The sequence below is a fragment of the Fomitiporia mediterranea genome, assembly GCF_000271605.1.
Source record: "Fomitiporia mediterranea MF3/22 unplaced genomic scaffold FOMMEscaffold_9, whole genome shotgun sequence".
NCBI lineage: Eukaryota > Fungi > Basidiomycota > Agaricomycetes > Hymenochaetales > Hymenochaetaceae > Fomitiporia > Fomitiporia mediterranea.
The window spans coordinates 2,380,060-2,448,335 of NW_006760394.1; the positions used below are offsets into that span (position 1 = coordinate 2,380,060).

Consider the following 68,276-nt stretch of genomic DNA (forward strand, 5'->3'; position numbering starts at 1 on the left):
AGATTCGCCTGTAGCTCAATCAGCTTGCTCGACGCTCCGGATCTCAACCCAGTACACTACCTACCCTTCCTACACGTTGTCATGGTGTGTCCCTCTCCTCGCTTCAATTACCTGCACTTGCTAACAATTCTGTCCCTTAGGTGAAGACTGGTCTGATATATTCAAAGTATGATTCTCCACAACTGGACGCTCCTTTCCTTTCTTTCTCTCTTTTCGTGTCTGCATGATCGTTTCACAAGTACAATATTATTAGAATGAAATGTAGTAGAAATAAATCAATGCAAGCATATTAAAATGTAAATACTTAATTATAAGAGGAAAAAGAGAGAAATAAATGAATACCTGGATTGTAAAATATTATAACTATTTTGAAGCCTTGTAAAGCTCTTATAAAGTATAATAATATCTAACAATATACAAAGTACTTTTAAAGCTTTACATTAGATTGTATATATTATAAAACTATATTACTCTTGTTAAAATACAAAGTTCTTTTAATATCTTTTCATTTTAGGAGGTTGGATATAAGTTCATTTACATATTGTCAATACTTATAAACCTTATTCATATTAACAATTTGTACATACCTTTTTGTATCTTATATAGCTTTTTATAATTTTCTCATTTTAAGAGGTTGGATATATAGTCTTTTATATTTTTTAGAAAATTTATATAATTTATATGTTTATAAGCTAATATAAGCCTTAAGACTTTTTCCTGATGATTGTGCCTGCTCTCAAATTCGAATATATGTTACAGATTAGAGCCAGGACAGATAAATAATCAAGATAAGATTTTATTATAATATAAAATTAAGAAATTTTGATAATATATATTATCATAGTCAAGCAAGCTAGAATAGATTAGAAGGGCAAGGCTAGTAACTTTATCTATAGTAAGAAGAATCTTAAGAGAGATTGAAAGTATTCTGTCTGTACAAATTAGATTAAATAGTATTAAAAGTTAAATATAATTGCTTTACTAATATAATACTAATATACAAATTTGAAGAATATCTGTAGAAACAATCATAAGGCGACCCAGGATTTATATTGTGTGCCTAATACATAGTAACTGAATCTACAGGGAACAAACGGATCCGTTGAGTGAGCTGCATTCTTGTTTTCGAAACTGCAGGTGGGTCGATTTGCTCATCAAATTACTCGCAACCCCGTCAGGAGAAAGTCAAAATTATTATATACTCTTATATGTATCTAAAATATGTAAAAAAACAATATTATCCATAATGACATTATTGCACCCCTCATTGGATAAGATATATAAAAGATACTATAAGGTTGTAATAAGATAGATTTATATTATGAGAATTAATAAACATTACATGTCTTTACAATAGGGATATAAGAATTATAGTTCTTAGGAAAGTCTATAATGGTATATATTGCACCCCTCTTTTGATATGGCATAATATTTCTTATGCTATCTTATAATCCTTATATAAGTTAATTTACAGCTTATATCTTATCTGAATGGCTTATTATACAATATATATTTTATTTAAATATTTTATTCTTTACTAACAACGATACATAATATTAATACATTATGATAGGAGCAAAAGTATCACTACCTTATCAAATCACAACAACTGATAGACGTACCGTGGGTATTCATCTCCTCGTGCTCTTTCTTCCCCTGCTTCGCGAGTTCGTCCCAGTACTTACGTTCCTCTACAAACAGCGAACGCCATTGTTGTGAGATCGTTTTGGAGAGGTCAGCTTGACGCTGATGTCGTGCTACCAGGTCGCCTTCTGCAGGTAGTGCGGCCTCCGCCTCGTTCTTTTTCAAACAGCATTCACGACGGAAGACGATGAATGCGTTCTTGCGTCGTTTGATGTGGTCTTCGTCACCAAGACTTGGTCGTCGCTCGGTCCCTGCAAGTTGAATTGCGTGTGCCTGTCGGTTGTAAGGTTGTACGTGTTGTGCGGGTTGAGGTTGCGCTTGTGAGAGAAGTTGTGAGACTGTCTGGCTAAGGGTGTGAGTGTGAGTGTTGGCATTGGCGTGAGTGGCTAACTAGAGCGAGGAGATGGATGTATCGCGATGGCGTGTAGGGAGTGTGAGCGGTACACCGGGGTCGTGATCTGGAACGTTGAACGAGCTGATTTGGGCTGCAGGCGAAGCCGTGTCTGTACGTGCGCGTTGCATGCTCTAACTACGTTTCGCAATCGGAGGTGCAGTGAACCGAGTGGTCGTTGTGGATGACTGTAAGGGTGTATCTCTGGGACGTTCCAGCTCGAGGGGAGAATGCGAAATGAAAAACGCGGACAGACTTAGTTAGGCCGAGGTGAGTGGTGGGCCACTGCCCGCGCTCGATATGGCACTATCCACAGCACTGAGGAATGTAAATGCACACTAAATAGACCTGTCTAGGGTTACGTCAAACACGGAATGGGTGGGGGAGGAGAGCACATACAGTGTAAGAGAGAAGGTGGCACTATAGGAGAGGTTGTACATGGACATTGTTGTGAGCTTTTGCTTGTCAATTGTTGCCTGCGCTGCAGAGCGGGAAGAAGTACGCAAATGCATAGAATTATTGAAGAAGTTGATCAACAATGCGGATGCGCGAATGCGAATGCAAAAGGAAGGCAAACGAGAAGAAAAGGAGGACAACGAAGGAGAGGCAACACAGGGTGTGGAGGAGCGGAAGGAAGACAAAAATGTTGAGAGGAGAGGGGTGAGCAACTACTGTGCAGGTTATTATGAAACAGACTGGCTGCTTACACTTTATGTTGAAGGACGGTGTAGTCAGCTGGGGTGTCGTTGCAGGATCTGAGGCTCAGCGCAGGCATTGCAACAGCAGATTGGAGAGACGCGTACAGTGATGTTTATTGTCTAGGTTGTTGCAGGCAGAGTGCGAGCTGGTAGGACACTTGCAAGCAGAGGACTGGACTAGAGAGACCAGAAGCGACAACATAGTGATGGGGCAGAAGGTTACTCGATAGTGGTCGGAGGCATAGAGAATGACGAGGACGAGTGCCACACCAAGATTTAAGTACTAAGTCCCATGTGATATTCGATGATTACATAATCTAAGCGACTTGCTTAATATTTATTATACTATTGTAATGTGCACATTACATTCTAGTACTATATATTTATTAAGTTTATAACCTCTCAAACAGAGTTTCTAGATATTATAAACATTAATAGAACTTTTATACAAATTATAAGTATAGAAAAACCTCTTTATTATATTGTATATTAGATACAAACCTTTTTCTTCAAGTATAATACTATTACAGTGCTTTTATTCTCTATATATAACTAATAAAATGTATATACCCTTTATATAAGACTATTATAATACATTTACCATATTATATTAATGAATAATACTTATAGAGCTTTTATAAGAGTATATAAGACTTGCTTTTACTTTATAATAGAGTTAAATACTTATAATTACAATAAAACTGATAAGTAATGTGTATTTTATTATATAAGATCTATAAAGCTATATAAGAAAACAGACTTTTTCCTGACGCCACTTATTGAATACACAATCCCCAGTCAACTGAGACATTTGCACTGTTCATCATTAGAAGTATCATGGGCTAGCAGTCCGTCCATCAGATTGCTTGTGCAACAGAGCACAAATGTCCATGGCGCATGGCCACAAATAATCGAGAGCACGAAACAAAGTATCCTGACCTATTGTACAAAGCAAATTACTCATTAGAGATCCTATCGCGCTTCTCATTCACTAACTCCTTTAATGCCTCATGTCCTCAGAGATAACTCGGTGCTGTAAGTCTCTTTGTCCTCGAGCCACATCCCAGAATCTGATATTTCAATAATCGCTTCGGAATGACCTTCAGCCTGTGCGTGGGGATCCGAGTTCACGCTGGCTGTCTGCATCATTTCCTGCTACCAACAGGCACCTCAGCCGCTGTGGCTTCTTCCGGTCGCCGCTCATCATCTTCTACCTTCACATCAGTCAGAGAAGGCATCCGTTCACAAGCCTCCGCACCGTAGCGACTTCGGGTTCCAGTTGCGGGGGCGCCTCCCAGCCCACAGCTCACGGTGCTCACCTGCACGTATCCATCCTGCCACATTACTCTCATGCTTAACATGTGGAGGATTCCCATAGCTGCCAAGAGTGTGGAGTCAAATTCTTCGTTCACATCCTCTTGTAGGCTCGCTTCTCTAACCGCAGGTTCTGAAGAGTTTTCATGTACGGCAGTGGTTATCCTTGCAAGATGTTGTTGTTTCTTCTTTATTTGTTTAGTCTTCTTCTGAATCTCCTCTGCCTCGTTCCTATCGGCGTCGACAAAATCTGATGCCTTTTGTTCCCGTCTGTGATCTGCTCTGTTAAGCTGAGACTCCAGCTCCCTTTTGAGTATCCTCCGCTTACCATTTAGCGAGTGTTCACGTCACGCTGGGGTATACTCTCCGACACAAACATGATTATATGGCTACAATCGTGCCTTTTCAGGCGAGTCGTCGAGCAGAAGCGTTTTACGCATGCTATGTTCTCCTGGGAGCTCGGTCCATGGCCTTTCGAGGTACTTTGTCGTTTGGACTTTACGAGCTATATCAAATAAACCGAAAATTTTTATTCTCAAACATTGCGTGAAATAAAGGGAAAGGACATGAATGCCTACAATATTCGCTATGCGACAGCTCTAATGTATCACGAGCACAAACAGCGATAAACTTTCCTTCCCACTCATCCTGGATCTCACCATCCTGCTTCTCTTCTTCATTTAGTCTGCGTTCCGCGTCTTGACGCCCTATCGAAGAAACACTGTCGAATAATCCGTTCGTCATTATGCCCCTGTGCACTTGACCACGTCATTACATCCAACTATTTTCTCGTTTCCGGGTGTAGAAGGAAATGATGAAATGATGGCATGCAGGGATGCGGATACACTGAGCCAATGGATCGCAATCGTAAAAGTAAAAGTTCCATTCAAATCGAGGATAATCGTTTTTCGAAGAGGAGTAGAAGTCGGCGTAGACGGTTCAGCTGCAATACTGGATACTCCTCAGACGGTAAAGATGGGATATGTGAAGGTGGCGGAGGCGAGAAACGAGAAGCTAGAGACATGAAAGATCCATTAAGATGGGTAGAAATAGGTGGAACCTCTTTTCGAGGTGGACGCGGAGCATGATTAGGACGCGGATCTTGGAAAGAATCATGCTGACTTTCAGTCGTCCTTCGCCAAGAAATCTCGTATTTTTATGTGGGTCTTCATCCGTATTATTCGACGTGTTGCGGTAGAACGTGTCTCTCGATGCACTAGTACTAGTGTTCCTTGTAGCTCGTCCTCGGAGGCAAATATCATCCATACTCCTCAGTATAATTATGATGGTGCCACTCATTCCTTCCATGATATCTTTGCCAAGATCCAGAGCGACTGTTATTCAATTGATATTCACATCCTGCTGTACATCGAAGCTACGGTGATGATTGACGTTTCTTCTTCTGTTACTGTACATGTTCTTCCTTTGATTCGGTGCTGAGGCCGCTCCAAGCTTCAAGAATGCATGTACACGAATCGATGGTGATAGATGCCTCTGAGATGAAAGCTGCGAACGAGAAGACAAAGTGCGCAGCATGTGCCCTTGAGCTGCTTTTCTCAAATGCACAAGTCAGATTTCGGAATCACGTGATGTGAATGAATTAATTTCAGAGCATTTTCTGTGCCGAGTCGCGCTCCCTCCTGAGGACGAACCATCCAAACATCCTTCAGGTATCCTGGTTAGGTCAAAGCTTCCTAATCTCATCAACACATAGCACCTGTCAAGAATAAGATAGTGATAACAAGGTTTTGGTCTTACAACAAGCGCCGAATTTACAAGCTGCACTGGAATACGCTGGAGGCAGGATGATAGAGGAGGTGCATCGTCTCTTCTCAGCTTGTCCTCATCATGACCTTTGTACATATTACTCCTGGGCTGCTAGTGGAACCCTGCTATTGTGCTGTAGCATCTATGGCTGACAGAGCCATTATTGACTCGAGAACGGTCATCTCATTCATCATAGAAAGTTCCGCTTGCCAAAGCAATATTGTAAGACTGTTTGTGGGCTCACAATCATTAGCACAGCTACCGGATTGTTCTGACCTTGGGTACGTCTGGCTTTTGTAGAAATCTCTTTTTCCTCCTAGTAATGAATGCCCCAAATAGATCAACAGCCTCATGGGTGCTAATTACTATTCAATCGACGAGTTTACAGCTGTCTGTGTTCCCTTATCTACTGTTATTCAGTTCGTCGTTCGACTCGATTTCCTTACAAGCAAACAGGCATAATATCGAAAAGATGGCAATGATCTCACCCTAGTCGTCATCGTGCCTGATATTTTTGATCATCACTGTACTCACATCAACATCACTTGCTTAGTATCACTGCAGCAATGCTGAGTGTTCCCCTATTGCCAAATCACCCGTTCTTAGGAATTCACGCTGATGATTCAGATGAGCATACACATTAGATAGCAATCTAGTCTGCGTTCATAGCGACCGTCCACCCGCTTGTATTAACATCAAAGTTGCAGTTGTGGCGAAACTGTCGGCAGCTAATACTGTTGATGTTGGTCACCGACTGTGCATTGACGCCCTGAAATGCATGCAGTGCCTGTTCCTTGCAGGACTGCAGGAAGGAACAGACTAGCAAGGACATTGTCTGCTGTGCTACACAGCGATAATCCGAAGGCAGACACCAACTGTGCCATATCAGCAGCTCTGGACGAGATCCGCAATAAACTAGCCAAATGTGAAGCAGATGTACATGCTACTACAGTAGAGCCCAACATGCCAGAGATTCATCCCTTGCACTCAACCTTATGGTTAATCATTCCTGCAGACTAAGCGAAGCAGTTAAGTGGCTCCTCGACAAGTGCTACTTTCAAGATGCTATCATAGGAAACACATTGTTGAACATGATAACTCCTGTACGACCTCTGCAGCAACAGATTATTGATCGGAAATGTTAGATTCTGGCTAACAACGATGCAGCCATATTTCTCCATAGTGAAGTTGCATTTCCGGATCAGACCAAGCTTATGAAGACTTTGCATCCTGCATCAAAGATGTTAAAAGCATCACGCGATTCTCATCAACCTTCACGTCAAAAATCCTTATAAAAATACTACTAGTCCATGGTTGTATCTTGTCCTGCATTCTCTCCCTTCAATGGCAAATCAGTCTCTGGGCTCTGTACATATCCAGTCCATATCTACCCGTTCAGATGATGGGCAAATCAACCCGAGGGTGGTACGGCTGTTCGTTTCTGAGGTCATCATTGCGAAGTACTTCGACATGACAATGTCAACCATCTTAGTCTACAACATTTGTTTGTACTGCGATTTCTTATTTCAAAACATCACTAACAGAATGTATTGTTCAAGTATTAACAATGCACAAACAAGTATGCTAATCATTTTAGTATCTCAAAAGTACCTACTGACTCCATCTTTAAAGATAAGATACTTCTGGGTGAGCTCAACACCCATTCATATAGAGGCTCATAGCTAAATGATAGTCGTAAAGTCAAAGCCACGCAGTGCTATCAGTCTGCTTTACTTCACAGTGAGAGCCGACAGGTGTATAATGATCAAGCTCGCTCTAATCTCTGAGGTTCAGAACTACTACGTCGGATTCCTTTCCATGATATGGCACATCGTTAGTAAGTAGATATTTACTTGGTCTTCAAATTCACAAGAAGCAACCATTGCCAACCAACATGTTGTTCCATAACAGACGATTGTGTCAAACAAAATCGTTTGAGGTGAGATACAAATGACAATAGCAAGATTGTATACTAACCTAACGGACATCACATCACTTGTAGCTGTATGTTGCAAATCCTGACTATTAATACTTATTATTGATGTAAACTATAGGCCAGGCTGCAGGCTGGATTATTAATTTGTGTAGTGAGCCGCCTAAAGCTATTTATCATGGCTTTAATGTAACAGCATGCAACAGCCTTGATTATAATTGTCATTGTAGATTGTAAGTAAATACTACCTACCTCTAAGGTGTTTGTTTACATAGACAACTTTTTTGTAGATATCCTTCAGATTCGTGTCTTAGCACTTTATGAACAAAGTAAGCATTGTAGCCTTTAAAGAGAGTGCTCATTCGAATTCTAGCAGATCGGAGACTTTCGGTCTGTCTCAAACTCCTCCTTGTTGTGGAAGCAAGTGCGAATATTGGTCTTACTATATATAGGACTTTTTCTGAAGATGGTATGTTGTTGATAGCTAGTTAGAAAGCTGGCAAGTAAACTGAAACAACACATTTCAGCTACTGTCCTTCATCTTGCGCAGAATCTTGACGTCTGTGTGATTCACGCAACGCCTAAATCGAACACAATTATCAACATCTTCTGGTGTGTATTATATTTATATTTTGTACTCTTCTTAACGACCTGCAGGATTATTCCTTTGACATATGGATCAATTTTACTTTGTCTAGCCCTCTTCAAGGCGGCAGAGTACTGGCGGATGTCGTCCGGCTTCAAAGGGTTCTATCTTGTCAGAGTCCTCATTCAAGACCAAGTCTTATACTTTGCCTTGTAAGTGAAGCACTTGTGCATAATTGTTATTATCCGCCTCAAGTTCCATAGTGTAATATTTTGTTCTGTGCTGAAGATAGTGAAGGATCAAATAGGTCCCACGAACGATTTAATCGGAATGCTTCTCAACCTTATTAGCAGTCCAGTGCTCCTCTGTGTCCTCGGAAGCCATCTCCTAATCAATCTGAGGGAAGCAGCAGAGAGAGGAGTAAATAGAGGAACCAGCTTCTGTCTGACGACCATTAGCAACATTGAGTTCGGCAAGGGTATATCTACTTGTGTCTTTTTGACTCCTGGCTGATTTGGTGCAGGTCCCCCGGCAGCAGCACACACACATGAAGAAGGCACATTCAGTGTTTGACAATGCATCTTTGTACTCTGCTTCGAATCGTAATTGGAATCCGGCTCGTTCTTTTTGAGCTATAACAGTATTGGTCCGACTCAAATACATGGAGCATATGTACACTTGTAGTTGCTTGTACTTATTTTTTTTCTGTATCCGGACAGTTTGCTCACACTAGTGCTGGACACAATATGAAACATTATGGTTCTTTCACTCACTTATTCATTATTGCTTTTATCAGGCTTTTATTCTCTTATTCATTAGTTTGTTGTTTTGATAGCCTCTCTGATTCCAACTGTTGTCTGGACATTGCTTGGAACTCCCTTACTACTGATTTATTTTTGCTTTTGCTAGACCTTTATTTGGTAGCTTGTTGCTTATTGGACCCTTTGGAACCAATGTAGATCTATCCATTCTTACAGAAAAAGAAAATCAATAATTAGTTATTTATTTATAAAACTAGAGTCCAGAAAATTAAACAGAATCTTTTGGTTTATGAAGCTTGCAAAGAGAAGTCTCTACTCATCTGGTCAAAGTGATCAGTTTGACTAGCTTCCATACCTACTCTGGCATTGATAGGTTGATGGCAGTAACTGCTTGCTTGCACTAGCAACTAAACCAAGTCAAAAGTGATTGTTCAGTGTAAATCTAGACTTGAGGTTCAAAAAGCATACACCTATGTAGACAGGCAAGTTAACAAGCAAGTAGGGCAGAAATGCTAACTTTGACTACAATACAACCAACCAAGGCCAAACCCATATAAACATGAAGTCTGAAAACTGTCAACCCATTTGATTTTTCGCTCCATGACTGAAAACACTACTGTATATTGAGATTTGATGGAAGTGAGCAAGGAAGCAAGGATAAGGAGGAAGCAACAGAGATGCTGAAGAACATGTAAGTGTATAGAAAATTGCTTGACGAAGACAAATTGACAAATTGATGGAGACAAATGACAACAGTGATAACAGTAGCAACAGAGTAACACATAGAGTGAGAGTGTTGAAAGTGGACAATGAAAGGTGATTGAAAGGAAAAGAGAAAGAAGAACAGTGAATCGTGGTCGGAAGGAAGGTTCAAAGGTGAAAACAGATGGTAGTACAGCAGGGTAAGAGGGGATAAGACAAAATTGCAAGAGTGGTAACAGAGGCCAAAGAAAGATCGTTGAAAGACAAAAAGAAACAACATTGGTAAACACTTTAGGATCAGATGTTATTCAAATCATATTCGGCACGACAAGAACTCCCACCCATCAACGACTTGTCCTTAGGCTCAGTAGGCGCCATTCGCCTTCACTTCTTGACTCTCGTTTACATGACTCAACGCCACGTCTGTCTCCTGCAAGTCTCTCTCGCTCAGGCTGTTGTACGCACCGCCACCAGGTGTGCTTGCACCAGATCGGATCGAGTTTGCGCGCGAACGAACTTTCGTTACTAAAGGGCCACAAAGCGATTGAGTTAGAAGGATGAGGTGACAATTGATAACGATTAGAAGAGAATTGGCGTTCAAAGCAAGGATAGCCTTCCTCTTCTTCCTCCTTCCCTAGCGACATCGTTCCACGATAATTGCTCGTACTCAAGCCCTGCATCTACAAAGCAATCACAAATGTGCGTTAGTATCGACATCCCAAGCCAATCAACCATCAACCATCCATCCCGAAAAGCTACGACAACAAAGACACTTACCTCTTCCGTCAAAGTACTCCCGTATCTCCAGGCGTCGCCATCCCGGCACGTAACCTCAGACTTCCAGGTGTCGAAAACGGCGGCATCTCCACCCCAGCAGCAAAATCCTCCTCCTCCTCCTCCTCCTCACTAAATACCAAAAGAATCGATACGCATGTCTCAGCGCTAAGTGCCTCGCTTTCGAATACTCAATCCCAAAATTCTTCCAACCGAACAACAGCGAAAGCCTCTCAACGCGATTTCGCTAATTAATCCGCTGTCTCCTCGTATTGTTGCAGAATACGGTATTCCGTTAGTTGGTTGACGGACTCTTCGATAGTTCGATAGACTTCATCCGACGATCGACGATGTAGCGCCCTTCATCTGCAGGTTCCTCGATAGGACCTTGCATGAACGAGCCAAATCAGGAGAGGTTTGTCATGATATACAGTACTCCCATCTACAAAAGCGAAAAGAAAGAGGAGGGATCAGAATTTGCATCTAGGTGAGAAGCGGCGGACACAATAAAAGATAAGATCGATATAAGTACGCACAACCGTACATTCCACCGGACCGTGTCTCCACGGCTCGTAGTTGCTCGGGAAGAGGCTAAAATGGCAGCCCCTGATGAACTCCTCGTAATCCAGGCCATGAATTTGGTTGTTCGAGGTGAGGAAATCCGGGTGGAAATAATGTTGACGCGGTCATCACAGTGTGCATTGAATAGCCAGACGTGACGAATCTAATTGAGGATCTGGTCGTGCGCGTCGTCCGCCATGTTATGAGTTGTAACAGGAGACAGCGAACTGCCGTTTTGACTGCACCTTGTCTTGTTATGACAGAAGATTGCTCATTGACGGGAACTCCGAACTAGATTGACTAAGAGAGAATTAGAATCTCAATTCAAGCTCTCGAAGATCTGGAACGACTCATCCCGAGTAGCGCGCCACATGCTCGAATATACATTCACCTATACGAACCTGGATGTCGGAGACGGTATCCCGAAGTTGTTTAATGGCAGCCTGGCCTTTGAAAGCCTCCACTGTATATGATTGGGTCGTGGCAGGCATGATAATGAATGCAACAGCCATTATGGACCATGGTTACCTAAGTATGCCCGCTTTTTTGTAGTTGATAGTTCAGATACGCTAGCGATTCAACGAGTATATCGACACCGTCCAGCCGTAAACATGTACAGCGTGTTACTCCATTGAAGTCATAGTGTCCATAGAAGTGACCACGGATGAAGTTGTTGTTGTTGATCTTTGCCTTCGACGCACACGGAGGTTCTGGGATTCGTGTCTCACTTGAAACTTCAGTGTTGAGCCCATTCGGCACGACTCCGTTCGGCTTACGCTTGAGAATGTATTCGGCTTCGTACGCAGTGATACGCGATACGGTCGTGAACACATCCGCACAATGTGCTGCAGGCTGCAGAATGTTCTATGCAGTAGCGATGGTAAATACATGTACGTACGTAGTACCTACCGTGCTTCAGATTTCAATATCACGTGATGTGGAATGAATTTCAGCGACGAGAAGCGTCCTCCTCCAGGGGCGAACAAACAATCCCGGACACGTTCTTTAGGCATCCTGCTTAGGCTCAAGCCTCCTAAACTTAAAGCCATCATAGTGATTACGAGCTGTTTGCTCATGCAACAAGTACTGAATTTGAAAATTGCACAACTTGCACTAGAAATTAATACTATGGAATCAATTATCAGAGGCATCTTGCCTCTCCTTCGCCTGTTCTTATCACAACTTTAACATGTTACTTTTAGAACAAATGGCAGTTTTCTGCTCTTATAAATACTTACATTGTTATATTAGTATCTCGTCCTTGATCATTTCTGCCTGTGCATATTCTGAATCACTGATTACTGTAAGTAAGTGTACAAGCTTTGCTATAACATTTGCTTTGATGAAAGCTACTTCCAGGCACTAATTGTAATATGGCCGACCAGATGAACGGATGCAGAAGTGATATCCTTGTGAAAAGAGTCACAATAAGCAAGCCTGACACACTAAGCCTGATTCATAGGACTTCTTATATTGTGGCAAATCAAATTGGCAGCATTGTATTTGACACACCATTGTGAGTCCATATGCACCTCACTTTCATGTTATTACCTTATGTGTGTAAGGATAGTGGATGAAGGCATAATTGAAGCCTGGTAAAGAAGATATAATGGTCAAAGATTTAATGAGCCAATCCAGACGATGATTCGGGCGAGCAATCAACCTGCGTTGGCAACCGGATCTGCACTGACAATTGAATACGATTATCCCCATGCAATCTTTGCTGCGAGAGGTCATCGATCGGGAACGTTGATTTCTACCTGGCAGAGGTGGAGTCTCATTTCTCCACATAGATATTGCATACTAAGGCCAAGACTTCTAGCAAAGACTTCGCGTTGTGCATCAAAGATGCTCGGAGCATCACGCGATTCACATCACGTTTCATGTCAAAATCCTTATAAAAGCACTGCTATCCATGGCAGCATCCTGCCCTGCATTCTCACCCTCTAATGGCAAATCAGTCTCTGGGGCCGAGTCTGGGCTACGTACATATTCATTCGTTACTTATCCGTTCAGATGACACGCCGATCGACCCGAGCGTGGTACAGCTGTTCTTTTCCGTAACCATCACTTCAAAGTACTTCGACTTGGCAATGTTGACCATCCTAATTTACAACACTTGTTTGTACCGCGATTTCTTGTGCCAAATCCTCACTAACGGAGTGTATTATTCAAGTTTTAACAATGTACAAACAAGTATGATAATTATTCTAGTAACTTACAATTACCAATTGATTATATCTCCGCAGATAAAATACTTCTGGGTAAGTGCAACATTCATTCACATACAGGTTTATGGCCTACTAACAGGTTCAAAGTCCAAGCCACGCAGCACTATTAGTTTACTTTACTTGACAGTGAGAGCTACCAAGATGAATGATATCTTAGCTTGCTCTAATATCTGAGGTTCAGAATTGCTACACCGGAATCCTTTTCGCGATTTGGAGTGTGATTGGTGAGTAGATATTACATTATGTAGGGACTTACATGAAGCAACTGACAATGTTGTTATACAACAGGCGATCGCTTCAGGCAAAGTCGTTTGAGGTCAGGAATAACTAACAGTATCGAGACCGTATACTAACCTCTATTGTGAACATGTATAATTTATAGCTGTACATCGCAACTCCTGACTATTAATTCTTATTACTGACTTAACCTTAGGCCAGGCTGTATTTTGGATTATTAATTTGACCAGTGAGCCACCTAATGTTATTATTATGACTAACAATGTAACGTCATGCAACAGTCCCGATCATAATTGCCCTTGTCGATTGTAAGTAAACGCTACCTGTCTCTCAAGGAGTTTGTTTGAACAAACAACAATTTTTTAGACGTTCTTCAGATCCGTGTCTTAGCCCTTTATGGGAAAAGTAAGCATTTTTGTCTTTAAGGAGATTGCTCATTCAAATCCTAGCAGATATGAGACTTTCAGTCTGTCTTAAAGTCCTCCTTGTTGTGGAAGCAAGTGTGAATATTGCTCTTACTATTTATTTATCTTTCTCTCAAGATGGTACGGTTGTTAATACTCATTTTGGAAAGCCGACAAGCGAACTGAAACAGTACACTTCAGCTACTGTCCTTCATCTTGCACAAAACTTTGATGTTTGTACAACCAATGAATCACCGCAGTTGAATACAATTATTAACGTCTTCTGGTGTGTATAAAAGCTAAATTCTGCATGCTTTTCCTCTAACAGTTTATAGGATCATTCCTTTGGCATATGAGACAATTTTACTTTGTCTAGCCCTCTTCAAGGCAACAGAATACTGGCGGACGTCACCTGGCTTCAAAGGGGTTTACCTCGTTAGAGTTCTCATTCAAGACCAAGTCCTATACTTTGCCTTGTGAGTTCAGCACTTATACATAATTATCAATGTCCGACTCAAGTTTCCATAGTGTAATATTCTGTTCTGTGGTGTCAATAGTGAAGGATCAAATACACCCTACAAACCAAATAACCGAAGTGGTTCTCAATCAATCTGCTAATCCGGCGCTCCTCTGTGTCCTCGGAAGTCATCTTTTAATCAATCTGAAGGAGGCAGGGGAGAGAGGAGTAAATGGAGGGACCAGTTTTCTGTTGACAACTATAAGCAACATCGAATTTGGCAAAGGTATATTAACTTGTGGTTTGCCATTCTGAATAAGGCTGATTTATTATAGGTCCTCCAGCAGTATTGGACACGAACGAAGAAAACACATCCAGTGTTTGATGACACGTTCCCACTGCCATCTTCACTCGTTCTGCCTTAAACTATAATTGTTTGATCTGTGGAACACACATTTATGTCTTATCACTTATTCCTTGTACATATGTACTAAATAAATTTGTCTATTTGTTCGGTGGCCTTCTGAGTCCTTTCTTGCTGACTATAATTTCTTGGAATCTTGATGGTTTATTTACACACGTAATGTACACTACTTGAGTATTATTCCACCCCATCTTTTTTCTTCTTGTCTTTGCTACTTTTTTTCTTATTACTTTTTGCTTGATTAGACTCCAGTCAGCAGACTTAGTAGTTGCTTGTTTGTTCTTGGCAAATAAATTTCTAAAACACTGATTATTTATTTATTTGTAATAATGACTATTTCTCTTTCAGAGTCTACATAATTGGGCCGGTCCTTGTAGGTGTGTGGGCAATGTTCTGTTTGTTTAAGCCGAGAGCTCTACTCTGCAATTGTGAATGCAGATTATAGTCAAATTTGAAAGAAAGGAAGGATACGTGAGCAGGGATCTAATATTCCTTCAACCCAAACTTCTAAAGTACCTAAATATACTTTTTTTATCTAATATCTACCTTCTAGAAGCCTCTAAAATAATTCTATCTTGGACAACGCCGGGACGAAGCACTCGTATCGGATATGCTCACTCTGTTATCAACGGGTCATGATGCGAATGGTCGAGAAGAAATCCGAAGCAAGCATAAACGCAAGATGAAGGTAGATTGAAAAGAAGTTTGGAAAGAATGAGTAAAGATCCAAGCAGAAGATAATTGCGAGATGAATAAACAATTCAAATCACAGCACAATATAAGTGAATTTTTATAAGGATGATCCGAAACCGGGACAATTCGGGACAAGATGGGACAACAGTGATTAGGGACAGCCAATCAATAACAGACACGAGAGCAATAAGTCGAGAAGCGGAGATGGGAAAGGGGGTCAAAAGTCAGCAAAGCAGTGAACTGGAATACGGCTATAGTTTAATCAAGCCGCTTACGCTTGACGGATCCATTTGCGTCTGCATTGGCACTTGCGAAGTACTCGAGCGAGCCCTTCGGGTCGGCTTTCATTGTTGCACCACCCTCCTGCCAGTTTGCAGGACACACTTCACCGTGCTTATCCTGAACAATATCAGCACAAGTTAGTTCCATTCTGTCTGAAGAAATGGATGGATTGGAAACGCACAGTGAATTGGAATGCCTTAACAAGGCGAAGGGTCTCCTCAACTGAACGGCCGACAGGAAGATCGTTCACAGTGATCTGGCGGAGCGTACCCTTCGGGTCGATAATGAACAGTCCGCGGAGAGCAACGCCCTCATCTTCAAGTAGAACACCATAGTCGCGTGAGATCTTCATCGACTTGTCGGCGAGGAGTGGGAGCTTAAGGTCTGGGCCAAGACCACCCTCTGAGCGTGGACGTTGTGTCCATGCAAGGTGTGAGAAGTGCGAGTCGGTAGAGACACCTAAAGATCGAGTGGGGATAACTAAGTTAATGACTATTGAGGACTGCTTGGAAAAAAAACACACCGATTACAGTCGTGTTAATAGCCTTGAAGGCAGGGAGGTTATCGTTGAACGCAAGAATCTCGGTTGGGCAAACGAACGTGAAGTCCCTTTGATATAAGTCGTGTATCAGTTTTCATTCCGTACTTTCCCCAAGTCCACTTCTCCGACGCGATAAGGGAAGGACAAAGCTCACATTGGGTAGAACAGCAGCACGACCCTTTTAAAAAGGTTAGAAAACATGCAATTATCAGATAAGCAACGCGTATCGACACGTACCATTGCCCGACAAAATCCTTTGATGCGATATCAGTAATAACGCCATCTACGACAGCCGGGCCAGCAAACTCAGGTGCAGGCTTCTGGACTTGCGCAACCATTTTTTCGTGTGTGTTAAAAATGTGTAAGAAAGAGGACAAGAGTAGTCTCAAAGACAAAGGTGACGGTGGTTGGACGATGAAATTGAAAAGACGCCCTCCGCTGGTAACGCGTCGCGTTATATATCGTAACGCCTACTCAAACTGACGAAACAGGAACTTTTCGGGTTCGGGTGGCACTATTTTTTCTTTGCCTTCCAAAAGTTTCTTTCCTTCCGTCTTTTCGGCCGATTCAGGGTCACTATCGCAAATTTCCCTGACTCAGAATTTTGACTTTGTAAGCAGCTCCTCGTGACAGCATGTGATCGTCTGTCAAGAGGATTACTTGACCTCCTTTCGAAGAAACCATCACGATGAAGACGCCAATGCACCTTTTGCATGACTTCGGAGGACGGAATCAATCGTAAGAAGGCATCTTGCCGATCCCGAAGCGCGTCAATTCAATTTTACTACTAGAGTGGGAACGTTCATTTTGGTCCAATGACTAACAGAGACTCCGACCAGTCATGTGAGCCTCTCTGGGATACACCAATCAAAGGTCAGAAGTCTTTATACGTTGTGTCAACCCAACTGAAACGTTCTCCTGTGAGCTTTGAAACCATAACATTCCGTAACAGTTGCTATTGAATCAAGGTAACATTTTAATCAATTTTCCACAAGTATAATACAAACAAATAACTTTATTTTGTAACCCTTTAGCCTTATGCGCTGCCCTTTGTCTTTAACCCAAGAACATCCAGATAAAAGTCCAGTTCTTGCTCAAGCGCAGCAATGATCGTCTCAGCTTTCCGCCATCCGTGTCCTTCACCTTCAAAGAGCGTATATTCGACGCGACCACCATGATCACGAATGACCTTCATCATTCCTTCTGCTTGAGAGGATGGGACGACTTTATCCTCCGATCCTTGTAGTATCTACCAAGTACGATCGATAAAAGGTGACGTGCAAGGGAAACTAAACTTGAAATTCACGAGAAGCGGAACCTTAATCTTCTGTGCATGGAACACCGCACTCCTCGCTCTCCAAATATGTGGAATCTTATCTGCAGGTCCACCAAGCAACTTTTCTCCATATCTCGACTCGAACTTATGCGAATCTTCCACAATTGTGAATACATTCGAGATCCCATAGCTTGAGGTGCCGACCGCGAAAACATCCGGGGGAGTGGAACAGAGAGATAGGAGAACTTCGTACCCGCCTGCGGAGCTGCCAGTTATAACTACACGGGCAGAATCAATCTCGCCGAATTCAGGTGAAGCGAGAGCGCGTGCAGCATCAACGCAATCGGCCACGTCGATAACGCCCGAATTGCCGTATAGGCGCTGGCTGATGAACCACAAATCACAATAAACAAGATGCTTTTCACATGTTGATATGGATCAAACTATATCTTACATGTATTCCCGTCCGTATCCGGAAGATCCACCATAATTAACATCGACCCACGCAAATCCGCGGCTGGTAAAGTATTGTTTCTTCAGATTGAATGCCTGGTTAGCCATACTAGTTGGCCCTCCATGTGCAGATATGATACAAGGAGGACGTTCACCGCTCTGTCCAGTGAAGCTCGGATTCGTCGGTGGGTAGAAGATGACATACAGCGGAGAACCTTTGCGTCCTTTGAACGTCAGCGGACGGGGTGCAGAGAAGAACGTCTTGTCAATCTTCCCCACCTTGGGGTCACTCGCATCTCCACCTGCAAGTGTGCTGAACTTTGTTTCTCTGGATTCATCCCACTCGATGTGTACAATCTCCACAGGCGTATCCGTCCTATTCGCAAGAAGCACTGCGGAGTGAGGACCTGTGCGTCTGATATTACTCATGACTGCGTAAGGCGTAGGAATCTCTCGGACGGTCCCACTCTTAAGGTCGAGGATGTACAAAATAAAGCGTCCATCTCGAAGAGCAATGCAGGCTGCTTCGTTCTCTGATAAAACCGCAGAGGAAGCAGCGCCGAGTTGCCAATCCGGTTCCGCAAAATCCTGATCAAGAGGAGTGGGAAGAATAGGGCGGGGCTCGGATGAAGACTCCATAACGTCGACAATCCACGGATTCTGGAACCCGGACTCATCGCTGAAGAATAGTAGCTTGCTTGACCCAACCCATCGGGGCTGGACCGCACTCTCTTTCTTCCACTCTCCCTTGATTTTCTTCACGTTCTGCAAAGCAAGGGTATCTCCCTCAGCAATTACGTCTGCAACGTGAATTTGCGATCCATCCCATGGCATATCCGGATGATCCCATTGGACCCAAGCAAGATGAGTCCCATCAGGATTGAACGCGGGAGCAGCGTAGAAGTCTGCGCCTGAGACTAGTGGATGGACCGTGCTTGACAACGTATCAATTGTCACGAGTGATGTCTTAACGTCTGAAAGTTTGCAATTCGTATGGTCTTCGAGAATGGAGACGAGCAGATGTGGGGCAGTCGGGTGAACGGCAAAGTTAGCAAATCGATGATTCTTGTTTTCTATGTGCATTTTGTTAGCAAAGTTTGCCTAGATCAGATGGGAAGAATGAGTCATGAAAAGCAGGTGTAAATATAATGCCACCGTAGACGAATGACGACGTCAACAGCAGACTATATGCGCATATAGCGTGCGGGAGGCGCTTGTTGATATTGCAAGTCTCAGAATGAGATTGAGGACAAATGATACATTAGAAAGAAACTATGCCCTCACCTGGAGTCACTGGAACAGGTTCATTGCCCTTGTCGTTTCGATTTACCTTGTACACCCTCCCGTCTCCAAAATTTGAAAAATACACAACACCACCATACACAATGGCACTCGCACCACCATACTCCTGCACACCAGTTCGTGAATTCCAACCTTTTCCAAAGATATCTTTCTTCGTTGTCGTTTCTACAATAACGTTACGCCCAGCTTCAGAAGGACGCCTCTCGATGTGATAGATTCCGTTTGCATCGGGATGCACACGAGATGGAATTGGGTCGACGAGCACGTCGTCGTATGAAATTCCAGCTTTTGCAACATACGCTGCACTGATGGGTGAATCCCATGTGCCGAATGGTAAAATATTAGGAGCCATCTTGGGTTGTTTAACGTCTAAGGTCAACAAAGAGCTCGGGAGTCTCAATATATATGCAGTCAATTAAATATGTGTGTAGTCAATCAAATAACGCGCAGTCAATCAAACTCATGCGCAGCTAATATTGATACGCGACATGATATGTGCACATGCTCGACTTCAGCATACTGATTTACATGCGGAAGTGGCAGTGGCACGTTCCGCCTGCGAGTTCCATCTTGGCGTCGTTCGGGGTTTGTGATAACAGGCAACCAAATAAGTACACACTACCTATCACAGTCGACACGTGTGCTCGTCCTCTGTACTACTTGACCTTGTGCCACTATCATCTTCTATTGTCCCATGCCTTTTTGCTTTGTAGTCTCTGTTTTGCTGTACCCAGCTAGAGAAATGGGCCTTCTACTCAAGTATATAGTGGCGGTCAAAAGTATTGCACACTTTCAATTCTCTTCTTTCATTTTGCAGTTAGTAGTAAACAATTAATAGTTATAGTTATACAATGACAAATTTCTTCTATTACTCTTGTACGAAGATAACATTTTGATCCATTTCTCTTACGTATAATACAAACAAATTACTCCTTTCCTCTAGTCCTTAGCCTTATGAACTTTCCTTTGTCTTTAATCCAAGAACATCCAGATAAAAGTCCAGCTCTCTCTCAAGTGCGGCAATGATTGTTTCCGCTTTTCGCCAGCCATGTCCTTCTCCTTCAAAGAGCGTGTATTCGACACGACCACCACGCTCACGAATAACCTTCAGCATCTCTTCCGCCTGAGAAGGTGGGACGACTTTATCCTCCGATCCTTGTAGTATCTACCGAGCATAATCGATAAATGACGTAGTGGAAAGGAAACAAGTATTGAAGCTTACAAGAAGCGGAACCTTGATTTTCTGCGCGTGAAACACTGGACTCCTCGCTCTCAAAACATGCGGGATCTTATCTGCAGGTCCACCGAGCAACTTATCTCCATATTTCGACTCGAACTTATGCGTATCCTCTGCGAGTGTGAAGAGGTTCGAGATACCGTAGCTTGATGTGCCTGCTGCGAAGACACCTGTGGAAGCGGAGCAGAGGGATTGCAGGACAGTGTAGCCGCCTGCAGAGCCACCTGTGATGAATACCCGTGCAGGATCAATTTCGCCGAATTCTGGAGAAGCGAGTGCACGGGCGGCATCGACGCAGTCGGTTACGTCGATGAGGCCCCAATTACCGTCAAGTCGTTGACTGGTGAATCGCAAACCGGAATAAGCTCAACGATTTTCAAGTAGCATATGGATGGAACAAGATATTACATGTATTCTCGTCCGTATCCAGACGACCCGCCGTAATTAACATCGACCCATGCAAATCCGCGACTCGTAAAGTACTGCTTCTTGAGACTGAATGCCTGGTTGGTCATACCAGTCGGTCCTCCGTGTGCAGAAACGATACATGGTGGCCGTTCACCATTCGGTCCAGTGAAGTTCGGGTTCGTTGGTGGGTAGAAGATAACGTACAACGGAAACCCTTCACGTCCTTTAAACGTTAGTGGACGAGGTGCAGAGAAAAACGTCTTATCAACTTTCTCTGCATCAGCATCACTGGAATCCCCGCCCACGAGTGTACTGAACTTCGTTTCTCCAGACTCATCCTGCTCGACATGAACAATCTCCATGGGCGTGTCAGTCTTACTTGCAAGGAATACCGCAGAATGAGGACCCGTGCGTCTGATATTCTTCATGACAGTATAAGGAGTAGGAATTTCCTGGACAGTCCCGTTCCTGAGGTCAAGGACGTATAAAATAGAACGTCCGTCTCGAAGAGCGATGCAGGCTGCCGCGTTCTCTGATAAAATTGCAGAGGATGTAGCGCCGAGAGACCAATCCGGCTCCGCGAAATCTTGCTTAAGAGGAGTAGGAAGGACAGGACGGGGTTCGGACGAAGACTCTGCAACATTGACGATCCATGGATTTTGGAATCCCGACTTGTCAGAGAAGAATAGCAGTTTGCTTTTTCCGACCCATCTTGGCTGGACTGCACTCTCTTCCTTCCACTCTCCCTTGATTTTCTTCACGTTCTGTAAAGCAAGGGCGTCTCCTTCGGCGATAACATCCGCGACGTGTACTTGGGAGCCATCCCAGGGCATGTCTGGGTGATCCCACTGGACCCAGGCAAGTCGAGTTCCTTCAGGATTGAACGCTGGTGCGGCATAGAAATCAGCACCCGAGATTAACGGATGAACCGTGTTAGACAGTGTGTCAATTGTTACGAGTGAAGTCTTGACGTCTGCGGGTGCGGGATTCGTATGGTCTTCAAGAATAGAAACAAGCAAATGTGGAACAGTTGGGTGAGCGGCGAAGTTGGCAAATCGATGGTTCTTGCTTTCTGTATACATCGTATTAGCATAGGATTACCGGATCAAATATAAACATGTCAACTGTCAAAAGGGGGTATAAATAAAACGTTACTGCGACTTGATAATAATATCAACAGCAGACTATATGCGCATAGAATGCAAGGCACTCAATGTCATCGTAGATCACAGAATGCGATTGACGAAGCCAAAAAAATTAGAAAAGAAGTTATGATCTCACCTGGAGTCACCGGAACAGGTTCATTGCCCTCGTCATTTCGGTCGACCTTGTATACCCTTCCATCTCCAAAGTTCGAAAAATACACAACCCCACCGTACACAATCGCGCTTGCACCACCATACTCCTGCACACCAGACCGTGAATTCCAGCTTTTTCCAAGAACATCTTTCTTCGTTGCCGTTTCTACGATAACGTTACGCCCAGCCTCTGAGGGCCGCTTCTCGATGTGATAGATTCCGTTGGCATTGGGATGTACACGAGAAGCAATCGGGTCAACGAGTACATCGTCGTATGAGATCCCCGCTTTCGCAACGTACGCTGCGCTGATTGGTGACTCCCATGTCCCGAATGGTGAAACATTGGGGGCCATTATATTCGACGCCTATGGTTATCAAAGAGCTTGAGAATTCGACTCGAGGTGAAAAGGCGAATCAGTTCAGTTATATGCACCGTTAATCAATTGAAACGACACGTGAGCAAGTTTCTGAGCGATGCACGTGATCCTTTCTCGACACGTTTCGCTTCTCGCCCTGCGTGTCATTCGGAATTTCAGCGACAACGAGCGACAAAATGCATAGTATCTACCAACGATTCAGCAACATCTCAGCTCTGCTGTCGACATGTATGCTCGCCCTCTTCGGTGCTATCTCCATCTCGTCCCTACTCTTCACTGCTGACCCGAAGGGCACGCTCTCTATTTCGAGCATCAATGTCCATCCTGGGAGGAACAACCATTTCCATCAACGGAATCATGAGTTCAGTTTCGTTAGATTTAACGTGTCTGCAGGTGTGCTATCTTTGCCTACGTTCTGCTGGCTTGTTTTGCTTAATAGTACTTTGATCGATGCACAGACTTGACACCTCTCTTCAACTGGAATACAAAGCAGCTCTTCCTCTATATTGGCGCTGAATTCACGAGTGCAGATGGAACGCAGAACGAAGTGGTTATCTGGGATCGAATCGTGCGTCGTAAAGAAGACGCCGTAATCAACGTCTCGAGCAAGTCGAAATATGTGTTACGTGACATGGCGAGGACGTTCGAGTACGTGTTATTTCAGTACTTCTTTTCCAGGTCGGTTTAACTAAGCATCATATTTGTTTAACAGGAAAGTATCACCAGCAAACTATACTCTGAAGTATAACGTGATGCCGTATATCGGGTTGCTAACGTATGGAGAGGCAGCACGGACGAATGAACCTATCGCTTTCCCCGCTGCGCAAAAACGAGTTACATGATTGTACAATATACCCGTAATTAGAGGTTTATGATCTTCCTCTGGGATTTCTTTTTTCTTTTCTTTTCTTTTCTTTTTCTGTTGACTCTGGAACAAAATTTTACTGGCTGAATTGTATTTCAAAAACTTCTGTGCAAATGCGTAGCTGAGGATCACGGGTGAAGGATACTAGTTCAACATGTGCAATCTGTTGATGTGGCCGTCGCTCAGAGTGGGTAGATGATGGGCGATCGGACCAATGCGAACCGTCTTCAAGGCAACCGAGCTCTCATCCGTATTTGAGAAGCCGATTTGCGCGTTTACGGATTTCTGTTGTGTCCGTTTCTCTCACAGCATTTCGCCTCTGGTCTTGCTAGCCAATAAAAATGCCGAGTTGGTTGGCATCTAGGTACATCCATCGTATCAAGGCCCTGCAGCTTATTATTATCCCCACAAACATTCCTGAGCCTGAGTTCCTATAGATAGAGAATGTGCCTGTGGGGGTAGTTGAGATTGAAAGCCGTGACATCCGTTCAAGGTCGCCTTGCATCTAGAACTTGATCAATGCATCGAGTTTGTATATTTTTCTTCTCTTGCATGGTGTGTTCGTTGAATGTTGAGTTGCCAAGTCTAGATCAATGTGTGTTGCAGTTCAATCGTTATGAAACGCGGACAGCCTGCTCTCGCCTCCGTACTAAGCAGGCACGTCCTTATTAGTAGAATAAGCCGTATTCTACCTTTTGTTTGCTTGTTCGTCTGCACGGTTATCTCTTCACCAGGATATTCCCACACATCGGCTTTAAGTTTAACAATATCAACTAATGAACGGCCGAGCCGTTATACTCTCTGCTTTTAAGAAGCCGACTCTCGCGCTTTCGGTACTTTGGCTCTCCTGCGTCTGTCATCCTTCCCGACGCTTATATTCTCTACGCGGACGCGGTGCACACCAAAATAGCATTAAATTAAAGTAGAATAAGGCTTTGCCATCGGACCGCGTTACTATCCGTTGACATGCCACAATCACAAACCCAGCAAAATGCGCGAGTAGCAATATCGAGCAAGTTCCGCTCAAAGCTGTTTCTCTACCTATCAAACAAGCCTAGTTTGCAATAATACTGTATGGTATACAGTAAAGAACAAGTCCTGAGCCTGTTCAATGAATTTGTAAACCTAGTTGGTTGGACAGACCTGATTCCCTGGTGTGTAATATTTCGACCAATGTTAGCACATATTCAGTGCACTTTGCTATGTGTTATTTGCTCTTTTTATTTCATATTTCGATACTTCTTGTGATGTCCGTTCAAGACCGTATAGGAACTGGACATATCGGAAATCGTTGCCTAATGTGCAGTATCCATGTAGACCGTGTTTCAAAATGCGACGAGATGAGTCTTTCTGTACTCTGTAGGGATTGTGTACTGACTGATATTTGTTGTTATTAGAACTGTACATCCACTTAACAGTATCTTAAACAAGCTCAAGCCAATAATATACTGTTTGGATGAGAATTAACTCCACCGTATATTAAGGTTTGTTCATTTGACTTAATTTTTTTCAACCTGTGAGGCCAATAGGAGACCTTGGTGTCCCTATACAAAACGAAGCCAAGGCGCCCAGGAACAAGGTCTGCTGGATTGTATTCTTGATACCAAGACATACGATTTTACAAAGTCCAAGAATATCGCAACTATAATGATGCTCTCTTCTGCGCCTCTCGTCGAAATATGAATTCCGGTGGACTTCTGAATTGCCATCAGGCCTCTTTACTGCATATCACAAAACGTTCGGGTAAATAATGTATGCGATATTCGGTTGAGTGTGTGAGATACATGGTTGATCTCGGAGGTTTCGCCTTTCCACTTTCGTTGAACTGGATCAATTTGGATGTTGAACGAATAGGGAAAAGATATGGGATTACAAGAAAAACACAGGTGAGGATAGAAAAGAAACAGTATAAAAAGAGGGTGTATCACTGACATTTCCAGCCAGAAGTCCTAACTGCAGTCTTCACCCAGTCCTACTCTCTCAGCTTCTTTTTCAGTACTAGCAGCAACAGCCAGCGAACGAACGAAAGAGCGATGAAACTCCTCACCCTCATCCCATTCTTCCTCACCACTCTCACCTACGTCATCGCCATACCCCTCGCGTCTCCCCAAGAAAATGCAGACTGCTCCGAGAACCACAACCACATCCACTGTCTCCTTCGGCGTTTCCCAACGAACGAACCAGACTGCTCCGAACACCCGATTCACTGTCTCCTCAAACGCGCTGCCACACAAGAGGAAGAAGAAGAAGAAGAGGAACCCGATTGTTCCGAACATCCGATTCATTGTCTTTTGAAGAGGGTTGCTACTGCTGCTGCTGCTGAGGAGCAGGACGAGCCGGATTGTAGTGAAGCTCCAATTCATTGTCTCTTGAAGAAACGGATCCCGCAGGATTGTGCTGATCACCCTATTCATTGTCTCGTCGAACGGGCTGCTCAACCAGACGCAGACTGTAGCGAGCATCCGATTCACTGTCTCTTGAAACGCGCTGTGCGGGGAGAAGGAGAACCCGATTGTAACGAACATCCGATTCATTGTTTGTTGAAGAGAGCTGCACAGGAGGAAGGGGAACCTGATTGCTCTGAACATCCGATTCATTGTCTTTTGAAGAAGGCTGCTGAACCGCAGGACGAGCCTGATTGTAGTGAAGCCCCGATTCACTGTTTACTTAAACGTGAGCTTTGATTCGCGCAAGCTGCTGTGATATGTTGAGGGCAGAATTGGTAAGCCCTGTTGTTTGCTATTGTAATTTGCATAGATTCTTGAATAGCGCTAACTGACATATGTTAGTAGAACGTCTGTGCAAGATTTGGGTTAATTTGATCTGGGATGAATAGTATATACGTAGCTTCTCGGATGCGTCTAGAATTGTTGGGTTCTGGAGTTGGTATGCGTGATCTTTGTATTTAATTATCCTCGTGTTTCTTTTGTGTTTCGTAACTGAGGTTTCAATGCTTCTTAATGACGTGAAAAAGAAGACGATGTTGACGAGGATGTCTAAATAGTTTATCAGTATATTTTGTCAAGTTAGCGAAAGCGGAAAGGCAAGCACCGTCTATAGCCAGTTATCATCGGAGCTCAAGCATCAACCGTTCATAGCCTAAATGCAAATACTTCCATCCGACGACGGCACAGCTGGTACGTTCGTTCCGTTCGCTCGTAGTATATATATCCGTTATGCTTGGCCAATAGAGCGTAATAGACTAGAATAGAGCACGGCAGGCAACCTTTCATGTGGCTGCATGAACATGTGACTGGCTATGTGAGAAAACACAAATGGAGGGATAAAAAGGGATAAAAGAGTAAGATTCTATGAAACAAAGTTTTCGAAACCGCCGATTGCCGGGGAGGGTAAGAAGAGATGTGTTAGATTCGCGTTCTTAAGCCGTACTAGTGGGCGGCAGAATCGGTAGATGACGCTGGAGCACACAGCGAGGAAGAGCTTTAAGAAGCGAGAGGAGAGAGGATGTGAGGACGTAGAGAGACGTATGACGGTAGTTGACGGAATGACAGAAAGACAACGTGTGTTTTCGGAACGAGGTGCCGTTCTTCGTCACTCGTATGTCGTGGCTACGATGTGATTCATTGTGAATCTGACGAGAAATCTGAGTGACGGAGACAATGGGGGGTGATGATCGTCGTGTCGATCGCTGTGACGCTAACACACTCGGCTGACGCAATTCGCTTCCGTGCACGGTCACCCAAAAATATCCCTCGTCCGAGAGGGAGAGCGCGTGACGCCACGATGGAATCCTTCTCTGACCTTGCCTGGCCCGTTCTTCCTCCGGCTTGCCCAGCGAGACAGGGTCAACTGACTCCATCTCATTCTATTTTTTTATGCGAGCGTTGTTGCGCCGAGAGTTTTGTTGATTTATTCCAAGCGATGGTGTCGCATGGCTTGCCACGGACATATTTTCATTTTAAATAAAGAGATGACGGGTTTAAGAGTGGGTTCGCCCCAACAGGTTCTCTCCTCTCTGCCTACTACTACTGGGTGCTAGTGGATTACTGGTGCTACTAGTGGCGCAAGCCTCCTCGCTTCGCCTCACCCCTGCTCGCTCTCTCGGTCTTCGTCCCTCGTTCGTCCGTCCCTCCTCTACACCATGCCCCGCGTGTCCTTCCTCCTTGCGAGTGCTCTCGCTCTTTTATTACCACACCTTCAAAGATATACTACTGCTAAAGCGCAGAGTGTTACTGTCTCTGTACCGGTTTCTAAACCGTCGAACGCAGCTCCGCTTGACCAAGGCTTGATTTCGTTTTCTATCGAGCAGGATAGATGGGTTGATTGGGCGGGTAAGAATGAGCCTAATGGGTTCTTTCTTAATACGCTTGAGAACTTGAGAGAGAGACAGGGAGGGACGCCTTGGATCCGGATTGGTGCGAACTCGGAGGACCATACGGATTTTAGTTTCGATGTTCAGGTGTGCCGTCACTCTTCTTCTACTGTCCAGTTCTGCATGTAGCTTACAGAAAGTTGTATGTGTACGTGATGGAAAGTTCTCCGAAACGATCTTCCCCACCCCCTCCGCATCAATGCCCTACCCCGAAGCAACAAACATAACAGTCGGTCAAAAATACTACAACCTCGCTTCACATCTCCCACGCGGGACGCACGTCATATGGGGCGTTAACCTTGGTAGTGATAACATCACTGCTGCTTTCCTTGAAGCGCGTGCTATTAAGACGGCTTTTGAGAGTGGGGAGGTGAAGGGAAAGGGGGTGGTGCTTGAGGGGGTGGAGATTGGGAATGAGGCGGATTTGTATGGGGGGAATGGGCATCGGAACCCGGCGAATTGGACTGTTGCGGAATATGTTAAGGAGTGGGTGGTCGATATTATTTTTATTCCGATTCAAGTGGCTAACATGATTTGTTTTTTGTTTTTTGTTATTATTACAGATGGACGACTTTCGCGAAGAACGTCTCCGTAGCAGCAGGTGTCAGCCAAAACGGACCCAAGTTCTTTGGATTAGCGTTCAGTCATAATGCACATTCGGGTACGGCGTTTTCGTTTGAGAATGCTGTGAAGGATGGGTTGTTGGATTCGAGGGAGGGGAAGTTGATTAATGAGTGCGTCTCTTTCTTTCAATGTTATTTTTGTTTTTTTCCGACTTCGGGTTTCTCTCTTGTGATTTGTGTTAATGTGATTTTAAATTTGGGGTTGTGTAGGATATCACAGCATATGTACTTCGGAAGCGGAGTAGCAGGCGTTGCTAATCTCCCGACTCTCATGTCCAAGACGCTTATTCGAGGGAACGTGTCTTCGCTCAAGCAGGATGTTGCTGATGTTCATGCGAAGGGGTTGGGATATGTCCTTGGGTGCGTTTTCCCTTTCCCGATTTTCGTGTTGAGTGCTTACGATTCCCTTCCGTCCGTTCTATCGCTCATTGTTCTCATTTCGAATGTTGATGGGGTGTGAATTGACTTTATGCATGGATGTTGACGTGCATTCATTGGGGCTTTGGATTTCTCCGCCGGATGATATTGGGTTCCTTGCTTTGATCGACGATGACAACTTCTCTTGGCCTTGGGGTTCTCTTCCATTCCGTCGGACTTTGACAACTTCGATGAACTACCGCTTTATGTCCTATGTCTGGTCTCGGTTCTTTGGTGGTTCCGAAACGTAAATGCTTCGATGCGTAAATGCGGATGATGCATTAATATGGGTGATGCATCTGGGCCGGGGCCGGTTGATAATGCATGCGCTCGGACTCGGACTCGGACACGAACGCGATTTTCGGAATCAAAAAATGGACCTGATATTGACCTGGACATAAATCGGATGCAATTCCGTCGCCGGACAAAATCAATTCTTGGCATTGGACTCCTTCCTTCCTTCGAACGTACTACCCGGTATGTATGCGTGCCGGACTTACGCGAAACAGTGAGACGAACAGCTACTTCAGTCACGGTGCACCTGGCGTGAGCAACGCAGCGGGTGCGGCAATCTGGTTAACCGACTATACGCTGCTTGCTGCATCGCTTGGTGTGAAGCGGATGCATTTCCATGAGGGTGTTGGGTTTAGGTATAACTTGGTGCGTATCGCATACTTATTCCTGTTACGAATATTTTCCTTCTATGCGTCAGTATCTAATTAACGTGGATAGATCCAACCCGTCACTCTAACCCGCTCAATCATCGACGCAAGTCCGATCTCCCCACTCCCTCCACATATCCAACCAACGTACTACGGTGCACTCATCGCAGCTGAAGCAGTCGGCACTTCTGGCTCCTCTTCCGTCGTCGAGCTCAATATCAATGATAACACGTTATCGGGGTATGCGGTGTTTGAGAAGGGCAAGGTGGAGAGAGTGGTGTTGATTGATTCGGATGCGTTTTTGAAGGGAGATAAGGTTAGGGGTGGGAGGAACGTTACGCTTAGCTTTTCGGCTGGTTCGGTGTCGGGGTTGGTGGATGGGAAGAGTGGAGGGAGTGTTAGTGTTAAGAGGTTGAATATCGGGTGCGTTTTATCCTTTTATCCTTTGTGTTCTAATATTCTGAATATTTCTCCCTCTCGGGCTCACCTTTTTTCTTTTCTCTTTTCTTTTGCACAATAGTCATGCAGACGATACGAAAGGCCTTACGTGGGCCGGCCAGTCCTTCGAAACGTCTGACGCGAAGCCTAGTGGTGCAGTTAAGAAAGAGACGATTAAAGTTGTGCAGAGTGGGGGTACGGTGAAGGTGAATGTTGGGATACAGGCGACGGAGATCGTGCTTTTGAGTTTTTAACTCGAGCTGTGTGTGGATGTGTCATTGTGTGTTTTGCTTACTTTGACATTTCGTGACTTTTGACTTTGATGGGGATATTAATGACTTTTGATGACTTTTTTTTCGTCACCTACGTACAGGATGACTTCTTCAATTTTGACGATTTTCGTTCGTTTTGTTTGCTGTTGTTTCTCCAGTCATAATGTCATAATACCTGCTGTCATTCATTCGTGTTGTCCTGTCCTCTGATACTACTTTGTTTTTTGTTCTGTTCATTAGACTTTTTGACTTTTTGGTGGTATACATTGACTTTTTTGCTTTGCCCCATTTGTCTCTACGTTGATTGCATGCTTTGTTATTACATAACATAATACATTGCTGTGCTTTCGTTGCAGTGGTATTGCTTGATGTGAAGACACTCCTAAGGTGTGTGCTGCTTCCGCAGGTACTTTTTTGTACCTTTGTAAACAATCTCATAAGTCAAAACATAAGGACTCTTGAAAATATATTCGAAGCACTAAAAGCTATTGTGTGCATTTCTGTGATGTTATAAGATAGAGAGAAAGAGGAAGTGTTGGCAGTGAATTTAGTTCTGGGCAGGCTCAGTAACTTGGATTTGATAAGATAGGACAACAACATTTAGGAATACTATTAGCTACACTCACTAGTCGGAAAGTTAATAGCACAGGTTTCCGCCCCACACTGTCTTTTGAAATGCCAGTTCAGATGACCTTTCACATAATAAACAAGCGACAAGAAGAGGAGTAAGACTGTGCAGCGCTCACACCAGAGGAGTACTCCACGATGGACTACAGTTGAATAAGGCAATCGTTTGTTATCTGAGTTTCTTCTATTACACTTATTTGATTTGATATGACGTCACGAGACGAGTGTAAGCAATAGAGATATTCTATTTTGCACATTGGCTTGCTTTGGTATCGTACAGCCTCTTCGTGTTCAGACCGTGTGATCAGCAGTGTATCCACTCTTTGATGTAATCATACACATTTCACATGAAGGGTCATCGAAGGGATAATATCAATATCAACGAAACATCTGAAAAAGTCAAATGAAAGCTGGAATATACTGGAAAGACGTGCAAAATAGGATATGTCCGCGGAATGGAGGAGCAAGTCTTGGATGCGTATTTTTGGCTATGAGCAAGGAGTTATGTGTTGCGAAGGTGGATTGTGTGTGGTGTTTTTCCCCAGCAGGACATATCCAGTCTGAGTCTGCACGCACGTCGCTTGCATTTTAGTCGCCGCTGGTCCGGCTCGGAATCCGTCCACGTGATGCAGACCAACTTGCGTCACTGTGCACAATCCTATAAACCCAGCCTCCGCCACACCCGTCCGCTCTTTCCACCTGCTAACTGCCCCTCTGTCCACCCTCATTTACCCTCCTTGCTGTCGTCGTAATTCGTCGCAGCACTTTCCTAACCCGTAACCATGTCTGCTGCCGTCGAAAAACGCGACATAAAGCAGCCTTTACTCTTCGAATGCGCATGGGAGGTCGCCAATAAAGGTCAGTCGTCGTGGCGCTTTCCTCACTTTTTCGACCTCTCTCCATTCGGGTTTTCTTGCATTTTCTGACTTATCACGACGCATATAGTCGGTGGTATCTACACCGTTATCAAAACAAAGGTCCCCGTCACCGTTTCCGAGTTCGGCGACCGTTATTGCCTCATCGGTCCACTCAGCTACAAAACGGCTCCGATGGAGGTTGATGCACAGGAACCTGAGGATGAACACTTGAAAGCTGCGATTGAGTCGATGCGCTTGAAAGGTATCAAGATTCTGTACGGAAGATGGCTAATCGAAGGTGCCCCGCGCGTCATGTTGTTCGATACGGGCAGCGCGTATCATTTTCTTGATGAGTGGAAGGGTGATCTATGGAACTTGGCGGGCATCCCGACTCCACCGAATGATCATGAAACGAACGAGACTATCGTCTTTGGTTATCTCGTTTCTTGGTTCCTTGGCGAGGTGCGTAGTTATTTTTTTTTCTCTCTCTTTATTTGCGTTTTCTGTTCTGCTCTTTCCCGCTAACTCCGTTCCGCGGGTTTTTAGTATGTTTCTCATCAGCTCGAGCACGCTGTTATCGCGCATTTCCACGAGTGGCAAGCCGGCTTGGCAATCCCGCTATGTCGGAAAAGGCACATCGATGTGACTACTGTGTTCACGACCCATGCTACGCTACTTGGGCGGTACCTCTGCGCGGGTAGTGTTGACTTTTACAACAACCTGCAATATTTCGATGTCGATCATGAAGCTGGCAAGCGTGGTATTTACCATCGCTACTGCATAGAACGCTCCGCGGCACATTGTGCAGATGTGTTCACGACCGTATCGCATATCACCGCGTACGAGGCCGAGCACCTTCTCAAGCGTAAACCGGACGGAGTCGTGCCGAATGGACTCAACGTCGTGAAGTTCCAAGCGATGCACGAATTCCAGAACCTCCATGCGCAGTCGAAGGCGAAGATCAACGACTTCATTCGCGGTCACTTCTATGGCCACTACGACTTCGATATTGATAACACTCTGTACATGTTTACGGCTGGGCGGTACGAGTACCGTAACAAGGGTGTCGATATGTTCATTGAATCGCTAGCGCGTCTGAATTATCGACTACAAAAATCGGGCTCGACTTTAACGGTCGTTGCATTCATTATTATGCCTGCCGCGACCCAATCATATACAGTGGAGGCTCTCAAGGGCCAGGCTGTCATTAAACAACTTCGGGATACCGTCTCCGACATCCAGACTCGCATAGGTGAACGTATATTTGAACATGCGGCGCGCTACACGGGGTGAGTTGTTCGAGTTCTCGAGCTTGAATGGAGATTCTGATGCTCTTTTAGTGAATCCGGTACGGAGTTCCCGTTAATAGACAGCCTTCTCTCGGAGCAAGACAAGGTGCTGTTGAAACGGCGAATCTTCGCTCTCAAACGCAATTCATTGCCACCTGTCACAACTCACAACATGGCGGACGACGCGCACGACCCAATCCTCAATCAAGTTCGTCGTGTTCAGTTATTCAACGGACACAACGACCGCGTCAAAATTATTTTCCACCCGGATTTCCTCAACTCGAACAACCCGATTCTTGGTTTGGATTATGAGGAGTTCGTCAGGGGCTGCCATCTCGGCGTCTTTCCGAGTTACTACGAGCCGTGGGGATACACCCCAGCAGAATGTACAGTTGTACGTACTTAGATCGTCCTTAGTTCTTATTGTGTCCGTTGCTTCTCACCTAGATGCGAACTCTGATCTCTCTGCTTCTTTCCTTTTGTAGATGGGTGTACCGTCTATTACGACAAATCTCTCCGGATTTGGCTCGTTCATGCAAGATCTAATCGAGGAACCTGCAGATGAGGGGTGCTACATCGTTGATAGGAGGATGAAGTCAATCGAAGAATCCGTTAACCAACTAACGGACTGCATGTTCTCGTTCTGCAACAAGACACGGAGACAGCGGATTAATCAGCGGAATCGCGTTGAGAGGCTTTCGCCGTTGTTGGATTGGAAGAATCTGGGGATTGAGTATTCGAAAGCGAGGCAGTTGGCGCTGAGACGTGCATATCCGGATTCGTTTAGTGATGAGGATGAGGAGTATGATTTTGCTGCTGGGGTGGAGAGGCTGCCGTTTTCGATGCCGGGAAGTCCGAGGTTACGTGCGGGTATGGCGACACCTGGGGATATGGGTACTTTGACGGAAGAGGTAAGTGGTGTCGTAGCTTTCCGGGATGGGTGGTTGATTGGCTTGGGATATTGACGCACGTTTGTGATTTTGTAGATGCAAGGATTGAGTACGAGCGATTATCGTGGAACTATGTGGCCAGGGAAGGAGGAAGAAGAGGAAGGCTATCCTTTGTACGTCTCATCTTTCCTTCTACGCTTCATTCGTTTCATCTCTCGCGGCTTCCATCTTTCCCCATCCTTCATATCCTTATCAAATCTTATCGAACTCCAAACTAACTTCATATCTTCTTTGCAGCCCGTTGGTGATGAAAGTCCGTTCACGCGCAAGTTCCATCCGATCCGGTGCGAGTACACCAGGTGGCGGCGCATACAAGAGCCTGAGCGAGAGAGACTTACAGAAGGCAGACGCAGCGCTGAGCCATGTAAACGAGAACCAAGAGGTGAAGGTGAACGGGGCATACTAAGTCTGGCGACAAGGGCGTGTTCTTGTCGAATTGATATGAATAACGTTGATCCTAAAGTGTTTGTTGTTTGCATCTTTCAACAATCTCTCCGTTTTTAACCTTTGCTACCATCATTGTTACCACTTTGCAATTTTTGTTTTACACCCCAACCCCCCTCTCTTACTCAGTCGTACTACTGTGTCGTGCTTTCATCTATGAGTTTCTTCCCCCTACAATTTACTTTTCCCCTTTCTCCTTTCCTCAACTTTCCCGTTTAACTTTTCAACCTTCTCTTCTCAATCTATGCGCTACACTGTTTGCTGTTGTCGACTACCCTGTTCATTTGTTTCCGTCATTTCTTTCTCATCGTTCAGGGATCTTTTATACATTTACATGTTCGTCAATTACCTTTGTTGTTCCCCTTCTTTCTTTTCTTTTAAATTTCGAGTTTTAAAGTTCAATATGAAGCAGCATTTTCGGTTGTGGAACGAAAATTCGAATTGCTCACTTTCACTAACAGATTTAGCTAGAAGTGATTGTTCAGAACGGATCTGGACTTGAGATCAACGAAATATAGACCTGTGTAACCAGAAGAAAAATATACTGTCGCGGTGCCCCTTGCAGACATGACCTACAACTGGACATTTTGCTATTACTCCTCCAATTCCCATTAAATCTTCATGAAATTTTGTATATATGTAGCTAGACATCTAATTGACATAAGTTTGAAATTTTGAGTCAAATAAATCAGTAGAAAAAAAGATATTATGTTTGCAATCCGAAGACAACAAAAAGTTGAATTTTTTGATGCTCTAAATCCTTTCCCACACATTGTATACTTTATATTAATTCAAATAATGCAAATATTGTTCTGTAAATTTACATTTATGTGTATTAGTATGTATAGTATATAGTTGTTTTTTTGCAAAAAGATCGATAACGTTTTGAGCAAGTTATAATGCATATCGCTATTAGTCTTATTCTGTTACATTAGAAGAATTAATCTACTAATATCTAACTTTATAATTTTTTATACAAAGCTATACTATTAAGACTTATACAATAAAGTTAATATTTATTATTATATGTATTAGAAGTATATGTTTGCAAAACATTATAACTTAAAAATAATTATTTGAATTTATATTAAGTTATTAATTTGGAGAGTGAGAAGGAGAACGTGTACACCAGTAACTACCCACCAAACCTTCCTCAGACATGGGACTTCGTTGTCCAAACAGGCCCGCGAAGTGTCCTGGCTGACGTCCATCATCAACATCAATCCATCTCTCAGGAGCAGTCAGACGAGGCATCAGCAAGTAGCGGAACTGCAACAGCAGAAGGAGTGCAAGATCGCAGCGAAGGAGGAAGAGCTCAATCAGCATTGACGTGAGATGACAGAACGCTTGCAACTGCGCAAAGAGAGAGAGATCGCTGAGCAAACTTGACAACCCAGGCATCAGAAGGAGAAAGATGGCAGAGCAGAGGAACAGCAGCGAATTCTGGAAGCAGAGGAGCAGGAGGAGAGCAAGCAGCAGAGGAGAGCAAGCAGCAGATGGCAGAACGTAGGCAAGAGACTCCAAGTCATCACGACAAGCCTGTTCCTGTAAAAAGAACTGTATATTCCATTAATAAATAGACTGTAAATGAATTCTATAATGTAATTATCTTCATCTCTATCCAGACAAAAGTAAATTGGTCTGATAGGATTAAAGTCGAGTCCGCGTACTAAGTCTATGTGCGTGCAGATCTGCCTAAGTCTCCTTTCCCACGGGGTGTCCACTTGTGGGTCAGACGCGTCAAATCTCACTTTTTGACTTATCATTTTGTAAAATCAATGAAATATTTATTTTTTAATATTTTATTAAAATAAAACCAACATTTTTTAGCTAAGATGTTGTAATATATAATTGTAATTTTTTGTGGTATAAAACAGTTGTAGTAAGTAATAATATGAAAAATAGCTCAAAAGTGACCGGTTGGGGCACCTCCACAGTAAGACAAGCAGAAAAGCTTACTTTGTCTACCGCTCTGACACCTTGCATCTAACCAAAGTCAAAACCACAACAAGGGACAAAGTCCGAAGGAAGTCAAACCAGTACTACAATTGACCTGTCAATGCTAGAGAGATCTCTTTGTAAGGCTGTAAGTATTATTACAGTTATGTAGAATATGTCAGTAGACTAGAATGTGTCTCTGCATTTATAAACAGATAAATAAATAAATAATCTTTGTTTTTATTATTTTACTCAGAACAGACAGGAAAACAATAGTTCTAGGATTAAATAGAGTCCAATCAACAATAGGATAAATAAATAAGAGTGTAGAGAAAGTGAGGATAAAATAAAATAAGATTCCACTGATGAAATGAATAAGAGTCCAGTAAAAGCAAGAATAACTAAGTGGACAGAATAATGATATGAGTGGTGACCAGCACTGAAACAAATAAACCATCAAGATACTAGGGAATAACTGCAAACAGCTACAAATGTATGTCCCACACATCGGACTGAGCCTTCTTCATTGGTTCCCAATGCTGCTGTAGGAGCTATTACAAGTATGATAAATCAGCCAAGCTCATAACTGACAATCACAAGTTAATTTACTTTCACCAAATTCAATGTTGCTTATGGTCCTCAACCTGAAGCTGGTTCCTCCGTTTACTCCCCTTTCCCCCGCCTCCTTCAGATTGATTAGAAGGTGACTTCCGAGGACACTGAGAAGTGCCGGACTTGCAGAACGATTGAGAATCGCTCCGATTATATTGTTCGTGGGATGTATTTGATCTTTCACTATTTTCATTACAGAACAAAACATCACACTATGGACACCTGAGCCAGACAATAATAATTATACACAAGTACGTCACTTACAGGCCAAAGTATAGGATTTGGTCTTGAATGAGGATTCTGACAAGGTGGAACCCTTCGAAACCGGATGATATACGCCAGTACTCTACTGCCTTGAAGAGGGCTAGACAGAGTAAAATTGTCCCGTACACTAAGGGAATGATCCTACAAGTTGTTGTTAGAAAAAAGGGTGTAGAATATAGCTTTAATACACACCAGAAGGTGTTGATGATTGTATTCAATTGTGTGGAATTGCGGCTTACACAAATGTCAAACGTTTGTGCAAGATGTAGATAAGTAACTATGAAGTGTTGTTTCAGTTTACTTGTTGGCTTTCTAACGTAAGTATTGGCAATGTACCATCTCCAGAAAGAGTCCTATAAATAGTAAGCACAATATTCACACTTGCTTCCACAGCAAGGAGGAGTTTGAGGAAGACGGAAAGTCTCCTGTCTGCTATAATTTGAATGAGCAATCTCCTAGAAGACTAATTGCTTACTTTGTTCATAAAGTGCTACAACACGAATCTGAAGAATGTCTAAAGAATATTTGTTTTTATAAAAAAAAACGTCTTGAAGATTGGTAACATTCACTTACAATCCACGAGGACGATTATAATCAAGGCTGATGCATGGTTTTCCATTGTATTGAAATCATGATAAATAACTGTAAGAGGCTCACCACATAAGTTGTTGATCCATCGTCCAGCCTGACCTAGCATTTAAGTCAACAATAAGTATTAACAGTCAGGAGCAGCAACATACAGCTATACATGACACATGTCCACAAAAGATGTTAGCACACTGTCTTGATACTGGTATTCAATTCTGACCTCAAACGATTTTGCTTGAAGCCATCGCCTGTTGCATAACAACACTGTCAGTTACTTCTCCTAAGCCACGAGATCGTGGTACGGTAGCGTATGGTATGGAATATTGTCAACTTACTAACCAAAACCAAAATCGCTGAAAGGATTCCAGTGTAGTGATTCTGAATCTCAACGCTTAGAATGGGCTCAGTTATTATTCATCTCAGCAGCTCTCACCATAAAGTAAAGCAAGCTAACAGTGCTGCATGGTTTAGACTTTACAACTATCAATTGACCATGAACCTGTATGTGAACGAATTGCGAGCTCACCCAGAAGTATTTCATCTGTAAAGATAGAGTCAATAGGTGCCTGTGAGATACCAAGATGATAATCATACTTGTTTATTCAGTGTTAAGACTTGAATAATACATTCCGTTAGCGAGGCTTTGGCACAAGAAACCGCAGTACAAACAAGTGTTGTAGACGAGGATGGCCAACATTGCCACGTCGAAATACATTTCAGTGATGTGTTCGGCAAAGAACATCTGTGCCCTGTTCGGCTTGATTGGCTCAGCATGTGAACGGGTAAATAACGATTGGACATGTATATAGTCAAGAGATTGATTCGCCATTGAAGGAGGAGGATGCGGGATAAGGTACGACCATGAACTAGTAATCCTTTTATAAGGGTTGTTGACGTGAAGCTGATGCGAATTGCGCGTATGCGTTGAATGTCTTTGATGCAGGACGCGTAAACTCCACTAGATGTTCGGTCTCACTTGAAATGCGAGGTCTCTATGGAGAATAGTGCTGCATCGTTGTTAGCCAGGAATCAGCATGTCCGATCGATGATCTGTCGCCGCATAGATCGCATAGGAGTAATCGCGCTCTATAATGCGTTTCATATAATTACCCTTCTTTGGGAGTAACACCAGCTGAGGAGCAATTTAACTGCTTCACTTGGTCTGCTGGAATGACTTACCAACAGCCTTGGAAACAGGTTAATGAAATGGATTCACCTCTGGCATGTTGAGTTCTGTTTTAGTAGCATGTGCATCCGTATTGTGTTCGGGCAGTTTATCATAGCAGTCTCATCCACAACTGATTCTCTACTTTACTGTGCCCCTTCGGATCATTGTGTAGCATAGATGATAGCAGACAATGCCCTTGACAGAATATTCTTTCCTATAGCCTTGTGAGAAGCGTCCAGTGCACGAATTGCAAAGTATCAATGTACAGTCAGTGACTAGCATCAACAGTTTTACATGTGGACAACTTTGTCATAACTACAGTTTTGAATTATTACGTGTGAGTGGATAAATGTTGTGAGCACGGACTGGATTGCAAATGCAAGGTGATTGCATGCCTGAATCATTACTTGGATTGATTGAATCAATCTTTGACTATTATACCTTCATTACCAGACTTCAGGTATGTCTTCTTCCACTGTCCTTGCACATATAAGATAATATGAAGGTGAGGTGCATATTGACTCATATCAATGTTTTGAACAATGTAAGAAGTCCAATGAATCGGGCTTTGTGCATCTAAACTTACTTATTATTGCTCTTCTCACAGAGGCATCACTTGTGCATCCATTCATCTGGTTGAACAGATTATGATTAGCAAATGGAAGTAGCCATCAAAGCAAGTGTCATGACAAAGCTTATAGATTTACTTATTTCAGTGATTCAATATATGCACAGGTAGAAACGATCAAGACAATCCAGAAGCTGACAGGTCAAGAACACACAGTTCAGAAAAAATGATACCAAACAAGATATTAGAATGCCAATATAGGTACAGTGATCGAAGACATCGTGCCCACTTACAACAAGGACGCAAATGAAATTTCCGCCATCTTTTCGAAAATATGTTCGGTTCCTTGTTAGGAAATCGAATTGACGAACTGACTTCTATTAGATGAGGGAACGAAGACAACTATAAGGCATGTTGCATTATTTGATCAGTGGTTGTGCCGAATAGTGAGTTGCCACTATTAGCCAGTAGATCTAATTGGATATTCATAACTGGGGAATTTGGACTTCTACAAAGGGCAGAGCCAAACTAGCCGAGTATCCGAGTAGTACGGCTGTTGCTTTGTTGACTGTAAGTTCTGTAAGCAGCCTGACAACTTTGCTTTGGCAACGGAATTTTCTGTGACAAATTTATTTGTCATTTTGAGGGTGCAACGGCACTTCCAGGCACAGCTGTAGCAGTAGAAGGGAAGAGAACTACCATTTGTTTAGAAAGTAACACATAAATAAGTTGTGATAGGGACAGGCGATTGGAGGAGCGACAAGGTGCCTCTAATAACTGGTTCCACAGTGTTCTAGTCACTAGTGCAACTAGCAAATTCGGTACTTGTTGCATGAGCAAATAGCTTGGGATTATTATCCAATAGGCTCTAAGTTTAGGGAGGCTTGGACCTAACCAGGATGCCCGAAAGACATTGTAGGGATTGTTCGTCCCCGGAGGAGGACGCTTCTCAGTACCGAAAATACTCTGCTCTGAGATTAACTGTTCCATATCACGTGATATCAAAATCTGACTTTGTACCTGAAGCGCGATATTTACCATTACCATCGCTACTGCATAGAATGCCCCCGCGGAAGATTGTGTAGATGTGTCTACGACAGTGTCGGATATCACTGCGTACAAGGCTGAGCACCTTCTCAAGTGTAAACCGGGCGGAGTCGTTCCGAATGGGTTGAACATTGTGAAGTTCCAAGTGCACGAATTCCAGAACCGCCATGCGCAGTAGAAGCCGAAGATCAACGATTTCATTCGTGGTCATTCCTATGGACGCTACAACTTCGATATTGATAACACGTTGTATATGTTGACAGCTAGGCGGTACGAGTACCGTAACAAGGGTGTCGATAATAGATGTGTTCATTGAATCGCTAGCGCGTCTGAACTATCGACTGCAAAAAGTGGAGTCCACCATCACGGTTGTTGCATACATTATCATGCTTGCCGCGACCCAGTCATATACGTTGGAGGCTCTCAAGGACCAGGCTGTCATTAAACAACTTCAGGACATCGTCGCCGATATCCACTCTCACATCGGTGTCATTCGGTGAACGTATTGTCGAACATGCGGCGCGCTACTCGGGGTGAATCGTTCTAGGTCTTCGAGAGCTTGAATGGAGATTCTAATGCTCTCTTAATGAATCCGGTTGGACTTCCCGGAAACAGACAACCTCCTGTCGGAACAAGACAAGGTGTTGTTGAAACAGCGAATCTTCGCTCTCAAACGCAATTCGCTACCTCCTGTTACAACTCATAACATAGCAGACGAAGCGCACGACCCCATTCTCATTGTCAACCAGACTCGTCGTGTTTAGCAATTCAACGGACACCATGACTGTGTCAAGATTATTTTCCACCCGGACTTCCTCGACCCAAACAACCCGACCCTTGGCCTGGATTACAGGGAATTTGTCAGGAGCTGCTATGTCAGCGTCGTTCCGAGTTATTACGAGCTTCAGAATACACTCTGGCAGAATGTATAGTTGTACGCGCTAAGATCGCCCTATATATTTATTGTGTCCACCGCTTCTTACCTAGATGCGAACTCTGATCTTCTCTCTTCCCTTTTTTCCCTAGATGTGTGTACCGCCAAACACGACGAACCTCTCCGAATTTGGATCATTCACGCAAGATCTAATCGAGGAACCTACAGATGAAGGGCGCTACATCGTTGATCGTCGTGTGAAGTCAATCGAAGAAACTGTCAACCAACTAACAGACTGTGTATTCTCGTTCTACAACAAGACGCGGAGACAACGGACTAATCAGCATAATCACGTTGAGAGGCTTTTACTGTTGTTGGATTGGAAGAATTTGGGGATTGAGTACTCGAAAGCGAGGCAGTTGGCGCCGAGTCGTGCATATCCGGATTCGTTTAGTGATGAGGATGAGGAGTATGATTCTGCTGCTGGGATGGAGAGGCCGCCGTTTTCGATGCCTGGAAGTCCGAGGTTACGGGCTGGGATGGTGACGCCTGGAGATATGGGTACTTTGACGGAAGAGGTAAGTGTCGTGGCTTTCCGGGATGGATGGTTAATTGGTTCGGGATATTGACGCACGTTTGCCCTCTCTTTTCTGGATGCAGAGGTTGAGTACGAGCGATTATCATGGAATGATGGGGCCAGGGAAGAAGGAAGAAGAGGAAGGCTATCCTTTGTACGTCTCATCTTCCCTTCTCAGCTTCGCCCATATTTCTCTTTCGATCTCCGCCATCATTCTTAACCTTATCATTTCTTGTCGAAACCTCTACTGATTTATTTTGTATTCAATAGCCCATTGGTGATGAAGGTCCGTTCACGCGCAAGTTCGATCCAATCCGGCGCAAGCACGCTTGGTGGCGGAGCGTACAAGAGCCCGAGCGAGAGACTTGCAGCATTGAGCCACGTAAACCAGAGTCAGGAGGTGAAGGTGAATGGGGCGTACTAAGTCTGGCGACAAGGCTGTGTTCTTGTCGGATTGATAAGAATAGCATTGGTCCTGAAATATTTGTTGTTTGCGCCTTTCAACGGTTTTTATACCTCTCTGTTACGACCCTTGCAAAATTTGTCTTACCGCTCCTTGCCCCGTCCCGTCATATCGCCACGTCGTGTTTCCACTTTTGAATTCCTTCCGTCAACAATTCACTATTCTCCTTTCTCCTTTCCTCAACTTTCACGTTTTACTTTTCAACCTTCTCACTCGATGTGCTACACTGTTGATGTTGATGTTACCCGTTATCATACATTTACATCATTGTTTCCGTTCAGTAATCTTCTACTCATTTACATGTTCATCAATACCTCTGTTGTTCCCATATTCTCTTCTTTCAAGTTTCAATATAAGGTAGCATTCTCAATTGTGGATTGAAAAATCAAATTGTTTGACTTGTTCTTTCGGATTTCGTGTTGAGTCTGGTGCTTCTATCCTGCCTGTCTGACCAAGACCATGGATAAACGTGTTTGACTCCCTGGTCAGGCTGGAGTCATGCCACGCTTTTGTATCTAATCTCATTCATCCAACAATTCCAAAGATCAGAGAGAGCTCAATCAACAACAGATTACATGAATAAGAGTCTGGAAAAAAAATTAGAATACAGTAAAATATGTCATAATGCATTAAGATTTTCTGTAACAAAGTTGAGTTTACCTGCTAAAATTGTATGTAATAATGCATAAAGTCCATAATGCATTGAAATTCAGTCTTCTCCCAACGTTATGCATTATGACACATTTTACTGTAAATAAATTGGCAAAATAATGTTCTGATAGGCAACAGTCCTAAAGATCAGAGAGTCCAATAAAACAACAAACTAATGAATAAGAGTCTAGTAAAAGAAAGAGTAATTCAATGGACAGAATAATGATCTGAGTAGTGTCCAGTGTTACTACAGGTAAACCATCAAAATACTAAGGAATAACTGTGAACAACTACAAATGTATGTGTTAAGACAAGACTACACAAGAGTATGTCTCAGATGATATAAACTACATTACAAGCAATGACAAACGATGATGGAATACCTTCCATCATACATTCTACATCTGAGACATACCTACATAGTATATATAGACTAACTAATCAATGGACAATGAAGCAAGCTGCAAGAGAGCAAGCTGAGTCCACTATCCCCCCCTCTTTGTGTGATCCCTCTAAGCCTCTCACATAACCTCTCTTTCCTTTCTTAACAGGTTATGAGCCTTGAGCTCCCTGCCTACACTTTATCTACACTCTACTACATTTATGCTCTATACAGTTCTACACATCACATGCATGCATGCAGCATAATACAATACAGAACTCAACTCACCTGTCTGAGTATCCCAAACGCAAATCAATACACTGTGAACACACAATCTACTGTACTACATATGACCCAGACATTATATGATTGTCATCTTAGTGATTATGATCATTGGCCCAGTAATAATATAATCTATGCAGGCAACATTGAAACTACAATGAGTATCACTTACTACAATTATTAAATACTGAAATACTCTATAATATCATAGAGATTATGTTATAATAAATTAACTGATCATACTACAGACAAATGTTAAAAAGATTAATAAAGCAAACACTACTCTTCTGCTATTAACATTACAATAGTACAAATGATTGACACTGTCAACAAGCATACATATGTTATAGTATAAATCAAATAATAACACATATAGTAATATCACAGCCAAACAATTAATGCTCAAAACGAGCACATATATGCTAAACAGCATATTAAATTGAATAAATAAAACATCTAACATGTATTATAAACAATAATACAATTGCAGACACTATAATAACAACAAAAATAACAATAATAATGATAATAATACAGATAGAACTAACAGAATGAATACAGAACAATATAATAACTAACACATATTATGGTTGAGCAATTATATGTAACATATCAGATTCAGCAGTTACATGTCAGATATTGTGATTACTTATCAGATACTGAATATAATACACATATCTAAGATATACAGACAAGTACAGATATACAAAAGTATAATGAATAACTACAAACCAAAAAACAATACTACAGAGCATATAAACTAACTACACACAAAGAAATAATGTCATAACATGTAAATACTAACTACAGTACAAGACAAGTGCAAAATTATAATTATTAAACAAATGATACTACTTTACACATTAATACAATTGTGTAAATGTATACTAACAATGAACAAAAGAATTATATCTCTATTATACTCAAAACAATGTAACAATACAACTTAATTACACAGAATGTCTTTTCACAGCAGTTGATTATATAATAAATTTCAAAGTTGTAACAGTAACATCAACTGTACAGTGTATATACCTTAATGAACAATTATTAAATTTACATTGTGACAATGTAGCTTGTAGGAGTAAAGTATTAAGCTGATAAGGCTACTACAACAAATAATACAAATATAATTATTACAAACACATTATTATAATAATTACGATCGAAAATAATCATAATATAATATGATTAAATAAATTAATAAAATGTTTAAGCCATTATCTTAGACAGTATAATATAAAATAGGTAATAACAGATGTGAGCACACTTAATAGAACTCAGCACACTTATTAAAAGTGCTACATAAATAATAATTACAATGTTATTAAATGAATATTATACAGAAATAAACAAATTACTATATGTTTTCAACACAAAAACAAAATATTCATTCATAGTTATAAACAATTATTAATAAAAGATAATGAGCACAAACAAAACTTGTATATTATACATAATGTGTACTTATCTACTATAACAAACAAAATACACATTATATAAGTTGACAAACATTAACAGTAACAAAGATATAATAGTAATAACATTTAAATTACTCATTATAGAATATAACAAATGTTACACACTGCTTTAAAATACTAATAATTAGAAATTGAACCATGAAAGCAATTACAATTATTATATATATAAATATTATATTATAACAACAATTAATAAACAATTAAAGAAATATCCAATTCTTTAAAGAAATACCTTCTTGAATTGAAGGGGAGAAAATGGATAATATGCATGAAAAATTAATAACTAAATATAAACAACAGAACAGAAAGTATAACACTACAGACACTACGAAAAATAGAATAACAAAATGTATGGACTAAGTACTGACTAAGTAATAGAAGTTACAGACAGACATAACAGATTATAAAGGTAAATCATTTGGTACAAAGCAAAACTATGTTGATTGGAACTAAATAACAGAAGTCAACACAATGTGCAATTAAACTTCAACATTAAATAAATAATAATTCTACTATGAAACAAATGCTCATACTTGGAAAATAATATTAATATGATAATATAATTAACTCAACAGTGTTTAATACGAAAATAAATAATATGTAGACAATTATCACATCATATAATGAAATAATTCATCAATTCAGACTATAGTTCATGGATAAAAGTGATGAATAATGAAAATAATACTTCAGAACATACATAAAACAATAAATAATATATCCATAGGATAATACAAATATAATTGTAATATAATTCACAACTACAACCAAACAATACACAGATAATAACTATATAAACAAGTATGGAGTGTATACATTTACATAGATGTTATGTCTGGCCACAGGCATCTTACTATGTGTCTAGGTGCATTGTATATGTATTATATCATGAATGTATTGTTTGTTTGTTCACTTTACATTATTGTTTATACATATGTATTAATTTATTAACATTATGTTTGTTTATTGATTGTTTCTGATGCATCCTGAGTAACTATACAATCTGTTGCATTGTTTCTTTAATAGCCAACATAGTTATCTGTTGTAAATCATTTCTATTGTGCATTTGTATTATTTATTATTAACAATGTTGTTGTGAATTGTTACAATCATAGTATTGTGTATATATATGTGTGTATGTTATGGCTATTGTTCTTTGCTTTTTCTTTTGCAAAGAATAATGTATTGTAACACAATCTGCATATGATTGATATATCAGATTATGTTTACTATAATTGTTTCCTAGTGTACTTTAGTTAATCTAGTGCTATGTGCAATTGTAGTATTTGTTCAACATTTTATTTGTTAATTGGTTTGCTAGGTAAAACATTTTATATATTGGTTTTATTTATTTTATTTGAATCATTGTATAGATATACCTATTAGTATCTATCCAATGTATTTCATAGTATTATAATACTGTTCACACTTGTATTAATTGTGTAGTAAGGGCAAATTAATTGTTTGTACAAGAATCGATTTAATAGTTTTATTTAATTATCAAATATATGTTAGCATAAAACCTCATTAATCTCAGAATGAAGCAATCTGGCAAAAACAAATATTATTACTGATATACAATCAATGCAAAGCTTCAATCTGAAGACATAAATCAGCTATTACTGAATGCTTAATGTATATACAAATGTAGACAAACATGGACAGCAATGATTAAAGAAGGATATTATTACAACATCAAATATACATTTTACTAGTGTGATTCATTAGTTTCACAGCAAAGTAAAAGGAAATTACTAGAGTACTCAAACAAACTTAATAACAAACAATATGACTGAATAACAAACAATAAAACGAAACAAGCAATTGCATTTATGATTTAAATATGCACATATACATACCTATGCATGCTAACAAGATTCTGCAGGTCTCTGAAGCATTTACAAATTATTTAATAACATTTACAAACAATCTATTATGATAACAATACTGTTATTCAACAGTATATTATGAACAAACAAACTAATTAAATATACTTAATCAATATAACATCAGACAAACTTAACACAAAGTGGATGACATTCAGAACAGACAGTACACAGAACAGACAATGCATTACTACAATGCTAATAATATTATTATTAACTACATCAAGTTATAAATGTGTTACACAAACAAACAACTGTACAATACAGTTATAATGATTAAACTATCTATACAAACTGCAAGCAAACATCTTACAAGTCTACTAGACCTAGTAAGAGTTTGAAGGAGAGTGTTAAGACAAGACTACACAAGAGTATGTCTCAGATGATATAAACTACATTACAAGCAATGACAAACAATGATGGAATACCTTCCATCATACATTCTACATCTGAGACATACTTACATAGTATATATAGACTAACTAATCAACAGACAATGAAGCAGGCTGTGAGAGAGCAAGCCGAGTCCACTATCCCCCCCTCTTTGTGTGATCCCTCTAAGCCTCTCACATAACCTCTCTTTCCTTTCTTAACAGTATGTTCCACGTGTCAGACTGAGCAGCCTTCATTAGCGCCTGATGCTACTGCAGGAGTTATAATGACAAATCAGCCGTATTCAAAACAGAAAATGGCAAGTCAATATACCTTCTTCAAGTTGAATAATACTTATAGTCCTCAACCCCAGACTGGTTCCTCCATTTGCCTCTCTCTCCCCTGCCTCCTTCAGATTGATTAGAAGGTGACTTCCAAGGACACAGAGAAGTGCCGGACTTGCAGAACGATTGAGAATCGCTCTGATTATATTGTTCGTGGGATGTATTTGATCTTTCACTATTTTCATCACAGAACAAAACATCACACTATGGACACCTGAGCCAGACAATAATAATTATACACAAGTACGTCACTTACAGGCCAAAGTATAGGATTTGGTCTTGAATTAGGATTCTGACAAGGTGGAACCCTTTGAAACCGGATGATATACGCCAGTACTCTACTGCCTTGAAGAGGGCTAGACAGAGTAAAATTGTCTCATATGCTAAGGGAATGATCCTACAAGTTGTTAGAAAAAAGGATATAGAATATAACTTTTATACACACCACAAGGTGTTGACGATTGTATTCAATTGTGTGGAAGTGCGGGTTACACAAATGTCAAACGTTTGTGTAAGATGAACTATGAAGTGTTGTTTCAGTTTACTTGTCAGCTTTCTAAAGTTTTGGCAACGTACCATCTCCAGAAAGAGTCCTATAAATAGTAAGTACAATATTCACACTTGCTTCCACAGCAAGGAGGAGTTTGAGGAAGACGGAAAGTCTCCTGTCTGCTATAATTTGAATGAGCAATCTCCTAGAAGACTAATTGCTTACTTTGTTCATAAAGTGCTACAACACGAATCTGAAGAATGTCTACGGAATATTTGTTTTTATGAAAAAAACGTCTTGAAGATTGGCAACATTCACTTACAATCCACAAGGACGATTATAATCAAGGCTGATGCATGGTTTTCCATTGTATTGAAATCATGATAAATAACAGTAAGAGACTCACCACATAAGTTGTTGACCCATAGTCCAGCCTGACCTAGCGTTTAAGTCAACAATAAGTATTAACAGTCAGGAGCAGCAACATACAGCTATACATGACACATGTCCACAAAAGATGTTAGCACACTGTCTTGATACTGGTATTCAATTCTGACCTCAACCGATTTTGCTTGAAGCCATCGCCTGTTGCATAACAACACTGTCAGTTACTTCTCCTAAGCCACGAGATCGTAGTACGGTAGTGTATGGTATGGAATATTGTCAACTTACTAATCAGAACCAAAACCGTTGAAAGAATTCCAGCGTAGTGATTCTGAATCTCAACGCTTAGAATGGGTTCAGTTACTATTCATCTCGGCAGCTCTCACTGTAAAGTAAAGCAAGCTAACAGTGCTGCATGGTTTAGACTTTACAACTATCAATTGACCATGAACCTGTATGTGAACGAATTGCATGCTCACCCAGAAGTATTTCATCTGTAGATAGAGTCAATAGGTGCTTGTGAGATACCAAGATGATAATCATACTTGTTTATTCAGTGTTACAGTAAGACTTGAACAATACATTCTGTTAGCAAAGTTTTGGCACAAGAAATCGCAGTACAAACAAGCGTTGTAGACGAGGATGGTCAACATTGCCACGTCGAAGTACATTTCAGTGATGTGTTTTTCAATGATGTGTTCGGCAAAGAACGCCTGTGCCCTGTTCGGCTTGATTGGCCTCGCATGTAAACGGGTAAATAGCGATTGGACATGTATATAGTCAAGAGATTGATTCGCCATTGAAGGAGGAGGATGCAGGATAAGGTACGACCATGAACTAGTACTCCTTTTATAAGGATTGTTGACGTGAAGGTGATGCTGATTGGGCGTATGCTTTAAACGTCTTTGATGTAGGATACAAAGACTTGAGTAAAAGTATGGTCCGACCCGGAATGCAATGTCTCTATGGAGAAATTCGGCTACGCCGTTGTTAGACAGGAATTGATATTTCCGATCAACGACCTGTTGCTGAGAGGATCACATAGGAGTAAGCCTGCCCACTGACGTGTTTCCTATAATGGCATCTTTGTCATTTGTAGTAGTTGAGGAGCAACTCCATTGCTTCACTATCCTTCTGGGAAGACATACTGCTAGGTCAAGTACAAGAGATGTATCTTTAGAATTTCAAGCCCTGCTGTAGTATACTCTCCTGTTTCGCATACAGCTAGCTTATCATAAGTCTTATTCACTACCGCTGATGTGCCACTGTTAGTGTCCGCCTTCAGATCATTGTGTGGCATAGTAGACAGTATTGATGCCCTTTTCGGATTATTATTTTCGGCGTCTTGCCACGAGCAGCCAAGACATGAATTGCGGGGCATCGATGTACATTCAGTAACCAGCATCAACAGTATCAATTTCAGATAGTTTTGTCACGACTACGAATTTGACAGATGCTATGGGTGCAAACTAGGTTGCTAACACAAGGTGTTTATTCACCTGAATCATCGGAATGTATGCATACAAGTAGGCAATTCATTAAATATTTGAAAAGTATATTGGCAATATGAGAACACTCAGTATAAGTAATGAGAATAGGATACTAAGCAAGATATGCTGATGTGAGTGCAGTGATGATCAAAGACATTCTGAGTTGGACACATTTACAACCAGGCAAAACCTTTGCCATCTCTTCAAATTATTCCTGGTTGCCTGTAATGAAATTGAGTTGAATGATGAACTGAATACTATTAGATAAAGGGAAACAGGCAACTGTAAATCTTGTTGTAATAATTTGATGAGTGGTTGTACTGAATACTAAGTAGTACTCATAAGGGAGTTGATCTATTCAGGGAGATAATTTGTAAGGATTTGCTTTTGTAACAATTGCACTACTTGCAAACTTATGCTACTTGTGTTGTGGGCATATATGGGTGATTTCTTTTTGTTCACTAGACTACCTAATATCCTCCTCATGTATCTACACATGTATTACCCTATAAAAGACAGTCTCAGGTGTAGGGTTTAGGGGATTCTTTTCCCCTGACCCCTCACTCAAGTACTAGGTTATCCCAGTCAGTAGTTGAGTGAACTAAGGGCAATTAGAATTCTCTTGTGAGGAACAGTGAGTTTCCTTACATAATTACTTGGTAAGAAAAAAAAATTCCACAGAAGTCAGACAGAACAAAGATCAGAACAATCCAGCAGTTGTGCTAATGACTGTAAGTCCTATAAGCAGCTTTACCATGTTGCTTTGGTAAGCAGAACTTTTTATAAGGGATGAGATGGCCATTCTCGAGTCAATGACGGCTCTGTCTGGCATAGATGCTGTAGCACAAGAGCAACGCTGCACCATTTTCTCCAGGAGTAACGCATACAAAAGTTATGATAAAGACAAGCTGAGAAGGGACGATGCGCCTCCACTCATCCTACCTCCATAGTATTCCTGCGTGGCTTGTAGTTCAGCGCTTGCTACAAGGTCAAAACCTTGTGACCGCTATACAATGCTTGATAGGAGCCATGTGTTGATGAGACTAGGGAGCTTGGACCTATGCAGGAACCCTGAAGGACATTTTTGGCATTGTTCAACCTTGGAGGACACGTTTCGGTACCGAAACGCTCTAAATCACAATTCATTCACATCACGTGATACCGAAATCTGACTTGCGCCTGAACATTGCATTTGAGAAAAGCAGCTCAAGGGCACATGCTGCGCACTTTGTATTCTTGTTCGCGGCTTTCATCTCAGAGGCATTTATCACCATCGATTCCTATACATGCATTCTTAGAGCTGGGAGCAGCCTCAACACCGAATCAAAGGAGGAACATGTACAGTAACAGAAGAAGAACCGTGGACGACCATTACCGTAACTTTGACGCTCGACAGGACGTGGATACCCGTCGCTCTGGATCTTGGCGAAGATTCCATAGGAGGAATGAAGGGCACGATTGTAATGATCCTGAGGAGTATCGAAGGTATTCGCCCCCGAGGACGAGGTACGAGGAGCGCTATAATACTGGTGCATCGAGAAACACGTTTTACCGCACGACGTCGAATAATGCATATGAAGACCCACATAAATACGAGGTTTCTTGGCGAAGGACGACTGAAAGTCAACATGATTCTTTCCAAGATCCGCATCCCAGTCATGCTCCGCGTCCACCTCGAAAAGAGGTCTCACCGAAGTCTACCCGCCTTACTGGTCCTTTCATGGCTCTAGCTACTCGTTTCTCGCCTCCGCCACCTTCACATATTCCATCTTCACCGTCTGAGGAATACCTAAAAAGTGCGGCCGAACCGTCTACGTCGACTTCTACTCCATCTCGAAAATTAATCATCCTTGACTTAAATGGAACGTTACTTTTACGATTACGATCCGTTGGTGCAGTGTATCCGCGTCCTTACATGCCATCATTTCGAGATTTCCTTCTACACCCGGAAACAAGAAAATGGTTGGATATAATGGTGTGGTCAAGTGCACAGAGGCATAACGTTGAACGGATGGTTCGACGTTGTTTCTTCGACAGGTCGTCAAACCCCGCGATACGTGACGCTGAACGCAGACGAAACGAAGAAGAGAAGCAGGATAGTGAGATCCAGGACGAGTGGGAAGGAAAGTTTATCGCTGTTTGGGCTCGTGATACCTTAGGACTATCACGTAGCGAATATTGTATGTATTCATGTCCTTTCCTTTTAATTAATGGAACGATTGAAAATAAATTATTTGTTTTACTTGATACAGCGCGTAAAGTCCAAACGACGAAGGATCTCGAAAAGCCATGGTCGGAGCTTCCAGGAGAACATAGCGCGCGTAGTACGCTGTTGCTCGACGACTCTCCTAAAAAGGCACGATTGCAGCCGTACAATCATGTTTGTATCGGAGAGTACACGCCAGTGTTACGAGAACAATCGCAACGTGTTAAACGGGGGATAGTGAAAGTGGAGCTCGAGTCTCATCTGAACAAGCCAGATTACAGGGCAGAGCGAAACGAATCCCACGTCGCTGACGGCGACGGGAACGAATTGCACACGTCTCCTGAAACAGAAGAAGTACGAAAGAAGAAGAAACAAATAAAGAAGGAACAGCAGCGGCTTGCAAGGATAAGCGCCGCCCTCCTGGAAAACTCTTCTCTACCCGTGGTTGGTGAGGCGAGCCCACAAGAAAGTGCGAACGAGGAATTTGACGGGACACTCTTAGCAGTCATTGGTGTTCTCCACACGCTAAAGCATCAGAGTAACGTGGCGGGATGGATTCGTGCAGGCGGGCTGTGGGCTGGGAAGACGCCACCGCAACTAGATGCGTCTGTCGCTACGACTACGGAGTCTAGTGAGTGTATGCCTTCTCCGACTGATGTGGAGATGGATGGTGACGAGCAACGACCGGAAGAAGCCACAGCGACTGAGGTGGCCATGGTAGCAGGAAATGACGTTCAGACTTCCGGTGCCATCTCAAATTCCAACCCACATGATGAAGATCATTCCGAAACTATCAACGAAGGACCAGATGCCAAGATGTGGTTTGAGGACAAAGAGACGACACATCATTGGGTAGTCCGCGGGCGTGAGGCATTGGAGGAGTTAGGGATTGAGAAGCGAGATGGGATCTCCGTTGAATGATTTGCTTTGTATAATACATCACCAAAACGTGCAGAGTCTGACAAGGCAATATATTTACATGTAGACTTTATAAGCGAATATAAGGATCCACAATATGTAAAAAATATATGTCTTAGCAGTAAATTCCAATACATTTTTGTGTTCAATTTGGTGATGTAGGTCAGCATGCTTTGTTTCGTGTTTTCGATGATTTGTGGCCATGCATCATGAGCATTCGTACTCTGTTAATTGAATCTATGGAGAATGAACGTATCCATAGAGTGAGCTGTGCATTCTTGTTTTCTAACATGAATATTTTCGGAAACAATTCTCAAAGGCCAAGAATCATTTGAAATATAAATAGTATAACTCGTTGAATATTTCAAGTAATGCACGAAAACAAATGCAGAGCCCAAATAATATCAGCCGGTTATAATTACACAGTACAGGACTGGGAGCCATTAAATAAAACATTGATCAGACTCTGGATTGACAACCAATTTGTGAGAAGAAGTTAATAAAGGGTAGAAAAAGGTATAATGTGTGTCACAAGAATATAAGGAACGAACAGAAACATAATTTAAGACCACAGACTGCCTTAGACAAAATATGATCAATTGGTAAGAACCAGTCCCTGGCCGTTTCTTGACCTCAAACAACGGGTACACCCTCTTCGTTCGATATAGCTGGTTAGGCGCCTACAAGGAGTCAGATCATTTGAAGCCAGCATATAATAGAATAAGCTTACCTTCAGTGAAATCACTGTTGCTCACTGTTCTAGATTTGTTATTGATTCCTTTGTTCACCCCCTTTCCCTTGCTTCTTTCATATTGTTCAAGAGGTGACTCCCAATATCAAAGAGAAGTTATACTAGTACTGTGTCCGAATTGCTATTGATGATTGTTTCTCAGGGTATTTTTCCAGCTCACTGTCACTTTTTTCACACAGCAGACACATTAGAATATGATACACAAACAAATTTGTCCCATATTCTAAATCATATTATTATTGTCCAATCAGAGGCCTGCTTCAGAATATTGTTTAGCATATGATGTGAATATGTTTGTTTGTTATATTCTAATGTCTGCTATGTTGTGACTTTGTGTTAACCTCCAAAGTTCCGGACCTCATGTGCTGGGCAAGGCTTTCACTTTCAGAGTATATGGTTAGTCTTATACTGTACTACACCAGAAACCACAATGTTTCTTTTTAGGGACTCATGCCAGGTAATACCATACCATACCATTATAAAATGAGGACTTAATGACTCATTTAATGCTTACTCTATGTGATTGGTTGTACATAGCAAGTAAATCCTCATAAAAAATTGATGTAATTTGCACCAATAAATAGCTCGATTTTGTTGATTAAAGTGATGAATTTACAATATGACATACAATATGGATATGTATGAACAAATATCAAGGTAACAGACAACCAATTTCAAACTCTGCCTTGTCAAGGATAATTGGCACAATTCTCTGTTTGGAACTCCCAACATATATTAATGTGCACTGATCCACTGTGCCACATTGCGTGCATCCTGGATAATGTGAGCAACTAGGATGGTGGTACAAGGGTATGTACTGTTTAAATAGACTTTCAAACAGTATGTAAACTGCTATCATTCTGTAGTCCTACAGATTTATGTGCAATAAGTCAGATGAGTTTCAGATATCTGAAGAAGATTTAACGTGCCTTCTGTAATCACTACATCACTCATTTGACTTAATCTGAAACTGGTCCCTTTGTTTGTCCCCCTCTCCCCTGCCTCCTTTATGTTGATTAAGAGATGACTGCCGAGAACAGAGATCAAAGTAGGACTTCCTGCTGCACTCAGAAGGCTTGCAACAATGTTACTAATGATTATAATCCTGATCTCAACAATTGGCATCACACAGCAGTATATTACACTAGAATCATAAGTACAGGTAAGGTTTAGTGTGAGATTGAACTTACAAGCCATAATAAAAGGCTTGATCTTCAATGAGTACCTGAATGAGACGAAAGCCTTTGAGCCCTACAGATGCTCTCCAGTATTCTGTTGCTTTGAAAAGAGCCAGACAGAGCAGGATGGATCCATATAACATAGGGATCAACCTGCAACCTATTAGTTCGAAACAAGATTTGTGAATATAATACTTACCATGAGATTAATACTAGTGAAACTGGTGGTGTATTTCCACTACAGCAAATAGAAAGGTCTGGTGCAATATGAATGTTACTGACTGAATCACTGCTTTTTAGTCCACTTGTCAGAAATTAGTAATAATCAATTGCCTTACCATCCTCAATTAAAATATTTCGAATAAGAATGCCCAGGTTTCCAATTGCTTCAATAGCAAGGAGTGACTTTAACAAAATTGACAGCTTTGTACCTGCTAAGATCAGATTTAGTAATGCTATAGAAGATCAAGATACTTACTTTGATGATATAATGCCAAAACACGAATCTGGAGAACGTCTGTACAACAGTTATTAATGTGAAGCATGCATTTGTAGTAGTGAGAGTATTTCTTACAGTCTATAAGGACAAAAGTAATCAACCCTAATTATGTGTTAATCACAAATCATAATAGATGCTAATGTGCCACTTACCACATACTTCACGAGTGAAGTAAAACATCCGATCTGACTGTCTGGTCAGTTAAAAGTATCCAGCAGAGCATATAGGCGGTTGGAATAAGTACACACAGCTACAAATAATGTGTGTAAGGTCTTAGATTAGCATACATATTTGTTGATATGTTTCCTTCATACCTCAAGAGGCTTCCACTGAACCCATTCACTGGAGACAGTTTGTTCATATTAATTGATAACATATCTTTGTGATATTTCAGGAGCATTGTTACTTACAGACTAAAGAGCAAGTTGCTCCAAGAAGTCCAATATATTGATTCTAAACACATTTAATTATAATATCGTACTTGATAAAAAATCACGTGTCCTTACCGCAAAGTAAACAAACTTCGTAGGGGTGCATGGGTTTCCCTTTAACAATATCATTAAAACATAGTATCGAACGAGGGATATAAGTATAGAACACACCCAAAAGTACTTCACCTACATAAATGCAGCTCAGAGTATATCTAGGGATTCAACACAGTGAACGTACCTCCTTGTCTATCGTAGAAACTGGAATTTGGATAGGCACAGCCGTCAGCAGTCTTTAAGTTCAAGTAATCGTGATGCGTACGAGCGTGATAGACCAAGACAGTCAATAATGCTATGCTGAAGTACTGTTCAATGACGTGTCCGGAAACAGCAAGCTGAACAACCTTCGGATCGATGGATTCTGTATCTGAGCGAGTGAAGAACAAGTAGGCGTGTCCATAGTCAAGCGTTTGGTTCACCATTGTAGTCGAGTGCACACACCAAGGCATATCATAGACTGCTTTTGAACCCCATGAAGTTTCCTATTGATTCGAAGTGCGATCCCATTTTCGTTGAGGTGAAAGGATGGAGACGGGCATCATCTGCTGGAGTAAAACAAGTATATAGTTTCTCGGGTGGTAGATTTGCACCAAACAAATATTGCAATGTTGGTATCATAGGCAAGATTTTAATCTAAATTGATTCTAGTTTCACACAAGTTCTGAGTAGAATAATAGAATTCGGCAGAAGAAATTTAAAAGAATTATGTCGATATCTATACAAAAGCTGAAAGTGAGCTCTGGATCTTGAAGCAGAACATAAAGTATGGCAACAAGTGAGTCAGCACAAGGATTTTTTTGCTGTTAGATGGTATGTCGAACGTGGTGGCAATGTTGCACTCTGCAAGTCCTTGCAACAATTTGAGAGAGTCAAATGAGATGGTGGGATACAGATTAGAAACATACATTACTAGTCATGCAAGACATCAGATCAATAGAGTGCACTGCAGAAGAGACAGGCTCAGCAAAATGTTCGCTACTTCGGAGTGCCGTTGATAGTAACCCCGGTCTAGTTGATATGCATAGCATTACTGTAACAGACATCCGTGCATTATAGTATCTGTTATTTTCTGCGGCTCAAGTGTCTAGAATAGAGCAGTGGTAATACATAGGAGGTTGTCACGGCTGGATACAAGATTGATGTCAACAACATTGTTACAGTAAGCCAACTTTGAAGGCAAGGAAAAATCAAACAGGAGGCGCCATCTTACTTGAGTACCATCATCTAAGAAATATGATCCTGACCCGTTGGAATCGCTGTTAAAGTTTCAGTGCCAGCATGCCAGTTGTATATCTCATCTCACCTGATTTCCTAAGCCAACATGGTAGTTTGGATTAGCATGCTCATTCTGATTGTTCCAGGACAACATTTGTATTGTGAGAATGAACCAAGGATTCACTGCAGCCACCAAGTCAGGTGAATAAGATATTGTCAGAGCTATAATAGAGTAAATTAGTGAATCTACACATACCCTTTGCTAGCTCTAAAAGAACACAAACTGTGAATATAGAAGAGGGCCAATTAGATAACCTACACTAAGTATTGACTAGATCTGACTACATCACGAAAAAGTCGCAACAAATGTAATTAATAATAGCAAATGTAATTTAATAATGTAGTTATATATCTATTACAATCTAAAATAACAATTATACTTGACACATAATTAAATTGTAACAATTGTATATAAATGTAATGATTATACAAGAATTGTATTATACTATAAGTGTTTTTTAAAGTAAGTAATGTTAATACCATTATTACTACAATATTATATGTAAGACACAAGTACTTAACTTTTATTGTAATATGTTAAAATTGTATATAAATTAATATACAACAGTAGTTGATTAATTATAATACTTATAAAAGTGATACATTATACTTGTAAGTTAATTATAGTACTTTTGGTAAGATAATATACAATTATATATATTAATATTGTTAACAATCAGTCTGTTAGACTTATAATATAATCTGATTTTGCTTTTAAACTTTATATTAAAGTGCTTACATAATCGAATACTAAAGATTGAGAGCATATAATGATGCACTTACACTTGTTACTCCTTTTCCTCCTACCTCTACCATCTCCCCCAACCCTCTTTCCCTAACACTATACATTACTTTTGTTCTCTCCAGCCTAGTCTCCTGTCTACAAGCATTCTCTAGCAGGCACACTGTCTACAACCACCTAGACAATAAACATTACTACATTCATCTCTCTAATCTGCTACTGTAATGCTTGTACTAAGCCTCAGATCCTGTGACAACACAACCTAGCTAGCTTTGCTATCATTCAGTATAAAGTATAAGTAGCTAGTCTACCTCATAATAACCTGTACAATAGTTGCTCACCCCTCTCCTCCCAACTTTTTGTCTTCCTTCCATCCCTTTCACTCCTTACTTTGCCTCTTGTGTTGCCTCTCCTTTGTTGCCCTCCTTTTATTATGTTTGCCTTCCTTTTTACATTTGTATTTGTACATCTGTATTATTGACTAGTGTTAAACAACTTTTTCAGTAATTCTATACATTTGTGTACTTCTTCCTACTCAGTAATACAAGTAACAATTAGTAAGTATGTACTTGTAACAATGTTAATGTATGACCACTCCTTAGACACAATCCTCTCTCCAGCCCTCTACACACTCTCCTACCTCACCTACTATCCTATGTTTAACATTACCCTTAATAAGCCTACACTGTGTACATTTATATTCCTTAGTACTGTGTATAATACTATTTTAAACAGAAGTAGTAACCCTCTACTCTCCTCTCAGCCAAGTCTGTCTGCCTTCCACTTCACCTTTGCCTTTCAAGCTAGAACATCCTAGAGATACACCTTACAATTAATGACTCAGTTTACTACACCTCCTATTAAACACTATAGATAAACTATAGAGTGTACACACACAGACACAGTTTTGTCTACAGTCTGAATCAACTTGTTCAACACTCTGGATCTCAACCTGTATGTACTACTTACACTCACTGTATGTTAGGAATTGTAAAATACAGTAACTAAGTTTGGAAAAGCTTAACTCAAGACTTGGAACTAAGTAGTTTATATACAAAACTCTATTAGTTATAAGTCTAGAGATTGGTCAGATCAACTAGGCTACCTTTGTTGTCCTACTTAGTAAGAACTCTAGCTCAGCATTATTAACCTCTAATCATTACTAATGGGTGATCAATCTATTAGTAGAGAGAGGGGACAGGAAGGAGTAAGTACTAAGTTAGTTAGGAAAAGGTAACAAAACCTGTAGACAAGGTCTTTATCTCTCTAAAGTTAAACACATACTCTAGTACAGTATTACTTAATAACCTTAACTAAAGACAAGTCATTTGAAATGCTTGTATAGAGAGGGGATCTGGAAAGAGTATAGTGTCCAGAGTAAGAAGTATAAAGGAAAAGACTAAGAGAAAACCTGAAGAGACAAAAGGAAAATATTATACTTACTTGAGGAGAAACTATATAACTAGCTAGAAACTCTTTGTACAAAGACAAAGGACTATTAAAGCTAGTAAAGAGTTAGAGCTAATACTCTAAAGCTTTATACTTGAGAAGGACTAGTACTAGTGTGAAGGAAAGGGAACTGAGAGCTCTAAAGAGAGACTATAGGAAAGTAGTCTCCTTTATACACTTTACCCATACAGATGAGAAAGTAATGAAGTTAGAAACATGAGGACTATATAAGGACAACATAAGGAATACATGAGACAATCTAGAACTTTGGTTGTAAGTTCTATGATTGAATACAGAAGTACAAAGATAAGGCTAGAAGTTAATAAGGATAATTGTCTCCTAAACTAAGTCTATTAAGAAGACTTAGGGAAAGATCTAGAACATTAGTTGTCAGTTCTAGAGTGTACACAAAGTAGTCTAGAACTTTGGTTGTAAGTTCTAGGAGTAGTATAGAAGTACAGCCTTTTATATTATAAAAGTCATAAGGAGTCATTAGAAGTTATAATACTCTACCTTATGAGAAAGTGTATTACAAACTAGTGTACAGAAAGTACAGGTTGAGTCAGACAGAGTTATAAGAAGACTATAGAACAATAGAAAGCTCTACTTTATAGGAAAAGTATTATACAGCTTACACAGTATAACTAGTCAGGAGGACTTATAAGGAGTCATTAGAAGTATGAGAGAAAGTATAGAAGACATAACAATATAGTAAGGAGTCATTAGAAGATTAATCTAAGATACAAGAAGACACAAACTAGTGTTAGCAGATTAATAGAAGACACAAACTAGTATAGTATACAGTTTAAAGGATTAGCCAGCTCTACTTTATAGGAACAACAGTGAAGAGAGTTACTAAAGTCACTAGAGTAACATTACTCTAGTAAAAGGTATATAAGGAGGCCAGTTTAGCCCTCAAAAGATAGTTTTATCAACTTAAGTTACTTAGTACTTAGAAGTACTCTACTACTAACCTACTAGGCTACACTTACAGCTTGACTAAAGCAGAACTCCTCTACCCTCTTACTCTACAAGTCTACAAGTCTTACCCTCTATACTCTATTCTGTTACTATTCCTAAGGATTAGGACTAGTAAAGTGAGTATATCTTACACTTTGATAAAACTCTAACTTAGTTACAAATCTTTACTATTCTAGTAAAGCTCTAGTCTACTAAGGGGAGCTTAAACCTAGAGCTAGCACACAAGTATATCAACTCTAATACTTACTTTATAATATTAACTAACCTTAATAATTAGTATTCAAAGTAGGTAGACAAGTTACTCTACTACTTAGAATAGTTGTTAAAGTAAGTAACTTTCTTTTGTAGTAAGAAAAGAAAGGTTAATCAAGAAGTACTACTGGTTCTTAATTACTTAGTAGCCTACACACAGGAACAAGTGTTGATACTAGGAGGTATTAAAGGAATACTATTTTAGATATAGGGAGAAATTCCTCTAAACTCTTTCAAGTAAGAAAGAGTAGTATTAACTGTTACCTATACAACAGACACTCCTATTAATCAACAAATTTGAATTAAAGAGTGTTTCTACAAATAGTAGGAATATGAGAATGGTTGAGGGATTTGATAATAAAGGACTGTATAATAGTAGGCTTCTGTCTGTGTCTAGTACTAGTTGTTGTATGTATAATATTCTAATCCTTTCCTTGATCTGATACAAAGCTACTTTTTATAGCTTGTTAACTTTGTTTAGTATAATATTACAAAAGTTACTTACTTTTACAATATCTGGATATCCTTGTTCTAGTGTAAGTAATGTACTGTGTAACAGATTACATATTGTTATAATGTGTATAGTTAGTCTGAGTATCCTTGGATTTGTTTGTTACATATACTAGGAGTAGGAGGAAGGGTCAATTAGGGAACAGTACAAGATTGGCTCAAAGAAGAAGTTCACACTCTAGCTACTCCTATTCAAACAAACTGGGGGCCTATTATAGCCTTTGGATTATAAGGACAAAGGCTTGGATATAACAATTTTTAAGTCTTAACAGAATAATTAGGTCTACTCAAAGCTAAGACTTACATTATAAAACTATACAAGAGGAAATCACATACTTGTGTAGTCTTATACAATCAGAACAATAAGGAGAAAAGTTGGAAGGGATACAATCAGATCTAGATACACAAAGTTTGAATATCTTTAATATTTATACAAAGTTACAAGAGATCTTAGACAAAATACAGGACCTTACTAACAGAGTACAGGAACTACAAGTTGAATCAGGAATAGCACAAGTATTTCTAAACAGGTTAGTACAGTCACAATTCAACCTAACTACTATATTACAAAATATTAGTAGAGAGGAACAACAAAGTGACAGGAGAGAAGGAAGTACTTCTAATACTTAATACTCTTAGAGACAAGAACATTTTACCTAGGAAAACACAGTCTAAGAAAATTAAGAAAGTGAACTATCAGGTTCTTCAGCTAAAGAAGAAGAGCTTGTTAACACAATATAGGGAGGAATCTAAACATTTCAAGACTATAGTGGAATTGAAACACAACATTCAGATAGTCTACTAGGATCCTTTAGAAGCTTTCAAGGTCAGTCAGAAATTATTACTCAGGAAGGTTAGACAGTTGAAGAAATTAAACAGTCTATGTTACTAGATACCTTTATAGTAGAAGGAATACTAACATTAGATTATTATAGTTGGTTGTATCAAACCTATCAAAGTAGTACTAGTTTAGAGTCAAGTTCATTAGACTCTTATACACTAAATTCAGAATCTAGTAACTAGAAAGAGAGTAATATAGAGGGAACAAGGAAAATCAACCTGAAACTGCTAAAGTTTTTAGGACAGAAAGGGGAAGATCTAAAAGTGTTTAAAACAAATCTAGCAATACACTTTAGACATTACAACATTACAAATAGTTTGGATAAAGTAGAAACAGTAATTTTATACTTAAGAGGGAAAATAGCAAGTCACATGAATAGAAAGGCAATATTATTTGTGACAGAAGGAAAAAGCTTAGTTTCAGAAATCTAGAAAGATTATAATACATTTTTAACTGATCTGAGAGAAGCAAGTAGAAAATACTATAATTCTATAGAAACAGCTTAAACTCAAATGCACAATTTGAGACAAGGAAAACTAACAATTATAGAATACAATGAAACATTCAAGAGAATATTAGTCTACCTACCTAATAAGTATAAACTAGGAGAACTTGGAAAGAATCCTGTCACAATTCATTTATATAGAAATGGATTAAACCCTAGCAAATTACAACAGTTAGTTACTATCCCTAGTTATATAGAATAGACATTTAAGAAATAGACAGATACAGCTCTCAGTCTAGAGAGAGGAATGGTACACACAAAAACATTTAGACAAGAATACAAACCTCTTAGTGATTATTATAGAGTACTAATGGAAATTGACAGAATAACAAAAGGTAGGGAAATGGCATACTTTAAATGTAAACAGAAAGGACATATAGTTAGGAATTGTACTAGAAGAAATCCTTAAGGTAAAAGGCCAAAGTATAAATCTAACAAGAGGTTCACAAAAAGGAACACAGTAATCCCTAAAGAACAGGAAGCCTACATTGATAAAGAAGAGGAAACAGAAGGATCAAGCAAAGAGGATTTTTGATTCAGAGTTTAAAGGTAGTAGAGTCTTTAAACTCAAGAGTAGAGAAAAAGGTAAAAGAAACTCTATAAGAAAAGTAACCAACAAAAATCTACTAGACAGTACAAGTAGCACTCTATCTAACCTGTAAAGCAATTATATTATACAGAGGACAGTAAACAACAATTAAGACTATGTTTGATTCAGGTGTAGGATTAAGTACATTATTACCAAAGATAGCTAAAGCTCTTAAGTTAAAACTCATAAAGAATAACAAACCTAGGGTAATTGTTAGAAATGCTGATAGTACAATTAATAAAGGAGGATGAAAGTATAATGCTTAGGTATGGTTAAATACTGGAATTAGTAATGGATGGTTCAAGTTTGTAATAATGAACACTTATAATAATAAGTGTTTATTAGGATCTGACTATTTAAACAAAGTAAAACCTTTGTTTAATTACCAAACAGGAGAAGTCAGAAGTAGTACAGGAAAGATTAAACTACTAGGCAAAGGTTGGGAAAAGAGAAGGAACTAAAATAGAGAGAAAAATGTAAAAGAATACTCTCAAATTAGAAGTATGAAGAAAACCAAAACAAAGAAGTTATCCTACAAACTACTTATATTATCAGATTCAGAATCAGATAGTAGTAGATTAGAAAGTCTTTAGTTTCCAGAAAAAGAAAGATATAGTAAAGGAAAAGCTTCTATAACTCTTATTACAGTATTAACACCTGTGACACTTATTAAAAGCTTAACAACACAGGAATTGTAATAGAGCCTTTTAAGAAGTATACTAGACATACAACCAGAATCTAGTATAAGATCATATTCATCAGACAAAGATATAGATACAGATGAAGAAATAACTACTTTATTAGACAAAGTAACTATTTCTGAAGAACAGGTAATATTACTAAAAGTACCTCAATACTAGGAACCTATTCTTTCTAGACATGAAACAAGAATGGTTACTTTCAGAGTAGACAAGAAATTTGCAGACCTAAACATAATGTATAAAACAAGACTAGGAGAAGAGCAAATACAAAAGGTAAAAAGGAAAATGCAAAACATTGTATTATATAATGAATATGTTAAAAGGAAAAGGGGAGAAAGTACAGGAAGTACACCTCCACCTATAAAGAAAAGAAGGTCAGAAACTCTAAAACTGTCTGTAAAGAGGATGAATCTAGTATCCTATCAGTTAACAGAAACTAACAAGTAAGAGGAGTTAGGAGTACTCTAACAAAAACTATCTTATCAAACTAGTAAAGAACAGAAGCTTAGAAAACAGTTAAACAAGGTCTCTAGTATAGTACAGAAAGCTTTACAGGAAAAAGCAAAGGTACTAAACAGATTAGGAATAGGCCCAGAAAGAGATAAAAAGGAATTAGTGCTAAAGGAATTATAGGATTACTTAGACAGGTTTGATAAAGATAAAGTAGATAGATTACTAAAGCATTCTAGATAGGACATGAATATCAAATTAAAGGAAGGAGCAGAATTACCTAAAATGTATCTAGTATATTCTCTAACTCTTATAAAACAAGAAGTAGTAGAGGAATTTATACAGGAAAACTTAAAGAAAGGATACATTAGAGAAAGTCATTCTAAAATTATATTACCAGTGTTCTTTGTAGGCAAAAAGGATTCAGGAGTAAGGATGGTTATAGACTACAGGAAATTAAATCAGATTGTAGAACCTGATCCATTTCTTATACTTATAATGTACACACTACCAGACTATTTAAAGGAAGCAAAATGGTTTACAACTCTTGACCTTAAAAGTGGATATAACAACATTAGGATAAAACAAGGACAAGAATACTTACAAGCCTTTAGAACACATAAAGGATTGTATAAACTACTAGTAATACAATTTGGAATAATGAATACACTAGTAGTATTTTAGAGAGCTATAAATCAACTCTTTAAAGAATTAATAGGTAAAGGGATAGTAATATAATTAGATAATATTATTATCTATACTTAAACACAAAAGGAGCTATTAGAGCTAACTAAAAGGGTACTACAATTATTAAGGAAAGTAGACTTTTATTATAAACCAGAAAAGTGCTTCTTTAATAAACAGGAATTAGACTACTTAGGTTTTATAGTTAATCAAGATGGATTAAAAGTAGATCCTTACAAGATAAAAGCTATATTAGAATGGCCTAGACCTCTAACAAAGAGAGACATTAGGAAAATACTAGGATTCTTTAATTTCTACAAGAAATTTGTAGAAGACTATTCTAGAAAGGTAAAACCATTATTAAGTTTACTATTACAGAAGAGAACCTTTACATAGGGAGACACTCAAAAAGCCTTTTTTAAAGCTATAAAAGAAGCATTTGCTAAAGTACTAGTATTAGTAAGGTCAAACTATGAAAAGCAGTTTGTAGTAGAAACTGATGTATTAGATTTTGTATACTTAGTAATACTATCACAAGAACAGGAAGATAAAGAATTACATTCTATAGCTTATTATTCTTCAACTTTTAGTAAACAGGAAAGAAATTATGTAGTACTAGATAAGGAACTATATACTATTATAAAAGTATTAGCAAACTGGAGACATTATTTGGAAGGAGCCAAGCATCAAATTAGAATAATAACTGACTAATCTAATTTGAAAACCTTTCAAAACAAAAAGAAGTTAAACAGAAGACAAGTAAGATAGGTACTAGAACTAAGCAGGTACAACTTCAAAATAGAATACAGAGTAGGCAAGAAAAATAGAGTAGATACACTCTCTAAAAGACCTGACTATAAGCTAGAAGAAAAGGATAATCAGGAAGTTGTATTACTCCCTCAGGAAATGTTCAAAGAGTCAGAAATACATATTAAAACAATGACAGTAGAAGAAACTATAGAAACAGACTTAGAAACTAATTACAGTAATAAAATACTGTTACTAAGAGAAGGTAAACAGGAAGAAAACTTCAGAATTGTTTAACAATATTATGATAGTGTTATAACTGGACATCCAGGACTTAGAAAGACTTTAGAATTAGTAAAGAGGACATACTATTAGCTAGGACTAACTAACTAGATAAAAGAATATATAAATACTTGTGTAATATGTCAAAAGACAAAACATAAGAGAGGAAAAATACAACCTCTATTACAACCATTAAAAATTCTAACAGGACCCTAGGAACATGTTATAGCAGATTTTATAACAGGACTACTAATTACACAAACTAGTAAAGATACAGTGCTAATAATTGTAGACAGATTTTCAAAGATAGGAATCTTTATTCCTTATAAAAAGGAAATAGATTCTAAAGAAACAGTAAAGTTATTTATACAACATGTTTTCTCAAAACATAGATTACCTTTAAAAATAACTACAGATAGAGGACCACAATTTGCTAGTAACTTTACTAAGCAAATATGTGTACAACTAGGTATTAAACAAGTATTATTAACTACTTACTATCTAGAAACAGATGAGTAAACAGAGAGAGTAAATCAGGAATTAGAACAGTATTTAAGGTGTTATGTTAACTATAGACAAGAAGATTAGGAAGAGTTTATCCTAACAGTAGAATTTGCTTATAACAATAAGTGACATTCTACTACTAAACATACACCCTTTTACCTGATATATGGAAGGTATCCTAACATGACTTTTAACTATAGAAAGTCAAATGTGGAAGAAGCAGACAAATACCTAGAGGAGATAAAGATAGTACAAGCAAATGCTAAAGAAGTAATAGAGAAATCACAAGAACAAATGAAAAAGTATACTAACAAACACAGAGGAAATCTTCTAGAACTAAAGGAAGGAGATTTAGTTTTACTAGATAGTAAAAACTTAAATCTAACAGTACTAACCAGAAAGTTGGCAAACAGGTACATAGGACCATTTAAAATAGAAAAACAAATGAGGGTAGTAAATTACAAATTAAAACTACTAGAAGGAATGAATATTTATCCAGTTTTCTACTTAGAATTGTTAATACCTTACAGAGAAAAGGAATATTCAGGAAGACAAGTGTATACTAATCCAGACCCAGAGTTACAGTGCGCGTCAAAAGTATTGCAACACACCACGTGTTTTTCATTTTGCCTCTACACGTCATTCCACACAACACTTATGCCCATATAAATTACATGTAAATTAAGTGTGATATACTGCGAATATATGTATGTAAAAAAGACTGCAAAATGTGCAGTAATTATACAAGACGGACGGATCTAAAAAAAAACATGCTGTTGCATTACATATGCACACAGCACATACACTTTAAAAAGGCTGCCCCAGTGCTCATTATTTCGACACCTGTGCCTCCTTTTGCACCCTGGGCTTTAGTATTACCTCTATTCTACTCTATGCACTACACTACACCCACTTGTAAAGCGCGTCTATTGGACTACAAGCATGCTGGCATGTCTCACTCTGAGTGTGCCAAAAGGCTTGGCCTTTCTCGTTCTACCGTCTCCCGATTGCACCGCAAGCTCCTCCTTACTGGTGATCCGTACTTTGTTATGCCCAAGCCAGGTCGTCCCACCAAGCTTTCGTCGCCCGACCGTCGTTCCGCTGCTAGAATGCTTGCATCTGGTTCAGCTCGTGATGCTACCAATCTCAAACGAAACCACTTCCCTCATGTCAGCAAGAGTACCATGTGTCGTCACCTTTATAAACATGGTCTTAAGGCCTATGTTCGTCGCTGTAAGCCCTTTCTCAGCATCAAATTGAGGCAGGCTAGAAAAGAATGGGCTCACACGTTTGGAGATTGGACTGCTCTAGACTGGCATTCTGTCATTTTCTCTG

The 68,276-nt window shown here is 40.4% G+C and overlaps 16 protein-coding genes across 16 annotated transcripts; 7 read left to right on the forward strand and 9 right to left on the reverse strand.

The window, feature by feature from the left end:
- Window positions 1-1,587: 1,587 nt before the first annotated feature.
- FOMMEDRAFT_91499 (uncharacterized protein) lies at window positions 1,588-1,737 on the reverse strand (the record flags this gene model as incomplete). Its single annotated transcript, XM_007269346.1, has 1 exon — window positions 1,588-1,737. A coding segment is annotated over one exon (150 nt), but the record flags the coding sequence as incomplete, so codon positions are not given.
- Window positions 1,738-2,473: 736 nt separating this feature from the next.
- On the forward strand, window positions 2,474-2,843 carry FOMMEDRAFT_159400 (uncharacterized protein; the record flags this gene model as incomplete). Its single annotated transcript, XM_007269347.1, has 2 exons — window positions 2,474-2,695; window positions 2,757-2,843. The coding sequence occupies 2 exons, from the start codon at window positions 2,474-2,476 to the stop codon at window positions 2,841-2,843; spliced, it is 309 nt and encodes a 102-aa protein (XP_007269409.1).
- An 898-nt stretch (window positions 2,844-3,741) lies between these two features.
- Window positions 3,742-4,791, reverse strand: FOMMEDRAFT_159401 (uncharacterized protein; the record flags this gene model as incomplete). The annotated part of the gene is made up of 4 exons (XM_007269348.1): window positions 3,742-3,840; window positions 3,897-4,278; window positions 4,441-4,552; window positions 4,626-4,791. 4 exons carry the CDS (start codon window positions 4,789-4,791, stop codon window positions 3,742-3,744), a joined length of 759 nt encoding a protein of 252 aa, XP_007269410.1.
- Window positions 4,787-5,556, reverse strand: FOMMEDRAFT_22388 (uncharacterized protein). Its single transcript, XM_007269349.1, has one exon. The coding sequence runs from the start codon at window positions 5,353-5,355 to the stop codon at window positions 5,062-5,064; it is 294 nt and encodes a 97-aa protein (XP_007269411.1). The 5' UTR covers window positions 5,356-5,556; the 3' UTR covers window positions 4,787-5,061.
- A 4,604-nt stretch (window positions 5,557-10,160) lies between these two features.
- Window positions 10,161-11,643, reverse strand: FOMMEDRAFT_30607 (uncharacterized protein; the record flags this gene model as incomplete). The annotated part of the gene is made up of 5 exons (XM_007269350.1): window positions 10,161-10,321; window positions 10,374-10,476; window positions 10,591-10,702; window positions 11,107-11,294; window positions 11,533-11,643. The coding sequence occupies 5 exons, from the start codon at window positions 11,641-11,643 to the stop codon at window positions 10,161-10,163; spliced, it is 675 nt and encodes a 224-aa protein (XP_007269412.1).
- Window positions 11,644-11,659: 16 nt separating this feature from the next.
- On the reverse strand, window positions 11,660-12,144 carry FOMMEDRAFT_159404 (uncharacterized protein; the record flags this gene model as incomplete). Its single annotated transcript, XM_007269351.1, has 2 exons — window positions 11,660-11,995; window positions 12,064-12,144. The coding sequence occupies 2 exons, from the start codon at window positions 12,142-12,144 to the stop codon at window positions 11,660-11,662; spliced, it is 417 nt and encodes a 138-aa protein (XP_007269413.1).
- Window positions 12,145-15,503: 3,359 nt separating this feature from the next.
- On the reverse strand, window positions 15,504-16,818 carry FOMMEDRAFT_170008 (peroxiredoxin). Its single transcript, XM_007269352.1, has 5 exons — window positions 16,638-16,818; window positions 16,555-16,578; window positions 16,383-16,468; window positions 16,041-16,318; window positions 15,504-15,976 (listed from the first exon to the last, which is right to left on the reverse strand). The coding sequence occupies exons 1-5, from the start codon at window positions 16,736-16,738 to the stop codon at window positions 15,836-15,838; spliced, it is 630 nt and encodes a 209-aa protein (XP_007269414.1). The 5' UTR covers window positions 16,739-16,818; the 3' UTR covers window positions 15,504-15,835.
- Window positions 16,819-17,436: 618 nt separating this feature from the next.
- FOMMEDRAFT_30609 (alpha/beta-hydrolase) lies at window positions 17,437-19,783 on the reverse strand (the record flags this gene model as incomplete). The annotated part of the gene is made up of 4 exons (XM_007269353.1): window positions 17,437-17,649; window positions 17,719-18,061; window positions 18,131-19,230; window positions 19,460-19,783. The coding sequence occupies 4 exons, from the start codon at window positions 19,781-19,783 to the stop codon at window positions 17,437-17,439; spliced, it is 1,980 nt and encodes a 659-aa protein (XP_007269415.1).
- Window positions 19,784-20,325: 542 nt separating this feature from the next.
- Window positions 20,326-22,727, reverse strand: FOMMEDRAFT_112179 (alpha/beta-hydrolase; the record flags this gene model as incomplete). Its single annotated transcript, XM_007269354.1, has 4 exons — window positions 20,326-20,596; window positions 20,654-21,008; window positions 21,077-22,148; window positions 22,358-22,727. 4 exons carry the CDS (start codon window positions 22,725-22,727, stop codon window positions 20,384-20,386), a joined length of 2,010 nt encoding a protein of 669 aa, XP_007269416.1. The 3' UTR covers window positions 20,326-20,383.
- A 176-nt stretch (window positions 22,728-22,903) lies between these two features.
- On the forward strand, window positions 22,904-23,643 carry FOMMEDRAFT_112184 (signal peptidase). The gene is made up of 3 exons (XM_007269355.1): window positions 22,904-23,144; window positions 23,210-23,399; window positions 23,464-23,643. Exons 1-3 carry the CDS (start codon window positions 22,928-22,930, stop codon window positions 23,591-23,593), a joined length of 537 nt encoding a protein of 178 aa, XP_007269417.1. The 5' UTR covers window positions 22,904-22,927; the 3' UTR covers window positions 23,594-23,643.
- Window positions 23,644-25,444: 1,801 nt separating this feature from the next.
- Window positions 25,445-27,079, forward strand: FOMMEDRAFT_22397 (uncharacterized protein). Its single transcript, XM_007269356.1, has 2 exons — window positions 25,445-26,612; window positions 26,668-27,079. The coding sequence occupies exon 1, from the start codon at window positions 25,650-25,652 to the stop codon at window positions 26,298-26,300; it is 651 nt and encodes a 216-aa protein (XP_007269418.1). The 5' UTR covers window positions 25,445-25,649; the 3' UTR covers window positions 26,301-26,612; window positions 26,668-27,079.
- A 427-nt stretch (window positions 27,080-27,506) lies between these two features.
- FOMMEDRAFT_22402 (uncharacterized protein) lies at window positions 27,507-30,716 on the forward strand. The gene is made up of 7 exons (XM_007269357.1): window positions 27,507-28,036; window positions 28,113-28,435; window positions 28,513-28,683; window positions 28,783-28,932; window positions 29,499-29,649; window positions 29,722-30,074; window positions 30,172-30,716. Exons 1-7 carry the CDS (start codon window positions 27,719-27,721, stop codon window positions 30,341-30,343), a joined length of 1,638 nt encoding a protein of 545 aa, XP_007269419.1. The 5' UTR covers window positions 27,507-27,718; the 3' UTR covers window positions 30,344-30,716.
- Window positions 30,717-31,677: 961 nt separating this feature from the next.
- Window positions 31,678-34,888, forward strand: FOMMEDRAFT_112192 (glycogen synthase). The gene is made up of 7 exons (XM_007269358.1): window positions 31,678-31,846; window positions 31,934-32,307; window positions 32,392-33,134; window positions 33,186-33,528; window positions 33,620-34,045; window positions 34,121-34,197; window positions 34,322-34,888. Exons 1-7 carry the CDS (start codon window positions 31,771-31,773, stop codon window positions 34,488-34,490), a joined length of 2,208 nt encoding a protein of 735 aa, XP_007269420.1. The 5' UTR covers window positions 31,678-31,770; the 3' UTR covers window positions 34,491-34,888.
- Window positions 34,889-40,565: 5,677 nt separating this feature from the next.
- FOMMEDRAFT_170015 (uncharacterized protein) lies at window positions 40,566-42,952 on the forward strand (the record flags this gene model as incomplete). The annotated part of the gene is made up of 8 exons (XM_007269359.1): window positions 40,566-40,649; window positions 40,727-40,858; window positions 40,977-41,199; window positions 41,329-41,453; window positions 41,508-41,639; window positions 41,740-42,165; window positions 42,248-42,318; window positions 42,435-42,952. 8 exons carry the CDS (start codon window positions 40,566-40,568, stop codon window positions 42,586-42,588), a joined length of 1,347 nt encoding a protein of 448 aa, XP_007269421.1. The 3' UTR covers window positions 42,589-42,952.
- An 8,679-nt stretch (window positions 42,953-51,631) lies between these two features.
- FOMMEDRAFT_170016 (uncharacterized protein) lies at window positions 51,632-53,600 on the forward strand. Its single transcript, XM_007269360.1, has 2 exons — window positions 51,632-52,569; window positions 52,642-53,600. Exons 1-2 carry the CDS (start codon window positions 51,726-51,728, stop codon window positions 53,514-53,516), a joined length of 1,719 nt encoding a protein of 572 aa, XP_007269422.1. The 5' UTR covers window positions 51,632-51,725; the 3' UTR covers window positions 53,517-53,600.
- A 2,984-nt stretch (window positions 53,601-56,584) lies between these two features.
- FOMMEDRAFT_159416 (uncharacterized protein) lies at window positions 56,585-58,520 on the reverse strand (the record flags this gene model as incomplete). Its single annotated transcript, XM_007269361.1, has 2 exons — window positions 56,585-56,911; window positions 58,512-58,520. The coding sequence occupies 2 exons, from the start codon at window positions 58,518-58,520 to the stop codon at window positions 56,585-56,587; spliced, it is 336 nt and encodes a 111-aa protein (XP_007269423.1).
- Between the last annotated feature and the right edge of the window lie 9,756 nt (window positions 58,521-68,276).

Bases quoted from the DNA above. Each gene is read 5' to 3' on its own strand.
- FOMMEDRAFT_22388 (XM_007269349.1), bottom strand. From the start codon at position 5,355: ATGGAAGGAATGAGTGGCACCATCATAATTATACTGAGGAGTATGGAT.
- FOMMEDRAFT_170008 (XM_007269352.1), bottom strand. From the start codon at position 16,738: ATGGTTGCGCAAGTCCAGAAGCCTGCACCTGAGTTTGCTGGCCCGGCT. The intron at 16,579-16,637 runs GTACGTGTCGAT...CCTTTTTAAAAG, and splicing joins AAGGATTTTGTCGGGCAATG to GGTCGTGCTGCTGTTCTACC. The intron at 16,469-16,554 runs GTGAGCTTTGTC...CTTATATCAAAG, and splicing joins GTGCTGCTGTTCTACCCAAT to GGACTTCACGTTCGTTTGCC.
- FOMMEDRAFT_112184 (XM_007269355.1), top strand. From the start codon at position 22,928: ATGCATAGTATCTACCAACGATTCAGCAACATCTCAGCTCTGCTGTCG. The intron at 23,145-23,209 runs GTGTGCTATCTT...ATCGATGCACAG, and splicing joins TAGATTTAACGTGTCTGCAG to ACTTGACACCTCTCTTCAAC. The intron at 23,400-23,463 runs GTACGTGTTATT...TTTGTTTAACAG, and splicing joins GACATGGCGAGGACGTTCGA to GAAAGTATCACCAGCAAACT.
- FOMMEDRAFT_22397 (XM_007269356.1), top strand. From the start codon at position 25,650: ATGAAACTCCTCACCCTCATCCCATTCTTCCTCACCACTCTCACCTAC.
- FOMMEDRAFT_22402 (XM_007269357.1), top strand. From the start codon at position 27,719: ATGCCCCGCGTGTCCTTCCTCCTTGCGAGTGCTCTCGCTCTTTTATTA. The intron at 28,684-28,782 runs GTGCGTCTCTTT...GGGGTTGTGTAG, and splicing joins GAGGGGAAGTTGATTAATGA to GATATCACAGCATATGTACT. The intron at 29,650-29,721 runs GTGCGTATCGCA...TAACGTGGATAG, and splicing joins TTGGGTTTAGGTATAACTTG to ATCCAACCCGTCACTCTAAC.
- FOMMEDRAFT_112192 (XM_007269358.1), top strand. From the start codon at position 31,771: ATGTCTGCTGCCGTCGAAAAACGCGACATAAAGCAGCCTTTACTCTTC. The intron at 33,529-33,619 runs GTACGTACTTAG...TTCCTTTTGTAG, and splicing joins CCCCAGCAGAATGTACAGTT to ATGGGTGTACCGTCTATTAC. The intron at 34,046-34,120 runs GTAAGTGGTGTC...GTGATTTTGTAG, and splicing joins TGGGTACTTTGACGGAAGAG to ATGCAAGGATTGAGTACGAG.
- FOMMEDRAFT_170016 (XM_007269360.1), top strand. From the start codon at position 51,726: ATGTACAGTAACAGAAGAAGAACCGTGGACGACCATTACCGTAACTTT. The intron at 52,570-52,641 runs GTATGTATTCAT...TACTTGATACAG, and splicing joins ACTATCACGTAGCGAATATT to CGCGTAAAGTCCAAACGACG.